This window comes from Scyliorhinus torazame, chromosome 7 (assembly GCF_047496885.1).
Source record: "Scyliorhinus torazame isolate Kashiwa2021f chromosome 7, sScyTor2.1, whole genome shotgun sequence".
Lineage (NCBI taxonomy): Eukaryota > Metazoa > Chordata > Chondrichthyes > Carcharhiniformes > Scyliorhinidae > Scyliorhinus > Scyliorhinus torazame.
The window spans coordinates 164,529,793-164,601,881 of NC_092713.1; the positions used below are offsets into that span (position 1 = coordinate 164,529,793).

The window sequence follows — 72,089 nt, forward strand, 5'->3', positions numbered from 1 at the left end:
CCCCGATTTCGGCGTCAAAGGGATTCTCCGACCAATCGCCAAATGGGATTTTGGCGTCGGTAATTGGAGAATCCCGCCCTTAGTCTAGGGAACGGCGAATCCGGCCACTGAAGTCTCCAGGTTTCAGTCTGCGGGGTTCCAGATGCAGGGGAATTCCCATCGGAAGTTAAACTTCCCGGGGAATTGCCTTGTAGTTAGTGCGAAGGGAGTTCCGAGTGGTCCCACAGAGCATCTTGGCAGGTAGCTAGGGGTATGACCACCCGGAGAGCGGAGGTCAATCACTCAGATAAAACAAAGATCGGACAAAGAGATGGACAATAAGGAGAGTGTGAAAGGAGGAATGTGAGGTAGAGAGATGGAGAGGTTTCGGGAGGGAATTCCAGAGCTTGGGGCCCAGGCAGCTGAAGGCACGGCCACCAATGGGGGAGTGATTATGATCAGGAATGTACAAGAGGCCAGAATTAGAGGAGCGCAGATATCGCGGAGGGTTGTGGGGCTGGAGGAGATTCCAGAGATAGGGAGGGGCGAGGACATGGAGGAATTGGAAAACAAGGATGAGAATTTTCAAATCGAGACATTGCTTGACCAGGAGCCAATGTGGGTGAGTGAGCACAGGGGGTGATAGGGGAACGGTGTGAGTTCAGGCTGGGACAGCAGAGTTTTGGATGAGCTCATGTTTCCGGAGGGTAGGATGTGGGAGAGCAGCCAGGAGTGTATTGGAATAGTCACGTCTAGAGGTAACAGAGACATGATGAGGGTTTCTGCAGCTGATAAGCTGAGAGAAGGAGGTGGATCTCATGGATAAGATGAGCTCAGAGAGGGCATGAGGGGAGATAAGAGAGAAACTAGAGAAAGATGTGAGTTCAGGGCTCAGGCAGGGGGGGAGAATTAGAGGAAGTTTGTCCAGACGGGCTAGTGGAAGGGAGGGATGTGGCAGAGGCAGCTGATTGGATCGTCTCAACCTTAGTGACAAAGACGTCCATGAGCTCCTCCCACTTGTTGTTGGAGGTGAGGGTGGAGGGGACAGGGGAGAGGGGGTTAAGAAGATGGTCTGCAATGGAGAAAAGAAGCCGGGGATTATCTTTACATTGCAGGTTGATCCTGGAATAGTGAGCAGTTTTAGCAGATGGGAGTAGGAGCCGGGAGTGTTTGAAGTGGTCCAGCCGGATCTGGCAGTGGATGGATAAACCAGTTCTCCACCATATCCTTTCAAGTCTGCGTCACTTGGATTAAGTGAGTGGAGATGAGGCCGTAGAGGGGAATGGCCAGGGTGAGAGAGAGGAATGGTTTTATTGGGGACGAGGATATCAAAGGTGGAGGTGAGGGTGAGGTTGAGTAAATCAGTCGTTGCAGAAATGTTGTGGTGATTGGAGGGCCAGAGACAGATAGTTGGGATTTTGAAAGTACCTTTTAAGTGAATTGGGGATTATGTTTTTCCAGGGATGGATACAGAAGGGGGTAGGGTTGGGGTGTGGAAGGGGGATGTGGGTGGGGAGTGATACAAGGAAGTGACCAGTGATGGTCTTATCTGTGATTGAAACTCTGGGAGTACTGAGACCACGTGAGATGGTAAGGTCACGGGGGAGGTGGGGAATATGGGTTGGAGAATTGTGATTGTGATGATTTAATCCCAGCAATTTTCAGTTTCTTTTCTGATTTGAATCTTGTAAACTCAGAGATTCCAGATAAAACTGATCATTTTAAAATGATTGATAAATGTCTTTGAATCCAATCTTCTGCTGATGTGTCATTGATTGACAGGCAAACCAGCCAATCATGACAATCACTTGATGAAATGCAGCCAATCAGCTGATGGGGAGGAGGGACATTTCCAAAGCACACACGAGACACATACTGAATATTCTTAATGTTTATTACCTTTTACAGATTTACATTGTCAGAAAAAAGACTTGAATAAACAGCCCAGCCAGAGGAAGCTGGAGGAATTCACAGGGAGAATGGAGGTTTATTAAAACACTGGTGGAGATTTTCTCAATAACATGAGAATCCTGTCCCTTTAAACAGTGACTAAACCTTAAATTGTAACTGCAGGGTGAGCAGGAAGGAGGTCTGGTTTCCTGGAGCAGAGACTTCAGAGGGTCACATTATTTTTGTAAAGCTGACATCTTCAGCATCTCAGAGAGGTTTTACTTGGCATCACGAGTCTGCACTGCCCCATCAAACATTCCCAGGGCAGGTACAGCACGGGGTTAGATACCGAGTAAAGATCCCTCTACACTGTCCCATCAAACACTCCCAGGATAGGTACAGCACGAGGTTAGATACAGAGTAAAGCTCCTTCTACACTGTCCCAAAAGAATGTCTTCACCCCTGACGCTCAGAAGTGTCACAGACCCAGTCCCGAGAAGGAAGAGAGTTGTAATTCAGTGCTGACAATGACCTTTGCCCTCCCAGCTCACCCCTGTTCTATGTAAAGTTGTGTCTCCTCTGTGGACTGTCTCTAACACTCTACGCACATTCTGACCTCCTGATGCTCTTGCTGAGGGCAGAGGAGAGGCTCACATGGGTGAGGGCACAGGAGAAGCGGGCGTTGGACTCCCAGGCAGAGCCAGAGAGGGTCAGCAGGCTGCTGACGCTGTAGGTGTTGTCCGAAGCTCGCAGGTAGTTGCTGGTCTGAACCCCGTCCGAAATGGCTGCACCGTCCTTCTTCCACTCCACCACCACCTCATCGGGATAGAAGTGATTGGCAAGGCACACCAGGGTGGCAGTGCCCTTGGTCTTGACCTCCTCCAGGGAGGGGGGAAGCAGGGTCAGAGTGGGTTGTGAATTCTCACGGCCTGAAAGAGAAGAGAAGGAATTTTATTCGCTGCCATGATAAAGGATTTCATCTTTCCAAATACGGTAGCACAGTGGATAGCACTGTTGCTTCACAGTGCCAGGTTCTCCGGTTCGATTCCCGGCTTGGGTCACTGTCAGTGCAGCATCTGCACGTTCTCCCCGTGTCTGCGTGGGTTCCTCCAGGCACTCCAGTTTCCTCCCACAAGTTCTGAAAGTCATGCTGTTAGGTGAATTGCACATTCTGAATTCTCCCTCTGTGTACCCGAACAGGTGCTGTAGTGTGGCAACTAGGGGATTTTCACAGTAACTTCATTGCAGTGTTAATGTAAGCCTACTTGTGACACGAAGAAAGATTATTATTATTATTAACAGGGATCAAGTCAGTGTATAGATGATCCGGAATTCAGACATTCCATTTTGGGGAACTTTTCTAACCAGTACAAAACAATACCAAGAAGTGAACGGACAGTTTTGGACAGTTTTGTGGAATGAATCTGGGCAGGTGGGAGGGATATCAGTGGGAGAGTATTTGGATAATAGTGATCATAATTCAGTTAGATTTAGAGTAGTTATGGAAAAGGGTAAAGATAGACCAAGAGTAAACATTTTAAATTGGGGAAAGACCAATTTTACTAAACTGGAATTTGCCAAAATGGACAGGAAACAGCGATTTGATGTAAAACAGTGTCAGAGCAGTGGGAGGATATTCAAGCTGGAGATAGAGAGAGTTCAGAACAAATATGTTCACACAAAGCAATAGTGCGGGACATTGCGAGAGGATAACTAATGAATGAGTGGGACCAATTAGAGAGCAAAATGTAACTTGTGTGTGGAGGTGGAAGACATGGAGATGGTTCTTAATGAATAATTTACATTAGTTTTCACAAATGAGAGGGACAAGCAGACATTGTAGTTCAGGAGGAGGAGAATTGTGAAATATTGGATGTGATAAAGATAGTGAGAGAGGAGATATTAACGTGTTTATCACCTTTGAAAGTGGAGATACCCCCAGGCCCGGGTGAAATGTATCCCAGGCTGCTAAGGGAAGAAATAGCGGAGGCTCTGACCATTATTTTCCAATCCTCTCTGGCTACATGTGTGGTGTTGGAGGACTGGAGGACTGATAATGTTGTACCGTTGTTTAACAAGGGGTGAAGGGAGAGGCTGAGGGAATGATTTACTGGCTGCGCCCTGCTGGAATCGGGATGGGACAGGACATGGCTGGTGGATCCCAGGAGAGGCCCCCTCCAGGATCCTCACTTCACTTTGCTGACACCGGATCGAACTGGCACCCGGCACCTACTGGCCTCGCGAGGGTACCCCAGCCGGGCGTTGTTTAGCACTGCTCCCACAAATGAGGACCAGGCCCAAAGGCACTTGAGGCGGTCGTCAAGGCAATCGGAGGCCTCCGGGTGGTCAGCCTCTGGGCAAGGTGGCATCCTGGTAGTGATGATGTCACCCAGGTACCTTGGCACTGCCAGCTGTCACCCGGGCACTGCAAAGATGCCCAGATGGCAATGCCAGGCTGGCAGGGAAACAGCCAGAATGTCGGATGGCAGCACCATGGTGTCAAGCTGACATTTTCTTGTGCTAGCCTGGGGTTTTCCCTGCCCATATAAGGTGGGGTACGGGGGGCTAAAGGATCCCACAACAGGTGATTTGGGGCATGGGGGGGGGGGGCGTCCGGAGATCGTGTTCGGGGGTCAGGATATCGGGGTGCCAATTTTCTCTTTGTGCTGTGAATCTCCTCAGTGCAGGAAATTCAAAGGCACAAAAAAACAGAGTGCGTTCGATAGGGGGGTTCCCGCCGATACAGGCGCCTGTACAAACCCACTGAGAGCTGACTCTGTTTTTAAAAATTTAATCTGTTGAGGAAGGAACGAGGAGGGATGATGAGGGGAGGGACTTTGATGTTGACAACATGGATTTTCCAAGGATTTTGACAAATTACCAATGACAAGCAGGTGTGAAAATTAAAAGTTGATGGAATCCAAGGGAAGGTGACGAATTAGGCTGGATTCTCCGTGTTCCAGCCGAGCGTTCCTTCATAGCTCACTGTTCACTGGCGCAGGGATTAATTACTCCTGCCCCTTGTCAATGCAATTTCCTATGGACGCCACCCCACGTGGCCATGAATCCCACGGGCAGGGGGTGCACTGCTGTTGATAAAAGTGAATCACAGAGACTGGAGATTTCAAATTGGTTCAGTGTCAGGAGGTAAAGGTTTGATGTTAGACTGGTTCAATCATTTTGGAATGTTGATTAAACATTTGTGAATGGTGGAGCAGGCTCTACCCCTGTTCCTGTGCGGGAACGTCCAGTTCACCACCCTCATGATTCCCGGCCACGTGCCATTCACTGGCGGCAGGATTCTATCTTCCCGCCGATTGTCAATGGGATTTGCCATTGCAACCACCCCACACCGCTGTGAAACCCGCTGGCGGTGATGTGCTGCTGGCGGGAAAATTCAATCGCAAAGATGGGAGAATTCCGCCCCTTATTTCAGCCAAGCTGCTCCAGTTTAGCTACAATCCTGGCATCGACCAGTTACCCAGGTGTGTCCTGTCCACAAAAAGCTGGACAAATCCAATCAGGACAATTACTGTCCATCAATCATCTCTCAATCATCAGCAAAATGATTGGTGTTGTTATCAACAGTGCCAGCAAGTAGCACTGACTCAGCAATAACCGGCTCACTGACGCTCAATTTGGGTTCTGCCAGAGTCACTCAGTTCCTGACCTCATTACAGCCTTGGTTCGAACATGGACAAAAGAGCTCAACTCCAGAGGTGAGGCCAGAGTGACTGCCTTGACATCGAGGCAGCATTTGACCGAGTTTGGCATCAAGGAGACCGAAGAAAACTGGAGTCAGTGGGAATCAGGGGAAAACTCTCCGCTGGTCGGGTCATACCCAGCACAAAGGAAGATGGCTGTTGTTTGGGGTTTCAACTCTACAATCTATGTTATTGAGCTGGATGAAGGGAATGACAGTATTGTAGCTAAATTTGCTGATCATAAAATGATAGGTAGGAAAGCAAGTTGTGAGGAGGATACAGAGTCTAAAAAGGGAAATCTAGAATTAGTGCACACAGTTTAAAAATAAGGGATTTCCATTTAAGGCGGAGATGAGGAGGAATTTCTTCTCTCAGAGGGTCACTAGTTTTTTGGAAATCTCTTTCCCAGAGAGCAGTTCAGGCTGGGGCACTGATTATAGTCAAGGCTGAGTTAGACAGATTTTTGATTGACGAGGGGTCAAGGGTTATGGGGACCGACAGGAAAGGGGAGTTCAGGCCATTTTTAAAAGTTAATTTATGGGATGTGTGGTTCCGAAGTGGGGATCTGTCATCCTGATCTTGTCCGGCCTAGAAGTGACTCCAGATCCGCAGTAATGTGTTGACTCTGAAAATTCCTCTGGAATGGCCAAGCGAGACACTCAGTTCAAGGGCAATTAGGGATGGGCAATAAATGCTGGTCCAGTCAGAGATCACACATCACAACAAACAATAAAATATCTCCAGGGATTTTCAGGAATATTGGATCAGGAATAAATATCGGACTGAACTCGACCCAAAGAGAAAGTAACTGAGAGTCTCCCCAAAAACCTGGAACACTGAAGCCACTGGACTGTGAGCCCTGCTGGACCTGTTTGTCATCAGAACTTTGCTAAGAGATAAGCAGGGAGTGGAGAGAGCAGAGTTAAAGCTGGGGGAAGTGGGACCTCGGTGTCTCACTGTGCTGCTGCTGCTGTGATCAGTTATATCAGAGAGTGTGACAGAGAGCCAGAGCTCACATCAAACTCTGCCCGTGTCTGTCACACGGAGACTGACAGGAGTCTAGTGAGTGATTTCACTCCGTGGTCCAGGAATGTGAACACAGTCTGCAAACGTCCAGATCTCCTCGACACGGTGGGTAAAAGCTGCTTACTTATATCTTGCTGCTTAAAGGGGTGAATGGAACTAAAGAAATACAGCTGGGCACCCTGTTCTACACAGTGTTCTTCAATGAACCGTTTCATTCACTGCAGCTCCCCAATAACAACTTCAACTACTCAGCATTTGTGTTTGAGAAAGTTTCAGTATTGAAAGGGTTAATAACGGAGGATTGGGATTTACTTACTCAGTCTGAGCTTGGTTCCTTTACCGAACGTGAACCACACTGGCAGCTTCCAGTACAGGGGCTGTACAAAAACCTCTGTCTCTGCTTCACTCACTCACTCTCACTCTCTCTCTGTCTCTCACTCACTCACTCTCACCCTCTCTCTGTCTGTCTCTGTCTCTCACTCACTCACTCTCACCCTCTCTCTGTCTCTCACTCACTCACTCACTCTCACTCTCTCTCTGTCTCTCACTCACTCACTCACTCACTCGCACCCTCTCTCTGTCTCTCACTCACTCACTCTCACCCTCTGTCTCTCACTCACTCACTCTCACCCTCTCTCTGTCTGTCTCTGTCTCTCACTCACTCACTCTCACCCCCTCTCTGACTCTCTCTGTCTCTCACTCACTCACTCGCACCCTCTCTCTGTCTCTCTCTGTCTCTCACTCACTCACTCTCACCCTCTCTCTGTCTCTCACTCACTCACTCGCACCCACTCTCTGTCTCTCTCTGTCTCTCACTCACTCACTCTCACCCTCTCTCTGTCTCTGTCTCTCACTCACTCACTCTCACCCTCTCTCTGTCTCTCACTCACTCACTCTCACCCTCTCTGTCTCTCACTCACTCACTCTCACCCTCTCTCTGTCTCTCTCTGTCTCTCGCTCATGTCTTTCTCTCTCACTCTTTCTCTCTCTGTTTCTCTCAATGTCTCTGTGTTTTGTTGGCAGAGTTGAAAATTCTAATTTTGGATGATAAATCTTTGAGCTGCTCTTCATACGTGGACATGGAGAGTCAGATGGAAACTTGAGGCCTTCAGCAAGCGGTGGTCACCACAGGGACTGGAATGTGTAGTGGACAGTGAGAATAATTTGTTCAGTTTCCTATCTTATGTTTATTATATAATATATAAACTGTGGGATATGTCAGTACAGAAAGAAGGTGGTGCTGTGCGTATTGAGGTTTTTGTAAGGCTCTGTATCACTGTGTAGGGGGAGCTGTAACCTTGCTGACAGTAATAATCAGCGACATCCTCATTCTGCACATTGCTGATTGTCAGGGTGTATTGTGTTCCAGATCCACTGCCGGTGAATCGGTTGGATATTCCTGTGAATCGAGTTGTTGCAGCATAGATCAGCAGAGCCGGTTTCTGACCTTCTCGCTGTTGATACCAAGCAACATAACTGCTAACAGATTGACTGGCCGTACAGGTGATGGTTGCGGTCTGGCCCAGGCTCAATGACAACACCGGGGGAGACTGGGTCATGGTGATGTCTCCACTGATACCTGAGGAGTAATAGAGAAACAGAGTGAAGTAAGAACTGTCACAGAAAGAGCCTGTACAATGCGATATTGTTGGAGACACTGACTGTTCCTCTGCTTTCAGCATTTTCCCTTCAATCACAAGTCAGTAGAATTGGATTAAAATGGAGAGCAGGAAAATATTCCAGGTGGAAAGAGAGAGATTTGTACCTGCGATGCAGAATGCCAGAGGCCAGATCAGCTGGATGGCTGAAATCATGGTGTCTGCTCCTGTCCCTGTGCCTGGTTACTGATAAACTCTCCCTTCACTGGGCTCTGCTTTATAAAGCTGCAGCCTGTGAGAGTCTCACTGCCCGTTCCTCAGTATGTAAATGGTATGAGGCAGAGACACCACGTCAGCACCTTCACTTCCTCTTCTCTCTCACTCCACCCCTCCCTCCGTCTCCTTCTCTTCTTCAGTATCTGTCCCTGAGTCTCTGCTCTCTCTCTCTCTCTCTTTCCCCTTCTCTCGCTATCTCTCCCTCTCTCTCTCCCCCTCACTGCCTCTCTCTCTTTCTCCCACTCTCCATCGCTCTGTAATTCTCTATGTCCTGTTGGCCCAGTGTTTAGCACTGCTGCCTCACGGCGCTGAGGAGCCGGGGGTTCGATCCCGGCCCTGGGTCACTGACCATGTGGAGTTTGCACATTCTCCCCGTGTCGGCGTGGGTCTCACACCCACAATCCAAAGATGTGCAGGGTAGGTGGATTGGCCACGCTAAATTGCTCCTTAATTGGAAAAATTTAGAAATAAATAAATGGGAAAAAAATAATGAGACCCAATCTGTACACATTATTCCAGATGTGTTCTCAATAAAACCCTGTACAGCTGCAGTAAAACTTCCCTATTTTTATTTTCCGTTCCTCTTGTAATAAACCCCAACATTCCATTTCCCTTCCTGATCACTTGCTGGACCTGCAGACTAACGTTTTGTGATTCATGTACCAGGACACCCAGATCCCTCTGTAGCAGCCAGTTCCTCAATCTCTCTCCATTTAAATACTTTACTGCTTTTCTATTCTTCCTGCCAAAGTGGACAAGTTCACATTTACCCACGTTATACTCCCTGGGCTGGATTCTCCGATTCTGGCGCCATGTCCCTACGCCGACATGGGAACGGGGGCATTTTACGCCAGGAAAACTGGCGCAAAACGGCCACCGATTCCCCATTTTGCTGGGAGCTAGCAGGAACGCAGTGTAGAGCACTCAGCTCTCGCTGCCGATATGCGCCGGAGAATTGCCGGGTCCATGGCCACGCATGCGCACGGCAGCGAACTGCACTGGCCATGCCGTGCTTCATGGTGGAGGCCACTCGCGGACCCGGCCCGCGGAATAGTCCCCACCTTCGGCCGGCTCATGCGCCGCCGACCACCCCACCACAGTGCCCACAGCCCCGAAGAAAGTCCCCCCAACCCACGGATCGGCCCTCCCCTGTGGCGGCGCTGGACTGAGTCTGCAGCTGCCGTGCCAGGTTCCCGACGGGTGAGAATGAGAGACCCACGCCGTCGCGAACTCGGCCGGCCAGCGTGGAGTATCGGGGGCGGGCCTCAGACAATGGCCTGAGGCTGTGGATACGTGGCGCGGCGTACTCCGAGAGTATGCCACTTTGGAGTGGTTGGAGCATCGCGAAAGCGGTGCCGCCCCCGTTACAGTGGGGAATTTGGATTTTACGGCCTGTCACCAATCGAGATTTTGGCGTCTCCGATCCGAAAATCCAGCCCCAAATGTTTTCCCACTCACTTACATTGGACAAAATTCTCCATTTGGGATACTAAAGGTGGGTGTTTCCGTGGACCGACCCCGAAAACGGGAAAGGCGATTGGGGAGAAAATCGGTCGTGAAGCCAAAATTGTGGTCAGCGCCGGGCGCATGCCAGGTTGCCATCGACAGCGCCTTGACAGTGACCTCAATGCATTCTACTCCTCACGTACAGTAAATGCCATTCGCATATCATTAGCGGGCCCAACCCGTATTCTTCCGGGCCTCCGTGATGCTCCTCCCCTGCCGGGAGGAATTGCCAATGGCGATTTGCACTTGTGATTTCAAAATCGGGAAACAGGTGCCGTGGTCGAAGAGGGAAAGAGAGGAGGTAGGACCTGCAGAGGCGGCTGGCCTGCTACTGGCAGAGCTGGCGGCGGGGGGGGCTGAGAACCAGGGGTCTCTGCCACACCCGGGGGGGCAGTGGAGGTGACTGGGGTTACCAGGGGAAGGGCCCTGGCGTCGGGGTGACCCCCCATGGGACCGGGGTGTCCAGGAAAATATATCATTGCCGTGGCCTGCAAGGCAGCCATCTTGCTGCACACTGTACTGACCACCCACTGTGGCCCCTGGTCATGCAGTGACACCGGCCATATGTCTGCCCCCACCTCACGCTCCTCAACCCCCAGAAATCCCCCCCCAATGGCTCTACCCGCTGGAGGGGCAGCACATTGTCCACCCAAGGGCAATACCCACAGTAGCCTCTGCAGGAGGGCACTGGACGGGGGCTGCGGAGCAAACTGCTGACATGTGTAGTGCCAGCTGGCATTACCCCTGGCAGCAGGGACAGGCACCAGGGCCAAAGGCCTCCATTGTGCAGGGCACAGACGGAGCCAGGGATATGGTGGGCAGAGTGCCAGGGGAATGGCCGGTGGTGTGTGTGGGAATGGGGGAGGAGGGAGAGGGACGTGCAGGGGAAAGGTTGGCAGTGCAGACGGGGCCACCGTGTAGCCCGATCATGGTCGATGACACCTATCTAGAGGCTACAGACCGACGTAGGGACCCGCTACAAGAACGCCTGTGCTGTGACCAGGGGTGTGTCGAGCGGTGCTTTGTCCTCCGGAAGATGCAGTCCCGGTGCCTGGACCACTCTGGAGGGGCCCTCCAGCAATTCTGCTGACGCCCTCAGCCATGACCTGCTGTGACTGGATAGGGCAGCCCTGTCCTGGGCCTCTGCCACTGCCCATACAGAGTGCCCAGGCCTTGGACTGACCCATGGCCGAATTCTTCGCCCCCAAGCCCTCCACCGCGGACGCCACCTGTGCGGTGTTGACCTGGGTGGCACACATGGTCGGCACCACCTCCTGCTCCTGCAGGTGATTGGACTCCTCCACCTGCACCTGTGGGCACTGATGGTTGCTGACACCCCCTCATACATTCCCCGGCTCTGCACCTGCATCTCCACAATCGATGGGACCGCCCTTCCCAGAAGCCTGAAACCCGTCCGGACGGCAGCTAGTCCCTGGGATTGAGCCGCCCTCTGACTGTCCCTCCCCTCAGGTGTTCCTACCTCCACCTGCTGTACCGATGCACGTGTGTGTGGTGCGCACCAGATAGTGTCCCAGGAGCCTTTCCACGACTGAGGTGTGTGTCTCTGGGATGGTGGAGGGCGTTGCAGACAGCTGTGATGGGAGGTCAGTGTCGTCCCGGACTGGTGCTCTGGGGTGTCTCGGGCTGCAGGTCGCGGACTCCCGTCCGTGCCCATGCCTCCTCCTCGCTGCTCTCCTCCTGGGGTTGGGGTTGTTATTGGGGTCGGGGTCGGGGGGCACCGGAAGGGTCCATCGCATCACCAGGTGATCCTGCAAGACACAAGGCAAGGTGCATGATTGGACCGCAGGTTGTGGTGGCGGTGGTGGTGGAGGGGGCCGTGGGGAGGTGTGTGGTGGTGGTGGGTGTGGTGGTGGGTGTGGTGGTGGGTGTGGTGGTGGGTGTGGTGACACACGAGCCATGGAGGACAGCAGCACAGCGGGTTCTCACTTGCTCGCCCGATGCCAAGCTCCACCTCGGCGACTGCCCTCCCTGCGGGCCTGCCGATCAGATCTAGTGCCCGTGGCTCTGCTGCGGTGAGGGGCCACAGGTCCAGAGGTCCTCCTCCGGTTTTCTCCCTATCTTGGTGGGGATGTTGGGGGTGGGGGGCGCGGAGGCGGCGGGGGACAGACAATGCACAGTGTTAGACAGTTGGACGCAAGCAGCACAGGGGGTGGGTACCTGGTGGCCTTAATGGCCCTGGGCAGCTGGCCATGGCAGCCAGTAAGAGTGCCTGCAGGTGGTGCAGGGAGGTTGTTCAGTCGCCCCCTCCCTGGGGGGGGGGGGGGGAAGGACGGGGGTTAGTGCCAGTGGCACAGTGTTGCCTACTGACCCTGGCTGCCCTGAGGGAGGTTGTGCAGTTTCTTGCGGCACTGCTGGCCGGTTGTGGCAGTGTTGCCGACGGTGATCACAATCTCTCCCACCTGCCCCCAGGCCCGGTGCACGGCGGCGGACGGCAACCGCCTTCCCACCCCAGGGTACAGGGTGACCCACCTCTCCTCCACGGCGTCGAGTAGGGTCTCCAGCTCAGAATCCATGAATCGGGGTGCCACTCTCTGTGCTGCCATCTTGTTGGCTGGGATGAGTATGTGTGGCGAGTGGAGTGCTTGTATGCAGCTGCAGCTTGTCAGCCTCTCGAGTGTCAATCCCGGCTCCCACGGATCAGACACCGTTGTTCGTTGGAATCGGTTGCGTTCCACATGGCACCGGTGCTAGCCAATTGACAGTCAATGGCTTGGTCTGGGAATGGTGCCAATTTGATGAGGCGGGACACTATAGTGTACCCTGCCCCCAAACCAAACCACAACCCAACCCTAACCCCAGGAGGAGAGCAGCGAGGGGGAGGAGGACATGGACAGGGACGGGATCACTCAGCCCACAGCCAGGGATACCCCGGAGGGGGAAGGCACTGACTTCCCGTCCCAGCTGTCTCAAACCATCCCAGAGACACTCACCTCGGTTGGGCAATTCCGTGAAGAGGCTCCTGGGACACTATCTGGTGTGGACCATACACGTGCTGCAAGACATCAGGTGGAGGTCGGAACCTTCCAATGGGCAGACAGTCAGAGGGTGGCCTGACCCAGGGACTAGTTGCCATTCAGACGGAGTTTGGGTTCCTGAAAGGGCGGTCCCATCAATAGTGGAGATGCAGACGCAAAGCCGGGAACTGCATGAGGCGGTGTCAGGATCCATCCAGCGCCTACAGGTGTAGGTGGAGGAGTCCAACCGCCTGCAGGGGCAGGAGGTGGTGCCAACCATGCATGTCACCCATGCCAACACCGCAAGGGTGGCGTCCACATTGGAGGCCTTGGGGCAGGATGTCCAAGGCCTGGGGCCTCTGTGCGGGTAGAGGCCGAAGCACAGGACGGGGCTGCCTTCTCACAGGCAGCAATGTACCAGAGTCACCTGGACATTCAGCGGCGCTCCAGAGGTTGGCTCGGTCACAGAGGATCATGGCTGGGAGTGGGGTGGGATTGCCCGGGCACTGGCTGACCTGAGCCAATCACAGAGGGTGGTGGCCCATTCCCAGAAGGTGGTGGCACAGTCACTGGGTGATGTGGCACAGTCCCAGAGGGAGGTGGCACACTCCCTGTGCTCCATGGCGGTGAGGATTGAGACACTGGTTGAGACGACTGCAGGCCTCCAGGACTGGCAGCAGCAGTTGGCGGGAGAGCCACAGGGGTTAGCTCTGCTCACACCCCTGCCCCACGGAGTAGCCCAGGGGCCATCAGGCACCCCAAGGGAGGTGGAGGTGATGGGTCCGTGCCGATGACTCTCGTAAGGGAGGTGCCAGAACACCACAGCGCCCCAGAAACCCCTTCCTGTCCCTGGCACATCTGATCGCCAGCAGGCAGAACAGGGCAGCACCATGCCACCTGGGACAGCTGAGCACCAGCCGGGCCCATCCAGGCCAGGTCCCCCTAGAAGACGGCTGCCAAAGGAGACCCAGGTCACAGGGCGGGAATCACAGTAGGCCACCCCCACTCCTGATGTATCGTCTGGGGATCCACCTCGGCATAGCGTTAGGACCCGTAAGGCCAGAAGGTTAGACACCAGTTAAGTTGGCACAGGAAAGGGCATAGCTTAGTGATAGGGGCTAGGACACTAATCCGTATATATTTGTTCACAATAAATACCTGTTACCACTGTTACAACCTGCCTCGGTGCTCTGTCTGATGGGAGTGAGTGGGGGGCTGGTCTGGGCTTGTCGCGGAGACAGCACTGGGGGTTGTGTGGGGGGGGCGGGGCTCGGGGCAGGCACCCCAGTGCAGCTGCTGCTTACTACCTGATAATCTGCCCCATACCCATCCCTCTCCACCTCAAAATATAAGGAGGCCATTCGGCCCATCGTGTCTGCATTGGAAAGAGCACCCAACTATGCCCACAGCTCCACCCTATAACCCAGTAACACCACCAAGCCTTTTTTGGATACTAAGGGCAATTTAGCATGGCCAATCCACCTAACCCGCACATCTTTGGACTTCTGGGAGGAAACCGGAGCACCCGGAGGAAACCGACACACACAGTGGGAGAACGTGCAGACTCCGCACTGACAGTGACCCAGCGGGGATCGAACCTGGGATCCTAGCGCTGTGAAGCAACTGTGCTAACCTCTGTGCTACCGTGCCGCCCACGGTTCATTGGGACCGTGTGATGGAATGGTCAGCTCGCATGCAGGGATCACCCAGGGAGAAGGTGCTGTCCTGGGCAGGAGTCAAACGTCAAATGATGTGGAGCACCAGGGCTCATTGCAGAGCAGGTTGTCATCATCGAAGGGCAGCACGGTAGTATGGTGGTTAGCACAATTGCTTCACAGCTCCAGGGTCCCAGGTTCGATTCCCAGCTTGGGTCACTGTCTGTGTGGAGTCTGCACGTTCTCCCCGTGTGTGCGTGGGTTTCCTCCGGGGGCTCCGGTTTCCTCCCACAGTCCAAAGATGTGCGGGTTAGGTGGATTGGCCATGATAAATTTCCCTTAGTGTCCAAAATTGCCCTTAGTGTTGGGTGGGGTTACTGGGTTATGGGGATAGGGTGGAGGTGTTGACCTTGGGTAGGGTGCTCTTTCAAAAGAACCGGTGCAGACTCGATGGGCCGAATGGCCTCCTTCTGCACTGTAGATTCTATGATCCTCCATCCCATGGGCCAGACCTGCTGTTACTGCCAACCCAGGACCCACACTCCGTAGCGCTGCAGGTAGGGATCACGGATGGGGTTGCAGTGGGGGGGGGGGGTGAGTAAGACGGTGTGGTTGTGCCGTGATCACGCCCCCTTTGTCGGTGAACCTGCTGGTGATCAGGGCGTCCCATGCGCGTCGACCTGCCTGGATTCCATGTTCTGCCCATTCCTGGCCTTCACCATATCCTCCTTGTTGGACGAGGACTGACGTTCATCTCCTCCTCAAGCACGTCACCCCTCTGCTGCGCAATGTTGTGGAGGACGCAGCAGGCTGCCACGATGTGGGAGACCTTCCTGGCGCTATATCGGAGGTCCCTCCAGGGCAGTCCAGGCACCTGAACCACATCTTCAGGATGCTCACGCACCGCTCGATTACATCTCTAGTCGCTGTCTGGGTGTCATTGTAGCGGGTCAACGCATTGTTCTGTGGCCTCCGGATAGGCTTCATCAACCACGACCGAATCAGATAACCCCTGTGCCCAGGAGCCAACTCCTCAGCAGGGGCTGCACTTCACAGATGTTTGGAACCATGGAGTGTGCCAGGATGAAGGCATCTTGCACACTGCCTGGGTATTGGGCGCAGATGTGTATGATGTGAATCTCATGGTCATACACCATCTGCAGGTGCCTCGTAGGGCGACATGCATCCTGTCGGTTACCCTCTGGACCTGGGGCATCACACCGATGATGGCGAACCCCGCAACCCGGGCATCCTGGTGGGCTTGGTCCACATTAAAATGGATGTATTGAGCCGACTGGGCATATAGGACCTCTGTGACGGCACGGATGCGCCTGGGCACCGAGTTCTGTGAGACTCCCGACAGGTCCCCACTCGGAGCCTGGAAGGACCCTATGGATAAATGTTCACGACGACCGTCACCTTGATGGCCACCAGGAGCAGATGTCCTCCTTCATAGCCCTGCGTTGTCAAGTGCGCCATAATCTGGCAGCTATGCCAGATGGTCCTCTTGCTTAGTCGGAGTCTTCGATGACATGCCCGGTCCAGCAGCTCCTCGAATGACAGGCGCTGCCGGTACACACGAGGTCTCATGTGGCACCTCCTTCCCATCATCTCCACGGCTAATTGGGTGTCCAGCTCACAAAAAAGAGACCCCTGTCAGGAGCCCACAAGAAAATAAACTCCTGTCAGGAACCCCCCTCAGGAAAGAGAAACCTGCGAGGAAGCTCGAGAGCAATCCAGACACAGCCAGTTAAAAGAAAATCACTGTTGGAACACTCAGCTGGGCAATACACCAGCTGGCTCAGACAGTGGAAGCACCACATTGAGTGTTGTTGGAACTTCGCCCATCCAGTGAAGTGGGGAGTATTCCATTACACGCCTGATTTGTGCCTTGAAGATGGCGGACAGGGGTGGGGGGATTCTCAACCTCTGACATGCTCTTGTCGCTACAGTATTTATATGGCTGGTCCAGTTCAGTTCCTTGTCAATGGTAACCCCAGGATGTTGAGAGTGGGGGATTCAGTGATGGTAATGCCACGGAATGTTAACGGGTGATGGTTAGATTCTCACTTGTTGGAGATGGTCATTGCCTGGCACTTGTGTGGCGACAATGTCATTTACCATTTGTCAGCCCAAACTGGATATTGTCCAGGTCTTTCTGCATTTGGACACGGACTGCCTCAGAGTGTGAGGAGTTGCAAATGGTGCTGAACATTGTGTAGTCATCAATGAACAAGACAGAGCTTAGCGATTCCAGGACCAATGGATCAGGCCCAAGCTCTGCAGTCCTGTCATATCCAGTTATGAGTTTTGGTGGACAATTAGAATCATAGAATTTACAGGCCATTCAGCCCATCGAGTCTGCACCGGCCCTCAGAAAGAGCATTTTTGGCTTTTTATCTTTTCTTTTTTGCTCTCTTTTTTTCCCTACCAAAACCCACACCTGCACCCTATCCCCATCACCCCACTTAATCCAACCTTTTTGGACACCAAGGGCAATTTAGCATGGCCAATCCACCTAACCGGCACACCTTTGGACTGTGGGAGGAAACCGGAGCAAACCCACGTACACACGGGGAGAATGTGCAGACTCCGCACAGACATTGACAAATTAAACAACTGAGTGGCCATTTCAGAGTCAACAACATTGCTGAGGGTCTGGAGTCACATGTGGGCCAGACCAGGTAAGGACGGCAGATTTCCTTCCCGAAAGGACATGAGTGAACCAGAAGGGGTTTTACGACAATCGACAATGGTTTCATGGTCATCATTACTGAGACGAGCTTTTAATTCCAGATTTATTCATTGAATTTAAATTCCACCAGCTGCCATGGTGGGATTTGAACCTGTGACCAGAGCGTTAGCCTGGGCCTCTGGATTACTAGGCCAGTGACATTACCACTATCCCACGGCCTCCCCCACATTGTGCTGTGGGGCTCCATGGAACTATATCCCAGCATGAAGTGTCCCTCAGGAGGGGAGAGGGAATGTTCGGAGCCCTGAGCTCCATTTCCCAGCCCAGGCATTTTGTCTTCCAATGAATGAATGAGATGCCAATTTGGAGCCAGGTTAGGGACAGTCTCGTGCGGTGGACCCAGGTCTACAAGAGGCAATTGTAGATATCCCTGAAAAGGAAAGATTTGCTGGGTTATGGGGATAGAGAGGGGGAGTGGGACTAATTGGGTAATTCCCAGCACGATGGGCAGAATGGCCTCCTTCTGTGCTGGAGGATTCGAGGTAGTGGACACGGTTCACAGTTTTCTCCCGTGTCAGTAACAAACATCCAGCTGCTCTGAGCCCTTCTTTCACTTCCTCTGTTGGTTACGTTTCAATCTTCCGATCTGACAGTCTTTGCTGTTATTTTTTACACTGGGGCTTGCTGCTGTGGTCTGAATCTCTAACAATAACTGTCCAATCAGTGACAAGAACAGCAGCTAAGAGCAGTCAGGACTGAGGAGCCAGGCTCACTGGGAAACACATTGGGAAGATCAAAGCCATCGACTCCAGCTCCCGATACAAACTCCAACCCTCTCCCTGAGCAACTGTCTGCTGCCCAACCAGACTCTTTACAACATTGGCCTCATCTTTGACCCCGATCTGAACCCACCCAAATCCTCCACATCACAAAGATCAGCCACTTCCCCCGAGAATTGGAATGTGCTGATTACACAGGAGAGGTTTCACAAACAGGGAGGAGACGAGTGAAAGACTTGGGCAGAGTACAGACAATGAAACTGGCCAATTCTCGAGAACAGAGTTCTTCAAACTTTTTTTCCAGGGACACATTTTCACCAACCATTGTTTATTTAAAATACTGCGTGCAGTTCTGGTCGCCACAGTACCAGAAGGATGTGGATGCTTTAGAGAGGGTGCAGAGGAGGTTCACCAGGATGTTGCCTGGTATGGAGGGTGCTAGCTATGACGAAAGGTTGAGTAGATTAGGATTGTTTTCGTTGGAAAGACGGAGGTTGAGGGGGGACCTGATTGAGGTCTACAAAATTATGAGAGGTATGGACAGGGTGGATAGCAACAAGCTTTTTCCAAGAGTGGGGGTGTCAATTACAAGGGGTCATGATTTCAAGGTGAGAGGGGGAAAATTTAAGGGAGACGTGCGTGGAAAGTTTTTTACGCAGAGGGTGGTGGGTGCCTGGAACGCTTTGCCAGCGGAGGTGGTAGAGGCGGGCACGATAGCATCATTTAAGATGCATCTAGACAGATCTATGAATGGGCGGGGAACAGAGGGAAGTAGATCCTTGGAAAATAGGCGACAGGTTTAGATAAAGGATCTGGATCGGCGCAGGCTGGGAGGGCCGAAGGGCCTGTTCCTGTGCTGTAATTTTCTTTTCTTTGTTCTTAACCGGCCAGCCTTCGTGACCCACCCCGCGCGACCATCGCGACCCACGCCGGCCGACCTCCGCGACCCAACATTTTCTCTTACCTTGTTTGCTGCTGACAAAATTGGAGGAAATGGTTTTGGGTACCTTTGGCCCTCGTACACGCTCCTCTAATGGAACCTGTTGGGTGAAGGTGAAGCCTTCCGGTGTCGGAATGTTTCGAGTCTCCATCTGTCCAAAGTTTTCCATTTTTTTCCTGTAAAATTTTATCAAATAAATCCCCCCGAACTTAATAAAAAAAAACGAATAAAATAAATGAAAAAAATAAAAATTAAATGAATAAATAAAATGAATAAAACCCCCCCACGAACTTGTAAAACAAAAAGCTGCGACCGTTTAAAAAAAAGCAGCCGCACTGCGCATGCTTGCCCGATCATCGGCGCGAATGCGCAGAGTTTTGCGCATGAGCTCCGATGATACGGCACGCGTGTGCAGTGCGGCTGCATTCTTTTTACATGTTCGCGGCCATTTTGAAGGCCGCTTGCAGCCGGCGTTATTGACAACCAGCTGTTGCGCGCACATTTGCGCGATCGGGAGCGCCGCGACGGACGGCTCAGCGACCCTCCCGACACCTGCCCGCGACCCACCCGCGGGTCACGCCCCCGTGTTTGACAATGCCTGGTCTAGAATCTTACACTGCCTGTGTGATTTGGGGGGCATCTCACGGGCAACACGGACATTCCGTTTTGCTGGATTTCTCATTCCAGGGCAGGGTAACAGGAGACGGGAGCATTGGCTGTTTGAATAGTGAGCAGTTTAGGTGAGAGTTTGCTGCTGGATTATTGCTGAGGTTTCTGTTGGACTCTTTGCTTTGGGAGCTTTTTATTGAGGACACTTTTGTTTCATTAACTCTCTGGGAGGATTTCTGATGAGTTCAGCCTTCAGTGCAGGAGACACTGCCGTCTGCATCTCTGCAAATGGGGATTGTATTCTCTGCTGGTGAGACCTCCTCTGAAGAGGGTGAGAGGGGCAGAAGGGAGAGGGGGTCAGGTGTCTACTGGCAGCATCCCAAGGAGCGTCCTGTGGGAGGAGAGGTGCCGTCGCAGGACCAGCAGGGATGGAGGGCTGAAGGGTCTGTGTAGCACCGTCAATATGACGCGAGGCAGGTTGAGGTAATGTCAATTGAAGGCTTTATTAAGTAGAACTTTATCCCCAGCAGCGTGGCTACAGAATGCAACCGCTGAGGGAAATGGAGGGAAAAACTGGGTTCTTATACCGGCATTTCTGGGTGGAGTCCAGTAGGTGGCAGATCCTATCAGGACCTGGCATCCCTCCACCAATAGCCTGTCGACACGTGGTGTACCGTATTACCCCTAATACATACCACCACAGTCTGCAGAAGATGCAACTGTCCTGCTGCCAGAGTCCGCAGGCAGTGATCCAGCTACCTCAACATGTCAGAGGTCCCGAGCTGAAGGAGGCTCCCTCAGCCTCTCCACGGACACTGTGACCACCACAGGCCGGATGATTGGGCAGATTATCTCCAAGTGTCTGGCTGGACAGCCAATGCCATTGGCTCTAATGGGCACAGTCACCCTCAACAATTTAGCCTCCGGATCGGCGCAGGGGTCAGTGGGGGAATCAGTGTTGAGTGCCTCAATCAGCTGTCCACAGTTGTATCAAGCTGGTCACTGACACTCTCTCCAGACGGCTCAGGACATTCAATCATTTCCGGATTATCGCTGAGATGCACACCTCCCTGAGGTCCATCCCTCCCTCTGAGTGTCCGACCTTCCTCGCAGATACACACCTCCCTGAGCTCGATCCCTCCCTCTGAGTGTCCGACCTTCCTCTCAGATACACACCTCCCTGAGCTCCATCCCTCCCTCTGAGTGTCCGACCTTCCTCGCAGATACACACCTCCCTGAGCTCGATCCCTCCCTCTGACTGTCCGACCTTCCTCTCAGATACACACCTCCCTGAGCTCCATCCCTCTCTCTGAGTGTCTGACCTTCCTCTCAGATACACACCTCCCTGAGCTCCATCCCTCCCTCTGAGTGTCCGACCTTCCTCTCATATACACACCTCCCTGAGCTCCATCCCTCCCTCTGAATGTCCAGTCTGTGTACACAGGTACATTACCCTTTATAATCCAGTCCGTGTACACAGGCACATCACACTTCACAATCCTGCCTGTGTACACAGGCACGTCACACTTCACAATCCAGTCTGTGTACACAGGCATATCACACTTCACAATCCAGTCTGTGTCCACAGGTACATCACCCTTCACAATCCAGTCCGTGTACACAGGTACATCACACTTCACAATCCAGTCTTTGTACACAAGTACATCACACTTCACAATCCAGCCTGTGTACACAGGTACATCAGACTCACAATCCAGTCTTTGTACACAAGTACATCACACTTTACAATCCAGTCTGTGTACGCAGGTACATCACACTTCACAATATAATCTGTGCACACAGGTGCATCACACTTCACAATCCAGTTTGTGTACACAGGTACATCACACTTCACAACCCAGTCAGTGTACACAGGTACATCACAATTCATAATCCAGTCCGTGTACACAGGTACATCACACTTCATAATCCAATCTGTGTACACAGGTACATCACACTTCAAAATCCAGTCTGTGTACACAGGTACATCACACTTCACAATCCAGTCTGTGTACACAGGTACAACACACTTCACAATCCAGTCTTTGTACACAAGTACATCACACTTCACAATCCAGTGTATGAACACATGTACATCACACTTCGCAATCCTGTCTGTGCACACAGGTAGATCACACTTCACAATCCAATCTGTGTACACAGGTACACCACACTTAACAATCCAGTGTGTGAACACAGGTACATCACACTTCACAATCCAATCTGTGTACACAGATACATCCCACTTCACAATCTGGTCTGTGTACACAGGTACATCACACTTTACAATCCAGTCTGTGTACACAGGTGCATCACACTTCACAATCCAGTCTGTGTGCACATGTACATCACACTTCACAATCCAGTCTGTGTACACAGGTACATCACACTTCACAATCCAGTCTGTGTACACAGGTACATCAAACTTCACAATCCAGTCTGTGTGCACATGTACATCATATTCCACAATCCAGTCTGTGTACACAGGTACATCACACTTCACAATCCAGTGTGTGTACACAGGTACATCACACTTCGCAATCCAGTCTATGTACACGGGTACATCACACTTCACAATCCAGTCTGTGTACGCAGGTACATCACACTTCACAATCCAGTCTGTGTACGCAGGTACATCACACTTCACAATCCAGTCTGTGTACACGGGTACATCACAGTTCACAATCCAGTCTATGTACACAGGTACATCACACTTCACAATGCAGCCTGTGTACGCAGGTACATCACACTTCACAATCCAGTCTGTGTACACGGGTACATCACACTTCACAATCCAGTCAATGTACACAGGTACATCACACTTCACAATCCAGTCTGTGTCCACAAGTACATCATACTCCACAATCCAGTCTGTGTACACAGGTACATCACACTTCACAATCCAGTCTGTGTGCTCAGGTGCATCACACTTCACAATCCAGTCTGTGTACACAGGTACATCACACTTCACAATCCAGTCTTTGTACACAAGTACATCACACTTTACAATCCAGTCTGTGTACGCAGGTACATCACACTTCACAATATAATCTGTGCACACAGGTGCATCACACTTCACAATCCAGTTTGTGTACACAGGTACATCACACTTCACAACCCAGTCAGTGTACACAGGTACATCACAATTCATAATCCAGCCTGTGTGTACAGGTACATCACACTTCACAATCCAGTCTTTGTACACAAGTACATCACACTTCACAATCCAGTCTGTGTACACAGGTACATCACACTTCACAACCCAGTCAGTGTACACAGGTACATCACACTTCACAATCCAGTCTGTGTACACAGGTACATCACACTTCACAATCCAGTCTGTGTACACAGGTACATCACACTTCACAATCCAGTCTTTGTACACAAGTACATCACACTTCACAATCCAGTCTTTGTACAGAAGTACATCACACTTCACAATCCAGTCTGTGTACACAGGTACATCACACTCCACAATCCAATCTTTGTACACAAGTACATCACACTTCACAATCCAGTCTGTGTACACGGGTACATCACACTTCACAATCCAGTCAATGTACACAGGTACATCACACTTCACAATCCAGTCTGTGTACACAAGTACATCACACTTCACAATCCAGCCTGTGTACACAAGTACATCATACTCCACAATCCAGTCTGTGTACACAGGTACATCACACTTCACAATCCAGTCTGTGTGCTCAGGTGCATCAAACTTCACAATCCAGTCTGTGTACACAGGTACATCACACTTCACAATCCAGTCTTTGTACACAAGTACATCACACTTTACAATCCAGTCTGTGTACGCAGGTACATCACACTTCACAATATAATCTGTGCACACAGGTGCATCACACTTCACAATCCAGTTTGTGTACACAGGTACATCACACTTCACAACCCAGTCAGTGTACACAGGTACATCACAATTCATAATCCAGTCTGTGTGTACAGGTACATCACACTTCACAATCCAGTCTTTGTACACAAGTACATCACACTTCACAATCCAGTCTGTGTACACAGGTACATCACACTTCACAACCCAGTCAGTGTACACAGGTACATCACACTTCACAATCCAGTCTTTGTACACAAGTACATCACACTTCACAATCCAGTCTTTGTACAGAAGTACATCACACTTCACAATCCAGTCTGTGTACACAGGTACATCACACTCCACAATCCAATCTTTGTACACAAGTACATCACACTTCACAATCCAGTCTGTGTACACAGGTACATCATACTTCACAATCCAGTCTGTATACACAGGTACATCGCACTTCACAATCCAGTCTGTGTGCACAGGTACATCACACTTCACAATCCAGTCTGTGTACACAGGTACATCACACTTCACAATCCAGTCTGTGTACACAGGTACAACACACTTCACAATCCAGTCTTTGTACACAAGGACATCACACTTCACAATCCAGTGTATGAACACATGTACATCACACTTCGCAATCCTGTCTGTGCACACAGGTAGATCGCACTTCACAATTCAATCTGTGTACACAGGTACACCACACTTAACAATCCAGTGTGTGAACATAGGTACATCACACTTCACAATCCAATCTGTGTACACAGATACATCCCACTTCACAATCTGGTCTGTGTACACAGGTACATCACACTTTACAATCCAGTCTGTGTACACAGGTGCATCACACTTCACAATCCAGTCTGTGTGCACATGTACATCACACTTCACAATCCAGTCTGTGTACACGGGTACATCACACTTCACAATCCAGTCTATGTACACAGGTACATCACACTTCACAATGCAGTCTGTGTACGCAGGTACATCACACTTCACAATCCAGTCTGTGTACACGGGTACATCACACTTCACAATCCAGTCAATGTACACAGGTACATCACACTTCACAATCCAGTCTGTGTACACGGGTACATCACTCTTCACTATCCAGTCTGTGTACACAGGTACATCACATTTCACAATCCTGCCTGTGTACACAGGTACATTACACTTCATAATTCAGTCTGTATACACAGGTACATCACACTTCACAATCCAGTCTTTGTACACAAGTACATCACACTTCACAATCCAGTGTCTGTACGCAGGTACATCACACTTCACAATCCAGTCTGTGTACACTGGTACAATACGCTTCACAATCAAGTCTGTGTACACAGGTACATCACACTTCACAATCCAGTGTGTGTACGCAGGTACATCGCACTTCACAATCCAGTCTGTGTACACAGGTACATCACACTTCACAATCCAGTCTTTGTACACAAGTACATCACACTTCACAATCCAGTGTGTGTACGCAGGTACATCACACTTCACAATCCAGTCTGTGTACACAGGTACTCCACACTTCACAATCCATTGTGTGTACACAGGTACATCACACTTCACAATCCAGTCTGTGTACACTGGTACATCACGCTTCACAATCCAGTCTGTGTACACAGGTACATCACACTTCACAATCCAGTCTGTGTACACAGGTACATCACACTTCACAATCCAGTCTGTGTACACAGGTACATCACACTTCACAATCCAGTCTGTGTACACAGGTACATCACACTTCACAATCCAGTCTTTGTACACAAGTACATCACACTTCACAATCCAGTCTGTGTACGCAGGTACATCACACTTCACAATATAATCTGTGCACACAGGTGCATCACACTTCACAATCCAGTTTGTGTACACAGGTACATCACACTTCACAACCCAGTCAGTGTACACAGGTACATCACAATTCATAATCCAGTCCGTGTACACAGGTACATCACACTTCATAATCCAATCTGTGTACACAGGTACATCACACTTCAAAATCCAGTCTGTGTACACAGGTACATCACACTTCACAATCCAGTCTGTGTACACAGGTACAACACACTTCACAATCCAGTCTTTGTACACAAGTACATCACACTTCACAATCCAGTGTATGAACACATGTACATCACACTTCGCAATCCTGTCTGTGCACACAGGTAGATCACACTTCACAATCCAATCTGTGTACACAGGTACACCACACTTAACAATCCAGTGTGTGAACACAGGTACATCACACTTCACAATCCAATCTGTGTACACAGATACATCCCACTTCACAATCTGGTCTGTGTACACAGGTACATCACACTTTACAATCCAGTCTGTGTACACAGGTGCATCACACTTCACAATCCAGTCTGTGTGCACATGTACATCACACTTCACAATCCAGTCTGTGTACACAGGTACATCACACTTCACAATCCAGTCTGTGTACACAGGTACATCAAACTTCACAATCCAGTCTGTGTGCACATGTACATCATATTCCACAATCCAGTCTGTGTACACAGGTACATCACACTTCACAATCCAGTGTGTGTACACAGGTACATCACACTTCGCAATCCAGTCTATGTACACGGGTACATCACACTTCACAATCCAGTCTGTGTACGCAGGTACATCACACTTCACAATCCAGTCTGTGTACGCAGGTACATCACACTTCACAATCCAGTCTGTGTACACGGGTACATCACAGTTCACAATCCAGTCTATGTACACAGGTACATCACACTTCACAATGCAGCCTGTGTACGCAGGTACATCACACTTCACAATCCAGTCTGTGTACACGGGTACATCACACTTCACAATCCAGTCAATGTACACAGGTACATCACACTTCACAATCCAGTCTGTGTCCACAAGTACATCATACTCCACAATCCAGTCTGTGTACACAGGTACATCACACTTCACAATCCAGTCTGTGTGCTCAGGTGCATCACACTTCACAATCCAGTCTGTGTACACAGGTACATCACACTTCACAATCCAGTCTTTGTACACAAGTACATCACACTTTACAATCCAGTCTGTGTACGCAGGTACATCACACTTCACAATATAATCTGTGCACACAGGTGCATCACACTTCACAATCCAGTTTGTGTACACAGGTACATCACACTTCACAACCCAGTCAGTGTACACAGGTACATCACAATTCATAATCCAGCCTGTGTGTACAGGTACATCACACTTCACAATCCAGTCTTTGTACACAAGTACATCACACTTCACAATCCAGTCTGTGTACACAGGTACATCACACTTCACAACCCAGTCAGTGTACACAGGTACATCACACTTCACAATCCAGTCTGTGTACACAGGTACATCACACTTCACAATCCAGTCTGTGTACACAGGTACATCACACTTCACAATCCAGTCTTTGTACACAAGTACATCACACTTCACAATCCAGTCTTTGTACAGAAGTACATCACACTTCACAATCCAGTCTGTGTACACAGGTACATCACACTCCACAATCCAATCTTTGTACACAAGTACATCACACTTCACAATCCAGTCTGTGTACACGGGTACATCACACTTCACAATCCAGTCAATGTACACAGGTACATCACACTTCACAATCCAGTCTGTGTACACAAGTACATCACACTTCACAATCCAGCCTGTGCACACAAGTACATCATACTCCACAGTCCAGTCTGTGTACACAGGTACATCACACTTCACAATCCAGTCTGTGTGCTCAGGTGCATCAAACTTCACAATCCAGTCTGTGTACACAGGTACATCACACTTCACAATCCAGTCTTTGTACACAAGTACATCACACTTTACAATCCAGTCTGTGTACGCAGGTACATCACACTTCACAATATAATCTGTGCACACAGGTGCATCACACTTCACAATCCAGTTTGTGTACACAGGTACATCACACTTCACAACCCAGTCAGTGTACACAGGTACATCACAATTCATAATCCAGTCTGTGTGTACAGGTACATCACACTTCACAATCCAGTCTTTGTACACAAGTACATCACACTTCACAATCCAGTCTGTGTACACAGGTACATCACACTTCACAACCCAGTCAGTGTACACAGGTACATCACACTTCACAATCCAGTCTTTGTACACAAGTACATCACACTTCACAATCCAGTCTTTGTACAGAAGTACATCACACTTCACAATCCAGTCTGTGTACACAGGTACATCACACTCCACAATCCAATCTTTGTACACAAGTACATCACACTTCACAATCCAGTCTGTGTACACAGGTACATCACACTTCACAATCCAGTCTGTATACACAGGTACATCGCACTTCACAATCCAGTCTGTGTGCACAGGTACATCACACTTCACAATCCAGTCTGTGTACACAGGTACATCACACTTCACAATCCAGTCTGTGTACACAGGTACAACACACTTCACAATCCAGTCTTTGTACACAAGGACATCACACTTCACAATCCAGTGTATGAACACATGTACATCACACTTCGCAATCCTGTCTGTGCACACAGGTAGATCGCACTTCACAATTCAATCTGTGTACACAGGTACACCACACTTAACAATCCAGTGTGTGAACATAGGTACATCACACTTCACAATCCAATCTGTGTACACAGATACATCCCACTTCACAATCTGGTCTGTGTACACAGGTACATCACACTTTACAATCCAGTCTGTGTACACAGGTGCATCACACTTCACAATCCAGTCTGTGTGCACATGTACATCACACTTCACAATCCAGTCTGTGTACACGGGTACATCACACTTCACAATCCAGTCTATGTACACAGGTACATCACACTTCACAATGCAGTCTGTGTACGCAGGTACATCACACTTCACAATCCAGTCTGTGTACACGGGTACATCACACTTCACAATCCAGTCAATGTACACAGGTACATCACACTTCACAATCCAGTCTGTGTACACGGGTACATCACTCTTCACTATCCAGTCTGTGTACACAGGTACATCACATTTCACAATCCTGCCTGTGTACACAGGTACATTACACTTCATAATTCAGTCTGTATACACAGGTACATCACACTTCACAATCCAGTCTTTGTACACAAGTACATCACACTTCACAATCCAGTGTCTGTACGCAGGTACATCACACTTCACAATCCAGTCTGTGTACACTGGTACAATACGCTTCACAATCAAGTCTGTGTACACAGGTACATCACACTTCACAATCCAGTGTGTGTACGCAGGTACATCGCACTTCACAATCCAGTCTGTGTACACAGGTACATCACACTTCACAATCCAGTCTTTGTACACAAGTACATCACACTTCACAATCCAGTGTGTGTACGCAGGTACATCACACTTCACAATCCAGTCTGTGTACACAGGTACTCCACACTTCACAATCCATTGTGTGTACACAGGTACATCACACTTCACAATCCAGTCTGTGTACACTGGTACATCACGCTTCACAATCCAGTCTGTGTACACAGGTACATCACACTTCACAATCCAGTCTGTGTACACAGGTACATCACACTTCACAATCCAGTCTGTGTACACAGGTACATCACACTTCACAATCCAGTCTGTGTACACAGGTACATCACACTTCACAATCCAGTCTTTGTACACAAGTACATCACACTTCACAATCCAGTGTGTGTACGCAGGTACATCACACTTCACAATCCAATCTGTGTACACAGGTACACCACACTTCACAATCCATTGTGTGTACACAGGTACATCACACTTCACAATCCAGTCTGTGTACACTGGTACATCACGCTTCACAATCCAGTCTGTGTACACAGGTACATCACACTTCACAATCCAGACTGTGTACACAGGTACATCACACTTCACAATCCTGTCTGTGTACACTGGTACATCACGCTTCACAATCCAGTCTGTGTACACAGGTGCATCACACTTCACAATCCAGTGTGTGTACACAGGTGCATCAAACTCACAATCCAGTCTGTGTACACAGGTACATCACACTTCACAATCCAGTGTGTGTACGCAGGTACATCACATTTCACAATCCAGTCTGTGTACGCAGGTACATCACACATCACAATCCAGTGTGTGTACACAGGTACATCACACTTCACAATCCAGTGTGTGTACGCAGGTACATCACACTTCACAATCCAGTGTGTGTACACAGGTACACCATACTTCACATTGAACTTTGTGTTTACAATTCACAATCCAGTAACTCCAGGAGAATTCAAGTGTCAGTTACTGTTTGTATTATTGTTCGTCAGTTATTGTTCCATATGTTGATCTTGTTAATAAATTGCCTTATTCGTCAAAAAAACAAAATGTATTGTATGAATCTGTACTATGGCCAGAACAGAGAACATTACAAGCCCCACCATCCAGTTTGTGTAGAGGTACATCACATTGTTTATACAGGAACATCTCACATCACAGATCAATCAGTGTACACAGGGTCATCACACTTCACATTCCAATCTATGTACACAGGCACATCACACAACACAAGTCTGTCTGTGTACACAGGTACATCAGAATTCACAACCCAGATTGTGTACACAGGCACATCACACCTCACCACCCGACTGTTTAACCAGGGTCATCACACTTCAGAATAGCATCTGTGTACTCAGTTCCATCACACTTCACAATGTAATCAGTGTACACAGGTCCATCACTCTTCACAATCCAGTCTGTGCACACAGGTACATCACACTTCACAATCCAGTCTGTGTACACAGGTACATCACACTTCACAATATAATCAGTGTACACCGATACATCACACTTCACAATCCAGTCTGTGTACACAGGTACATCACACTTCACAATCCAGTCTGTGTACACAGGTACATCACAATTCACAATCCAGTCTGTGTACACGGGTACATCACACTTCACAATCCAGTCTGTATACACAGGTGCATCAGACTCACAATCCAGTCTGTGCACACAGGTACATCAGACTCACAATCCAGTCTGTACACACAGGTACATCACACTTCACAATATAATCAGTGTACACCGGTACATCACACTTCACAATCCAGTCTGTGTACACAGGTACATCACACTTCACAATCCAGTCTGTGTACGCAGGTACATCACAATTCACAATCCAGTCTGTGTACACGGGTACATCACACTTCACAATCCAGTCTGTACACACAGGTACATCACACTTCACAATATAATCAGTGTACACAGGTACATCACACTTCACAATCCAGTCTGTGTACACAGGTACATCACAATTCACAATCCAGTCTGTGTACACGGGTACATCACACTTCACAATCCAGTCTGCTGGCAGCGCCAGATGTCAGGGGCGTGTCGGATGGCCAGTCCGTTCGCATCCCCCACCCATGTAGAGGCCTGGGGGCCATCGGGCACCCCGAGGGAGGAGGAGGTGGTGTGGTCCGTCCCGGCTCCCTCTGTAGGGGAGGTCCCGGTACACCGCGACACCTCGGACTCCCCATCCCCTTCCGTCCCAGGTGCATCGGGTGGGCAACGGGCAGGACAGGCTGGCAGCTCGCCATCCCAGTCGCCCGGGCCGCAGCCTGGCCCATCTAGGCCAGGACGCCCCAGGAAACGGCCGCCAAAGGGATCCAGTGTCAGAGGGCAGGAATCACAGGAGTCCACCTCCAGTTCTGCTGTACCGTCTGGGGAACCACGTAGACGTAGTCAAAGGGCCCGTAAGGCCAAACAATTAGACACTGAGTAAGTTGGCACGGGTGCAGGGCACAGATGAGTTTTAGGGGCTAGGGCACGTGCATGAACTCCTTTGGTTATTAAAGTCAATGTTACACCTCCCGAAGCTGCCTTCGTGCTCTGTCCAAAGTGTGCGGGGGTGTCATGTACGTTGAGCGCAAGTGTGTGTGTGAGGGGTGGTCTTACCTCAGCCACAGGTGAGTCTGCCCCCTTCCCCCTGGGCCGCCATCAACATCCCCCGGGCAGAGGACGGGACCGTGTGCTGCAGTGTCACAGCCGCATGCAGGGATGGTCCGGGTGGATGGTGGTACTGTGGCCATGGGTCAGACATAGTCCAACGATGTAGAGCCAGGAGCTCATCGGAGGCGGGTTGTCATCATTCTCCATGGCCTGCGATAGACACGCGTCCACCCGCAACTGGGTGAGCCCGGCCCGTTGTGCCGCCGGTGGATCGGCAATTGGGGGTGGGGGGGTGGTGTGCATGCGGGTGGGGTGTGTGGGGTTGGGGAGGGGGGTGAGGGTGCTGGGTGGGTGGGGGGTGTGGGTGGTCAGCTGTTGTCATGGTGTGCGGTCTGTGGCCATACTACCCGATTCCCACGCCCATCTAGTCAGTGAAGCGGGCGTCTATCAGTCTGTCCCGTGCCCGCTGGGCCAGCCGGTAACGGTGGACAGCCACCCGCCTGTGTCTACCCCGTCTGCCCTGACCATTGCCCCCATCCCCCTCATCTGGGGAGGACTGGGCCTCTTCCTGCTGCTCCTCCACTCCGCCCTCCTCTGCCTGCGGCACATCGCCCCTCTGCTGGGCTATGTTGTGCAGGACGCAGCACACCACAATGATGCGGCCGACCCTATCTGACCGATACTGGAGGGCGCCCCCAGAGAGGTCCAGGCACCTGAAACGCATCTTCAGCACGCCAAAGCACCTCTCGATCACTCCCCTTGTCGCTACATGGGCATCATTGTAGCGGTTCTCCGCCTCATTGCGTGGCCTCCGTATAGGCGTCATCAGCCACGATCGCAATGGGTAGCCCCTGTCGCCCAGCAACCAGCCCCTCAGCCGGGGATGGCGTCCCTCGTACATGCCGGGGATGGATGACCGCGACAGCACGAATGAGTCGTGTACACTGCCTGGGTGATGGGCGCAGACGTGCAGGATCATCATGCGGTGGTCGCAGACCACCTGTACGTTCATTGAATAGGTCCCCTTCCTATTAGTGAACACGGCCCTGTTCTCTGCAGGTGGCCGCACGGCGACGTGCATCCCATTGATCGCGCCCTGGACCATGGGGAACCCGGCAACGGCAGAGAAGCCCATGGCCCGGGCATCTTGGCTGGCCCGGTCCACGGGGAAGCGGATGTAGCGGTGCGCCATGGCATAAAGGGCATCTGTCACTGCCCGGATGCACCGATGTCTGCGATATGCCGGACAGGTCCCCACTCGGTGCCTGGAATGACCCCGTTGCATAAAAGTTCAGGGCCACCGTAACCTTGACGGACACGGGGAGAGGGTGTCCCCCGCCAGTGCCACGCGGTGACAGGTGTGCCAGCAGGTGGCAGATGTGTGCCACGGTTTCCCGGCTCATCCGGAGTCTCCTCCTGCATTCCCGGTCCGTGAGGTCCTGGTATGACTCCCGGGGCCGGTACACACGGGGCGCCCTCGGGTGCCTCCGTTGCCGTGGGGCCGCGACGTCCTCCTCCCCCTCCTCGTCCTGTCGGTCAGGTGTCCCTCCAGCCTGGGCGGCTGCCGCCTGCCCCTCTGCGGCAGCCTGCGCCACCTCTCTGGCACGCTACTCCTCCTCATCCAGGGCAACATAGACATGAGCGGCTGCCACCACGGCGGCCAACATCGCTGGATGGTCTGAAAACATGACGGCCTGGTGGGGGGGAGGGGAACGACGACATGTCATCATTGCCAATATCCCCTCCTCCCCCCAGCCAGGTGGCATGGACCGCATGGGTCCAACTGTTGGAGGCTGGCGCCTGGCCAGGTGGACCAACTCATTTGCCCTCCCATCACCCACCCCGGCACGGACCCCCTCCCCAACCTCCACCCCGGCACGGACCCCCCCCCCCCCCCCCCCCAACCTCCACCCTGGCACGGACCCCCTCCCCAACCTCCACCCCGGCACGGACCCCCCCCCCCCCCCCAACCTTCACCCCAGCACGGACCCCCTCCCCAACCTCCACCCCGGCACGGACCCCCTCCCCAACCTCCACCCCGGCACGGACCCCCTCCACCCCGGCACGGACCCCCCCCCCCAACCTCCACCCCGGCACGGACCCCCCCCCAGCCCCCAACCTCCACCCCGGCACGGACCCCCCCCCCCCCCCAACCTCCACCCCGGCACGGACCCCCTCCCCAACCTCCACCCCGGCACGGACCCCCCCCCCCCAACCTCCACCCCGGCACGGATCCCAACCCCCAACCTCCACCCCGGCACGGACCCCCCCCCCCCCAACCTCCACCCCGGCACGGACCCCCCCCCAACCTCCACCCCGGCACGGACCCCCCCCCCAACCTCCACCCCGGCACGGACCCCCCCCCCCCAACCTCCACCCCGGCACGGACCCCCTCACCAACCTCCACCCCGGCACGGACCCAACCTCCACCCCGGCACGGACCCCCTCCCGGCACTTCCCCGGAGCCCAGCCTACTCTAACCACCACCCCCCCGCCGCACACACACACACACAAGCCGAGACACACCTCTCCTCAGGCAATCAGTCTGCGGCCACGCCATTTCCTGCCCAGAGCCAACCCCCCAGGCCGTCACTCACCTCCTCGCTGGTCGGCGTGAGCCTGGAGCACCGGGTCACGCCGATGAAAAGGAGGTTTGATTGACGTCGACGTGAACGGTCATCACGTCGACGGGACTTCGGCCCATCCGGAAGGGAGAATGTCGGCAGGCCGAAAATCGGCTGCCTTGCGCAGACCCGTGACATTCTCCGCGGCAGCGGCGCCATTAACGCCCTGCCGACTTTTCTCCCTTCGGAGACTTCGGCGGGGGCGGGATTCACGGCGGCCAACGGCCATTCTCCGACCCGGCGGGGGGTCGGAGAATGACGCCCCTGAAGTACAAAGGCGGTTAAATATTTATTTGCGCCTTTTTACGGAGCTGTTCGCTGTAAAGTTGCAGCCCGCTGTACATTTATTTTTCAAAATGTGTGGTTGGTTTATTCATTACAAAAATGCAGCAAGTCCGCGATGTGGAGCTGCCCGAGTTACCCAGAGACTCGAAAGACAAGGGGTAACATCAAAAAGGAAATTGGGAAAGCAGGGCTAAAAAGGATCATGAAATATCTTTGGTTAAGGAAAATCCCAAAGCCTTTTATTCGTATATAAGGAGCAAGAGAGTAACTAGAGAAAGGATTGGCCCACTCAAAGACAAAAGAGGGAATTTATGCGTGGAGTCAGAGGAAATGGGTGAGATTCTTAATGAGTACTTTGCATCAGTATTCACCAAGGAGAGGGACATGACGGATGTTGAGGCTCGTGATGGATATTTAAATACTCTAGGTCAAGTCGGCATAAGGAAGGGGGACGTTTTGGGTATTCTAAAAGGCATTCAGGTGGACAGGTCCCCAGGTCCGGATGGGATCTATCCCAGGTTACTGAGGGAAGCGAGGGACGAAATAGCTGGGGCCTTAACAGATACCTTTGCAGCATCCTTGAGCACGGGTGAGGTCCTGGAGGACTGGAGAATTGCTAATGTTGTCCCTTTGTTTAAGAAGAATAGCAGGGATAATCCAGGGAATTATAGACCTGTGAGCTTGACGTCAGTGGTAGGCAAACTATTGGAGAAGATACTGAGGGATAGGATCTATTCACATTTGGAAGAAAATAGACTTATCAGTGATAGGCAGCATGGTTTTGTGCAGGGAAGGTCATGTCTTACAAACCTAATAGAATTCTTTTGAGGAAGTGACAAAGTTAATTGATGAGGGAAGGGCTGTGGATGTCATATACATGGACTTCAGTAAGGTGTTTGATAAAGTTTCCCATGGCAGGTTGATGGAAAAAGTGAAGTCGTATGGGGTTCAGGGTGTACTAGCTAGATGGATAAAGAACTGGCTGGGCAACAGGAGACCGAGAGTAGTGGTGGAAGGGAGTGTCTCAAAATGGAGAAAGTTGACTAGTGGTGTTTCACAGAGATCTGTGCTCAGACCACTGTTGTTTGTGATATACATAAATGATCTGGACGAAGGTATAGGTGGTCTGATTAGCAAGTTTGCAGATGATACTAAGATTGGTGGAGTTGCAGATAGCGAGGAGGACTGTCAGAATACAGCAAAATATAGATAGATTGGAGAGTTGGGCAGAGAAATGGCAGATGGAGTTCAATCCAGGCAAATGTGAGGTGATGCATTTTGGAAGATCTAATTCAAGAGCGGACTATACGGTCAATGGAAGAGACCTGTGGAAAATTGATGTACAGAGAGATCTGGGAGTTCAGGTCCATTGTACCCTGAAGGTGGCAACGCAGGTCGATAGAGTGGTCAAGAAGGCACACAGCATGCTTGCCTTCATCGGACGGGGTATTGAGTACAAGAGTCGGCAGGTCATGTTACAGTTGTATAGGACTTTGGTTAAGCCACATTTGGAATACTGCGTGCAGTTCTGGTCCCCACATTACCAGAAGGATGTGGATGCTTTAGAGAGGGTGCTGAGGAGGTTCACCAGGATGTTGCCTGGTATGGAGTGTGCTAGCTATGAAGAAAGGTTGAGTAGATTAGGATTGTTTTCGTTGGAAAGACAGAGGTTGAGGGGGGACCTGATTGAGGTCTACAAAATTATGAGAGGTATGGACAGGGTGGATAGCAACAAGCTTTTTCCAAGAGTGGGGATGTCAATTACAAGGGGTCACGATTTTAAGGTAAGAGGGGGAAAGTTTAAGGGAGATGTGCGTGGAAAGTTTTTTGCGCAGAGTGTGGTGGGTGCCTGGAACGCTTTGCCAGCACAGGTGGTAGAGGCGGGCATGATAGCATCATTTTAAGATGCATCTAGACAGATGTATGAACTGGCGGGGAACAGAGGGAAGTAGATCCTAGGAAAATAGAAGACAGGTTTAGATAAAGGATCTGGATCGGCGCAGGCTGGGAGGGCCGAAGGGCCTGTTCCTGTGCTGTAATTTTCTTTGTTCTTTGTTCTTTGTATACACAGGTGCATCAGACTCACAATCCAGTCTGTGCACACAGGTACATCACACTTCACAATCCAGTCTGTACACACAGGTACATCACACTTCACAATATAATCAGTGTACACCGGTACATCACACTTCACAATCCAGTCTGTGTACACAGGTACATCACACTTCACAATCCAGTCTGTGAACATAGGTACATCACAATTCACAATCTAGTCTGTGTACACAGGTACATCACACTTCACAATCCAGTCTGTATACACAGGTACATCACACTTCACAATCCAGTCTGTATACACAGGTGCATCAGACTCACAATCCAGTCTGTGCACACAGGTACATCACACTTCACAATCCAGTCTGTATACACAGGTACATCACACTTCACAATATAATCAGTATGCACAGGTAAATTACACTTCACAATCCAGTCTGTGTACGCAGGTACATCACACTTCACAATCCAGTCTGTGTACGCAGGTACATCACACTTCACAATCCAGTCTGTGTGCGCAGGTACATCACACTTCACAATCCAGTCTGTGTACACGGGTACATCACACTTCACAATCCAGTCTGTATGCACAGGTGCATCAGACTCACAATCCAGTCTGTGCACACAGGTACATCACACTTCACAATCCAGTCTGTGTACACTGGTACATCACACTTCACAATCCAGTCTGTATACACAGGTACATCACACTTCACAATCCAGTCTGTGTACACATGTACATCACACTTCACAATCCAGTCTGTGTACACGGGTACATCACACTTCACAATCCAGTCAGTGTACACAGGTACATCACACTTCATAATTCCAGTCTGTGTACACAGGCACATCACACTTCACAATATAATCAGTGTACACAGGTACATCACACTTCACAATCCAGTCTGTGTACACAGGTACATCACACTTCACAATCCAGTCTGTGTACACATGTACATCACACTTCACAATCCAGTCTGTGTACACGGGTACATCACACTTCACAATCCAGTCAGTGTACACAGGTACATCACACTTCATAATTCCAGTCTGTGTACACAGGTCCATGACACTTTACATACTTTGGTTCTGTCTTCACAAAAGAGGAGACAAATTAGACACCGGAAATGTTGGAGAATGAAAGATTTAGTGAGAGAGAAGAACTGGGGGAGATCAACATTAGTAGAGAAATGGTGCTGGGAAAATTGATGGGATTTAAAGCGGATAAATCCCCAGGGCCTGAGAATCTGCATCCCAGAGCTCTGGAAATAGTGGATGCATTGGTGGTCATCTTCCGGGATTCTATAGACTCTGGAACTGTCCCTGCAGATTGGAGGGTAGCTAATGTCACTCCAATATTCAAAAAGGGAGGTAGAAAGAAAACAGGGAATTATAGACCAGTAAGCCTAACATCGGAAATGGGGAAAATGCTTGAATTCATTATCAAGGACTTTATAGCGGAACATTTAGAAAGCAGTGGCAGGGTCAGTCAGAGTCAGCATGGATTTATGAAGGGGAAATCATTCTTGACAAATCTGTTGGAATTCTTTGAAGATGTAACCAGTACAGTTGACAAGGGGGAGTCAGTCGATGTGGTATATTTGGACTTTCAGAAGGTGTTTGACAAAGTCCCGCATAAGAGATTATTGTGCAAAATTAAAGTGCATGGAATTGGGGGAAGTGTATTGAGGTGGATAGAAAACTGGTTGGCAGAGAGAAAACAAAGAGTAAGTATTAACGGGTCCTTTTCAAATTGGCAGGCAGTAACTAGTGGGGTGCCACAGGGATCGGTGCTGGGACACCAGCTATTCACAATATATATTAATGATTTGGATGAGGGAACAAAATGTTACATCTCAGAGTTTGCAGATGGTACCAAGTTGGGTGAGAGGGTGAACTGTGATGAGGATGCAGATATCTTACAGAATAATCTGGACAGGTTGGGCGAATGGCCAAATCAACGGCAGATGCAGTATAATGTGGATAAGTGTGAGGTGATTCACTTGAGAAACAAAAAAGGAAGGCAAATTACTACTTGAACGGTTGTAAATTGGACCTGAGTGACCTTGTGCACCATTCGCTGAAGGTAAGCATGCAGGTGCAGCAGGCGGTAAAGATGTTGGCCTTTATTGCGCGAGGTTTTGAGTATAGAAGAAGGGATGAGTTGCTGCAATTGTACAGGGCCTTGGTGAGGCCACACCTGGAGTGTTGTGTGCAGTTGTGGTCTCCTTCTCTGCGGGAGGATGTTCTTGCTCTCGAGGGAGTGCAGCGAAGGTTTACCAGACTGATTCCAGGGATGGCGGGACTGTCATATGAGGAGAGATTGACTAGGTTGGGATTGTTCTCGCTGGAGTTCAGAAGAATGAGGGGGATTCTCATCGAGACTTACTAAATTTTAACAGGACATGACAGGGAAGATGCAGGGAAGATGTTACCAATGGTGGGTGTGTCCAGAACCAGGGGTCACAGCCTGAGGATTCCGGGTAAACCATTTCAGACAGAGATGAGGAGACATTTCTTCACACAAAGAGTGGTGAGCCTGTGGAATTCATTACCACAGGAAGTAGTTGATACTAAAACATTGAATATATTCAAGATGCGGCTGGATATAGCACTTGGGGCGAATGGAATCAAAGACTATGGGGAAAAAGCAGGATTAGGCTATCGAGTTGGATGATCAGACATGATCGTGATAAATGGTGGAGCAGGATCGAGGGCCAAAAGACCTCCTCCTGCTCCTATCTTCTATGTACCTATGTATCCCTCCACAGCCCCTACAGTGGATCTGTATCAGTGAGAAGTCGCTTGGTAAGCCAACTACCGGAAAGTTTCACCGACCTGGAGCATGGCGGAGGAGGGCGCGAGAGAGAAAATCACCTCCCCCTCTCCAGCACTGGCAGCATCCTCCAGCGACTCCCAGGCCACAGATGCAGGAGGGACTGCAACTGGCAAAAAGATAAATATGGGTACATGGTATCCATCATCCAAATTAGGGGCAGCACGGTAGCACAAGTGGATAGCACTGTGGCTTCACAGCGCCAAGGTCCTAAGTTAGATTCCCCGCTGGGTCACTGTCTGTGCGGAGTCTGCACGTTCTCCCCGTGTCTGCGTGGGTTTCCTCCAGGTGCTCCGGTTTCCTCCCACAGTCCAAAGACGTGCAGGTTAGATGGATTGGCCATGACAAATTCCCCTTAGTGACCAAAAAAGATTAGGAGGGGTTATTGGGTTACAGGGATAGGTTGGAAGTGAGGGCTTAAGTGTGTCGGTGCAGACTCGATGGGCCGAATGGCCTCCTTCTGCACTGTATGTTCTATGTTCTAACCCTCCTCTGCCCCAAAACAAAAATACACCAAACACAGTGCAAATGGAAAACAAGGAACACCAGCGACCTGCACGGCTCCCATAAAGGGAACAGCAGATGGCTACTGAACATAAAAAAATCCCCGGTCATCCATGAAAGTGTCCCAGCGCAATCTGAGGTCTGCGCAGTCGAGCCGTCCCTCCTCTCCTGCAGTGTCGCCATCTGATCTTCCATCACCACCCTGTCTGTGGACCAGGCCTCACAAAGAGGGGCATTAACAGGTGGTCCACAGGTCCAGAACAGAATACAAAGTCAACTCACAAAACAGGCCTTTAAAAAACATCCACAGATTGCTCAAGCAAATCCCCCTGCATCCTGAACCCGGTAGTAGGACCAACAAAATCCTCCCCTTGCTGCACTCCAGGTAATAAAGATCGAAAGGCAGCAAACTTCTTTCTTCCTTCCCTCATCCAGAAAGCAGCAAGTAAGCCCAAGGGGAAGAGGCAGCAGGCAAGCAGAAAAGGCAGCAGTAAGCAGCAAACAAACTCTCAGTTACAGCTGCCTCCAGGCATCTATATGTCACGAGCAGGAGCAAGCAACAAACACAACCTGCATCTGGGACCAATCCTTTATTAACAATAGCCTTCAGCTGTGCAGCCAGAGGCTGCTCACAACCAAAGGCAGTTAAAGTGTCCTTCAGCATCTAACCAAGAACGGGGCTCTGTCCTGGAGTGTTTAGGACAAACCGGCAGAAGCTGTAGTTGCCCCTGTTAGGGGTATACACAATTTGGGGGATGGCCTTTAGGAACCATGGGTGCTGAGCCCCTCAGCCACCCAATCCAAGGTCGACCCACCACCGATGGCTCCCAGCTCCCGACCAGGACCATCACCCCCGTGAGCACCCCCACCCCCGAGCACTGGGGCCGCTGGACTGCATGCCAATTAAAATGGCCACTCACCTCCTCCGATCCTTTCAGCGGTCATTGCACTAGGATCCCATTTTTAAATAGGAGTGCTAAACGGTACCAGCTTGAGCGCTTGCTGGGGAGCTGGTTAGTTCCTGGGAGGCCGTTAGATTGGGCTTCCATCTCATTAATAAGATGGAGATTGCCCTTAATAGGTCTCAACTGGTGTCTTGCCACGTCGAGGCGGGATCTGGAACCCGCCAATAGGAGCGAGCCGGTTAGACGTGGATCCCGCTTTCGGCCTCTCCCGTGATTTAACCGGTATGTACGGATTTGTACCGGCCGCATTGTGGCTGTTAAATTGCAGCCTTTGTTTTCTCTAAGTATTGACTGCACAGTTGTTGTTTAGACGAATCATTTGTTTTTCCACTTTCTCAAACTAGAATATTAAAATAAGTTGTTTTTTGTTGATTAGAATTCCTGTCCTCTGGCATTCTGTGACCTTGGACTACAGAGCAAGTCGCTGAGTAATCTTATCTGCCGTGGTCACCTGAAGCATCAGAAGATGAAGTTTCATTGATGGACATAACACCTGATTGATGACAGATGGGAAAACACCATCAAGAGCTGCGTAAACAAGCTGAACATTACAAAGTCTGCTTCACCTTGAGGTCCCTGTGAGAGGAACTGAGAAGAGCTGAGATTTGTTTGGGGAAAGATTGTGTGGCAGGCTTCACGAGACTGGAATGGAGCCAGAAATCCAGTTTGAAGAGACATTGCTTCAGAGACTCAGTGCTGCAGCCGGGTGGAATAGTCATCCACGGACAACAGGAGGAAGGGTCAGAAACGGAGTGACTGACCAGAGTGCCCACCCATTGGGGTGACTCAGTGACTTGGTGATGTGTGTACCGAGGGGACAGTAACGTGGGCACCAATTTCCTCAGATATATACAAATTGCTTCTCCTTTCAATAAATAAAGTTCTTTTCATACACATGGGACTGGATTCTCCGCTGTCAGGATTCCCCATTGCGCCGGCAGCGCACCCACACGAGAGATTTCCCGACGGCGTGGGGCTGCCCACAATGGGACCACATTGACCGGCGAGCGTAACGGAGAATCCTGCCCATTATCTTTCTTTTATATCATTTTAGATATATTATCAGTGATAATTGTCATATTACTATCCTTATTCAATAAAATTGTTACTTTCACACAACACTTCTCAGAGTTGCTCATTCCTGTCACATCCAGAGTGCGGCTTCGAACCTCAGTGAGACTCTGAAAGGGATTCTCACCTCTCCTCACGGAAACACTTTATTGTACGGTGAGTCCCTCCAGACAAACTGAACGAGATAAGCTGGTAACTATTCCCGGTGTAAAAGGGTCTGAGGAAATCATAGAATTTCATCGACTCATAGGATCGCTACAGTGCAGAAGGAGGCCGTTCAGCCCATCGAGTCTGCACCTATTCTTCAGGAGGCAGTGGCGCAGTGTGTTGTCAATCAACGAGTAATCCAGAAACTGAGGGTAATGCCCTGAGGATGTGGGTTCAAATACTGTCAGGGCAGAAGGTGGAATTTAAATTGAATTAAAGAAATCTGGAATTTGAAGTCTAATGACGATCATGAAACCATTCTCGATTGTCGTAAAAACCCACAAATGTCCTTTAGGGGAGGAAATCTGTTATCCTTATCTGGTCTGGCCTACATGTGACTCCAGAGCCACAGCAATGTGTTTGTCCATGAAATGCCCTCAGGGCTGGGATTTGAATGCCCTCAGGATGGAAAATAAATGTTGACACAGCCAGCACGCCCACATCCCATGAACAAATGTTTTAAAAGAGCACCCGACACAGGTACACTACCCCAGCCACTCCGTCCTAACCCCGTAATCGAACCTGCATATCCCTGGACACAAAATGACAATTTAGCAGAGCCAACCCACCGAACCTGCACATTCCTGGACACAAAAGAATAATTTAGCATGGCCAATCCACCTAACCTGCACATCTTTGGACATCAAGGAATAATTTAGCATGGCCAAACCACCTAACCGGCATATCCCTGGACACAAAAAGACAATTAAGCATGGCCAATCCACCAAGCCTGCATTTCCCTGGACACAAAATGACAATTTAGCATGGCCAAACCACCTAACCGGCATATCCCTGGACACAAAATGACAATTAAGCACGGCCAATCCACCGAACCTGCATTTCCCTGGACACAAAATGACAATTTAGCACGGCCAATCCACCTCACCTGCACATCCCTGGACACAAAAGAATAATTTAGCATAGCCAACCCACCTAACCTGCGCATCCCTGGACACAAAAAGAGTAATTTAGCATGGCTAATCTACCTAACTTGCATATCGCTGGACAAAAAATGACAATTTAGCAGAGCCAATCCACCTACCCTGCACATCTTTGGACACGAAGGGACAATTTAGCATGGCCAATCCACCTAACTTGCACATCTTTGGACATTAAGGGTCAATTTAGCATGGCCAATCCACCTCACCTGCATATCCCTGGACACAAAAGAATAATTTAGCATAGCCAATCCACCAAACCTGCACATCTTTGGATACGAAGGGGCAATTTAGCATGACGAATCCAACTAATCTGCACATCTTTGGAAACTATGGGACAATTTAGCATGGCCAATCCACCTAATCTGCACATCTTTGTACACTAACGGACAATTTAGCATGGCAAATCCACGTAACATGCACATCCCCGGACACAAAAGAATAATGTAGCATGGCCAATCCACCTAACATGCACATCCCTGGACATAAAAGAATAATTTAGCAGAGCAAATCAACTTAACCTGCACATCTTTGGACATTAAGGGACACTTTAGCATGGCAAATCCACCTGACCTGCATATCCCTGGACCCAAAAGAATGATTTAGCAATAGCCAACCCACCTTACCTGCACATCTTTGGACGCAAAAGAATAATTTAGCATGGCCAATCCACCTAACCTGCACATCTTTGGACATGAAGGGGCAATTTAGCATGGCCAATCCACCTAACCTGCACATCTTTGGCACTAACGGACAATTTAGCATGGCAAATCCACCTAACCTGCACATCTTTGGCACTAACGGACAATTTAGCATGGCAAATCCACCTAACATGCACATCCCCGGACACAAAAGAATAATTTAGCGTGGCCAATCCACCTAACATGCACATTCCTGGACACAAACGAATAATTTAGGAAAGCCAACCCACCAAACCTGCACATCTTTGGACACGAAGGGGCAATTTAGCATGGCCAATCCACCTAACCTGCACATCTTTGGACACAAAGGGGCAATTTAGCATGGCCATTCCACCTAACCTGCACATCTTTGGACACAAAGGGGAAACTTAGCATTGCCAATCCACCTAACCTGCACATGGTTGGACACTAACGGACAATTTCGCATGGCAAATCCACCTAACATGCACATCCCCGGACACAAAAGAATAATTTAGCATAGCCAATCTACCTAACCTGCACATCTATGGACATTAAGGGACAATTTAGCATGGCAAATCCACCTAACCTGCATATCCCTGGACACAAACAAATAATTTAGCATAGCCAACCCACCTAACCTGCACATCTTTGGACGCAAAAGAATAATTTAGCATGGCCAATCCACCTAACCTGCACATCTTTGGACATGAGGGGCAATTTAGCATGGCCAATCCACCTAACCTGCACATCTTTGGCACTAACGGACAATTTAGCATGGCAAATCCACCTAACCTGCACATCTTTGGCACTAACGGACAATTTAGCATGGCAAATCCACCTAACATGCACATCCCCGGACACAAAAGAATAATTTAGCGTGGCCAATCCACCTAACATGCACATTCCTGGACACAAACGAATAATTTAGGATAGCCAACCCACCAAACCTGCACATCTTTGGACACGAAGGGGCAATTTAGCATGGCCAATCCACCTAACCTGCACATCTTTGGACACAAAGGGGCAATTTAGCATGGCCATTCCACCTAACCTGCACATCTTTGGACACAAAGGGGAAACTTAGCATTGCCAATCCACCTAACCTGCACATGGTTGGACACTAACGGACAATTTCGCATGGCAAATCCACCTAACATGCACATCCCCGGACACAAAAGAATAATTTAGCATAGCCAATCTACCTAACCTGCACATCTATGGACATTAAGGGACAATTTAGCATGGCAAATCCACCTAACCTGCATATCCCTGGACACAAACAAATAATTTAGCATAGCCAACCCACCTAACCTGCACATCTTTGGACGCAAAAGAATTTAGCACGGCCAATCCACCTAACCTGCATATCCATGGACGCGAAGGTACAATTTAGCATGGCCGATCCACCTAACCTGCAGATCACTGGACACGAAGGGACAATTTAGCACTGCCAATCCACATAACCTGCATTTCCCTCGACACAAAATGACTATTTAGCATTGCCAATCCACCTAACCTGCATATCCCTGGACACGAAGGGACAATTTTGCATGGCCAATCCACCTAACCTGCATATCCCTGGACACGAAGGGACAATTTAGCATGGCTAATCCACCTCACCTGCATGTCCCTGGACACGAAGGGACAATTTAGCATGGCCAATCCACCTCACCTGCATATCCCTGGACACGAAGGGACAATTTAGCATGGCCAATCCACCTAACCTGCCTATTCCTGGACACGAAGGGGCAATTTAGCATGGCCAATCCACCTCATCTGCACATCCCTGGACACAAAAGAATAATTTAGCATAGCCAACCCACGTAACCTGCACATCCCTGGACACTAAATGAATAATTTAGCATGGCCAATCCACCTAGCCTGCACATCCCTGGACACAAAATGACAATTTAGCATGGCCAATCCACCTAACCTGCACATTCCTGGACACAAAATGACAATTTAGCATGGCCAATCCACCTAGCCTGAATATCCCTGGACACAAAATGACAATTTAGCATGGCCAATCCACCTAACATGCATATCCCTGGACACAAAAGAATAATTTAGCATTGCCAGTCCACCTAACCTGCATTTCCCAGGACACGAAGGGACAATTTAGCATGGCCAATCCATCTAACATGCATATCCCTGAACACAAAGTGACAATTTAGCATGGTCAATCCACCTAACCTGCACATCTTTGGACACAAAGGGACAATTTAGCAGAGCCAATCCTCCTAATCTGCACATCTTTGGACACAAAGGGGCAATTTAGCATGACCAATCCACCTAATCTGCACATCTTTGGACGCAAAAGAATAATTTAGCATGGCCAATCCACCTAACCTGCATATCCCTGGGCACGACGGGACAATTTAGCATAGCCAATCCACCTAACCTGCACATCTTTGGACATTAAGGGACAATTTAGCATGGCCAATTCACCTCACCTGCATATCCATGGACACAAAAGAATAATTCAGCCAAGAGAATCCACCTTACCTGCACATCTTTGGACACAAAGGGGCAATTTAGCATAGCCAATCCACCTAACCTGCACATCTTTGGACACAAAGGGGCAACTTAGCATGACCAATCCTCCTAAGCTGCACATCTTTGGACACAAAGGGGCAATTTAGCATGACCAATCCACCTAATCTGCACATCTTTGGACACAAACTGTCAATTTAGCATAGCCAATCTACCTGACCTGCACATCTTTGGACACGAAGGGACAATTTAGCATGGCCAATCCACCTAATGTGCACATCTTTGGACACTAACGGACAATTTAGCATGGCAAATCCACATAACATGCACATCCCCGGACACACAAGAATAATTTAGCATGGCCAATCCACCTAACATGCACATCCCTGGACACAAAAGAATAATTTAGCATAGACAATCCACCTAACCTGCACATCCTGGGACACGAAGGGGCAATTTAGCATGACCAATCCACCTATTCTGCACATCTATGGAAACTAACGGACAATTTAGCATTGCCAATCCACCTCACCTGCATTTCCCTGAACACAAAATGACAATTTAGCATAGCCAATCCACCTAATATGCACATCCCTGGACACAAAAGAATAATTTAGCAGAGCCAATCCACTTAACCTGCACATGTTTGGACACTAACGGACAATTTCGCATGGCAAATCCACCTAACATGCACATCCCCGGACACAAAAGTATAATTTAGCATGGCCATTCCACCTAACATGCACATCCCTGGACACAAAAGAATAATTTAGCATAGCCAATCTACCTAACCTGCACATCTATGGACATTAAGGGACAATTTAGCATGGCCAATCCTCCTCACCTGCACATCCCTGGACACAAAAGATTAATTCAGCATAGCCAACCCACCTAACCTGCACATCCCTGGACACAATAAAAATAATTTAGCATGGCCAATCCACCTAACCTGCATATCCCTGGACACAAAATGACAAATTAGCATGGCCTATCCACCTAACCTGCACATCTTTGGACACTAAGGGGCAATTTAGCATGGCCAATCCACCTCACCTGCACATCCCTGGACACAAAAGAATAATTTAGCCAAGCCAATCCAACTAACCTCCATATCCCTGGACACAAAATGACAATTTAGCATGGCTAATCCACCTAAGCTGCACATCTTTGGACACTAAGGGGCAATTTAGCATGGCCAATCCACTTAATCTGCACCTCTTTGGACACTAAGGGGCAATTTAGCATCGCCAATCTACCTAACCTGCACATCTTTAGACACAAAGGGACAATTTAGCATGGCCAATCGACCTAACCTGCACATCTTTGGACACTAAGAGACAATTTAGCATGGCCAATCTACCTATCCTGCACATCTTTGGACACAAAGGGACAATTGTGCATGGCCAATCCACCTAACCTGCTCATCTTTGGACACAAAGGGACAATTTAGCATGGCCAATCCACCTCACCTGCGCATCTTTAGACACTAAAGGACAATTTAGCATGGCCAATCCACTTAACCTGCACATCGCTGGACACAAAAGAATAATTTAGCATGGCCAATCCACCTAACCTGCACATCTTTGGACACGAAGGCGCAATTTAGTATTACCAATCCACCTAACCTGCACATCTTTGAACACAAAGGGACAATTAGGCATTGGCCAATCCACCTAACCTGCACATCTTTGGACACAAAGGGACAATTTAGCATGGCCAATCCACCTAACCTGCACATCTTTGAACACAAAGGGACAATTTAGCATTGGCCAATCCACTTAACCTGCACCTAGCTGGACACAAAAGAATAATTTAGCATGGCCAATCCACCTAACCTGCACATCTTTGGACATTAAGGGACAATTTAGCATGGCCAATTCACCTCACCTGCATATCCATGGACACAAAAGAATAATTCAGCCTAGAGAATCCACCTAACCTGCACATCTTTGGACACAAAGGGGCAATTTAGCATAGCCAATCCACCTAACCTGCACATCTTTGGGCCGGAAGGGGAAATTTAGCATGGCCAATCCGCCTAACCTGCACATGTTTGGACACAAAGGCACAATTTAGCATAGCCAAACCAAGTAACCTGCACATCTTTGGACACGAAGGGGCAATTTAGCATTGCCAATCCACCTAATCTGCACATCTTTGGACACTAACGGACAACTTAGCATGGCAAATCCACCTAACATGCACACCCCCGGACACAAAAGAATAATTTAGCTTGACCAATCCACCTAACATGCACATCCCTGGACACAAAAGAATAGCATAGACAATCCACCTAACCTGCACATCTTTGGACATTAAGGGACAATTTAGCATGGCAAATCCACCTAACCTGCATATCCCTGGACACAAACGAATAATTTAGCATAGCCAACCCACCAAACCTGCACATCTTTGGACACGAAGGGGCAATTTAGCATGGCCAATCCACCTAACCTGCACATCTTTGGACACAAAAGGGCAATTTAGCATGACCAATCCACCTAACCTGCACATCTTTGGACACGAAGGCGCAATTTAGTATTACCAATCCACCTAACCTGCACATCTTTGAACACAAAGGGACAATTAGGCATTGGCCAATCCACCTAACCTGCACATCTTTGGACACAAAGGGACAATTTAGCATGGCCAATCCACCTAACCTGCACATCTTTGAACACAAAGGGACAATTTAGCATTGGCCAATCCACCTAACCAGCACATCTTTGGACACTAAGGGACAATTTAGCATGGCCAATCTACCTAACCTGCACATCGCTGGACACAAAAGAATAATTTAGCATGGCCAATCTACCTAACATGCACATCTTTGGACATGAGGGGGCAATTTAGCATGGCCAATCCACCTAACCTGCATTTCCCTGGACACAAAATAATAATTTAGTCTGGCCAATCCACCTCACCTGCACATCCCTGGACACAAAAGAATAATTGAGCCTGGCCAATCCACCTCACCTGCACATCTTTGGACACTAAGGTCCAATTTAGCATGATCAATCCACTTCCCGTACCAGCGTCCCCAAACAGGCGCCGGAATGTGGCGACTGGGGGCTTTACTTGTGACAATAAACGATTTTCATTTCATTTCATTTTTCACTTAACCTGCACATCGCTGGATACAAAAGAATAATTTAGCATGTCCAATCCACCTAACCTGAACATCTTTGGACATGAGGGGGCAATTTAGCATTGCCAATCCACCTAACCTGCATTTCCCAGGACACAAAATGACAATTTAGCATGGCCAATCCACATTACATGCACATCCCTGGACACAAAAGAATAATTTAGCATAGCCAATCCACCTAACCTGCACATCCCTGGACACAAAATAATAATTTAGCATGGCCAATCCACCTAACCTGCACATCCCTGGACACTAAAGAATAATTTAGCATAGCCAACCCATCCAACCTGCACATCCCTGGACACAAAATAATAATTTAGCATGGCCAATCCACCTAACCTCACATCCCTGGACACTATAGAATAATTTAGCATAGCCAACCCACCTAACCTGCAAATCCCTGGACTCAAAAGAATAATTTAGCATAGCCAATCCACCTCACCTGCACATCCCTGGACACAAAAGAATAATTTAGCATGGCCAATCCACGGAACCTGCACATCTTTGGACACTAAGGGGCAATTTAGCATGACCAATCTACCTAACCTGCGCACCTTTTGACACAAAGGGACAATTTAGCATTGGCCAATCCACCTCACCTGCACATCCCTGGACACAAAAGAATAATTTAGCCAAGCGAATCCACCTAACCTCCATATCCCTGGACACAAAATGACAATTTAGCATGGCTAATCCACCTAAGCTGCACATCTTTGGACACTAAGGGGCAATTTAGCATGGCCATTCCACTTAACCTGCACCTCTTTGGACACTAAGGGGCAATTTAGCATAGCCAATCTACCTAACCTGCACATCTTTGGACACAAAGGGACAATTTAGCATGGCCAATCGACCTAACCTGCACATCTTTGGACACTAAGAGACAATTTAGCATGGCCAATCTACCTATCCTGCACATCTTTGGACACAAAGGGACAATTGTGCATGGCCAATCCACCTCACCTGCGCATCTTTAGACACTAAAGGACAATTTAGCATGGCCAATCCACTTAACCTGCACCTAGCTGGACACAAAAGAATAATTTAGCATGGCCAATCCACCTAACCTGCACATCTTTGGACATTAAGGGACAATTTAGCATGGCCAATTCACCTCACCTGCATATCCATGGACACAAAAGAATAATTCAGCCTAGAGAATCCACCTAACCTGTACATCTTTGAACACAAAGGGGCAATTTAGCATAGCCAATCCACCTAACCTGCACATCTTTGGGCCCGAAGGGGAAATTTAGCATGGCCAATCCACCTAACCTGCACATGTATGGACACAAAGGCACAATTTAGCATAGCTAAACCAAGTAACCTGCACATCTTTGGACACGAAGGGGCAATTTAGCATTGCCAACCCACCAAACCTGCACATCTTTGGACACGAAGGGGCAATTTAGCATGGCCAATCCACCTAACCTGCACATCCCTGGACACTAAAGAATAATTTAGCATAGCCAACCCATCCAACCTGCACATCCCTGGACACAAAATAATAATTTAGCATGGCCAATCCACCTAACCTGCACATCCCTGGACACTATAGAATAATTTAGCATAGCCAACCCACCTAACCTGCAAATCCCTGGACTCAAAAGAATAATTTAGCATAGCCAATCCACCTCACCTGCACATCCCTGGACACAAAAGAATAATTTAGCATGGCCAATCCACGGAACCTGCACACCTTTGGACACTAAGGGGCAAGTTAGCATGGCCAATCCATCTAACCTGCACATCTTTGGAAACTAAGGGGCAATTTAGCATGACCAATCTACCTAACCTGCACATCTTTGGACACAAAGGGACAATTTAGCATTGGCCAATCCACCTAACCAGCACATCTTTGGACACTAAGGGACAATTTAGCATGGCCAATCTACCTAACCTGCACATCTTTGGACACAAAGGGACAATTTAGCATGGCCAATCCACCTAACCTGAACATCTTTGGACATGAGGGGGCAATTTAGCATGGCCAATCCACCTAACCTGCATTTCCCTGGACACAAAATGACAATTTAGCATGGCCAATCCATCTAACCTGCACATGCCTGGACACAAAAGAATAATTTAGCACAGCTAAACCCACCTAACCTGCACATTCCTGGACACAAAAGAATAATTTAGCATGGCTAATCTCCCTAACATGCACATCTTTGGACACTAAGGGACAATTTAGCATGGCCAATCCACCTAACCTGCACATCCCTGGACACAAAAGAATTATTTAGAATAGCCAATCCACCTCACCTGCACATCCCTGGACACAAAAGAATAATTTAGCAGAGCCAACCCACGTAACCTGCACATTCCTGAACACAAAAGAATAATTTAGCATGGCTAATCTACCTAACCTGCACATCTTTGGACACTAAGGGACAATTTAGCATGGCCAATCCACCTAACCTGCACATCCCTGGACACAAAAGAATAATTTTGCATAGCCAATCCACTTAACCTGCACATCCCAGTACACAAAATAATAATTTTGCATGGCCAATCCACAGAACCTGCACATCTTTGGACACTAAGTGGCAAGTTAGCATGGCCAATCCATCTAGCCTGCACATCTTTGGACACTAAGGGGCAATTTAGCATGACCAATCTACCTAACCTGCGCACCTTTTGACACAAAGGGACAATTTAGCATTGGCCAATCCACCTAACCTGCACATCTTTGGACACAAAGGGGCAATTTAGCATGACCAATCCACCTAACCTGCACATCTTTGGACACAAAGGGACAATTTAGCATAGCCAATCCACCTAACCTGCACATCTTTGGACACAAAGGGGAAATTTAGCATTGCCAATCCACCTAACATGCACATGGTTGGACACTAACGGACAATTTCGCATGGCAAATCCACCTAACATGCACATCCCCGGACACAAAAGAATAATTTAGCATAGACAATCCACCTAACCTGCACATCCTTGGACACGAAGGGGCAATTTAGCATGACCAATCCACCTAATCTGCACATCTATGGACACTAACGGAAAATTTAGCATTGCCAATCCACCTCACCTGCATTTCCCTGAACACAAAATGACAATTTAGCATAGCCAATCCACCTAAAATGCACATCCCTGGACACAAAAGAATAATTTAGCAGAGCCAATCCACTTAACCTGCACATCTTTGGACATTAAGGGACACTTTAGCACGGCCAATCCACCTAACCTGCACATCTTTGGACACAAAGGGGAAATTTAGCATGGCCAATCCACCTCACCTGCACATCCCTGGACACAAAAGAATAATTTAGCCAAGCCAATCCACCTAACCTCCATATCCCTGGACACAAAATGACAATTTAGCATGGCTAATCCACCTAAGCTGCACATCTTTGGACACTAAGGGGCAATTTAGCATGGCCAATCCACTTAACCTGCACCTCTTTGGACACTAAGGGGCAATTTAGCATAGCCAATCTACCTAACCTGCACATCTTTGGACACAAAGGGACAATTTAGCATGGCCAATCTACCTATCCTGCACTACTTTGGACACAAAGGGACAATTGTGCATGGCCAAACCATCTAACCTGCACATCTTTGGACACAAAGGGACAATTTAGCATGGCCAATCCACCTCACCTGCACATCTTTGGACACTAAGGGACAATTTAGCATGGCCAATCCACTTAACCTGCACATCGCTGGACACAAAAGAATAATTTAGCATGGCCAATCCACCTCAGCTGCACATCTTTGGACACTAAAGGACAATTTAGCATGGCCAATCTACCTAACCTGAACATCTTTGGATTGTGGGTGGAAACCAAAGGAACTCGACGAAACCCACGGTGACAGTGGGAGAATGGGCAAACTCCACACAGACACCCATGGCCCAACTCGAGCCAGGGTTTCTGGTGCTGTGAAGCAGCATTGCTAAGGACTGTGCTCCTCTGATTGATTAAGGATCACAGGTGGAGTTTGGGAAAAAGGACACAAAGTACAAACTTTTTAAAGAAAACTGAATTTGATAATCTGACCCTCAGCTGTAACATTGGAACTGGACAGGGGGAGATAAAGCAAAGATCCGGAGATAGATACCCCTCCCCCTTAGACATGAAATGGTTAATGTGGTCACCAGAGTAAGAAAACATTTTTTTTAATGATCGAGGTAATAGGGAAACTGTCATTCAGGTTAAATTATCAAAAGGGAACAATGTGACTCAGGTAACATTGTCCCAACCTTTACACTAATGACCCAGCTGGAAATGTGGACGCAAAGGGATTGCCCAACACCAGCTCAGGTGTGGGGACAATTCTGTTATCTGTGTCCAACACAGGAATGGACATTATGGTGGGATGGACTAATGTGCCCCCCTTCTTTGGGTGGCAGGATTTGAGGGACAGTATTGCCAGAGCAATGTACAAATGTTGTTAATCGGCTTGGCTGTAGACATTCGAGAGGTTTTAATTTGTCAACCTGTGGCTATCAGAAATACACTAAGTGCCCAGCCTCCATGTCACTGCCCCAGGATGGGATAATTAGAAGTGGAGAAAGCCAAAGTGTCATTATGGGATGTTACACCTGGAGGTGACCGACTATTTGACCAACCTCATCCTGCTCTTATTGGCTGTTTGGCCAATAGAAAAGCTACAACAGCTGTGTCTCCTGGGTAACAAAAGTGACGGCAGGAGGATTGTGATTCACAGCGCAGGAAATTACAGCGATACAACTCCAGGGGGAAAGTATACCAGAGGGGTTAAAACTCATTAATATGACTAACCCACAGTCGAAGGGGAGGGCATGGCACATGTTGGATCTGGAGCTGATAGAGAAAGTTCAGTCAGATATTGAAGATTTAAGATTTGGCGTAGTGTTTCAACACACTTATCAGACTGTGGAGAAATTAAACATTATCAATGTACAGGAAAACTGACAGGAATTAGTACTTACACAGCCCCTGGCAGGAGGCACGGGAGACACAATAACATTTCTGATGAGTTTACCACAGGAAGATCATAACGGAACATGTCGGGATGGGGAGGCGGGGATATAAATTTAAATTCCTGGGAGTGGGATTGAGTGGGTGGGTGAACCAGGTCGGACCCCGGAGATATCTGGTTCTGAGCTCGAATAGTCCCCTTCTAATGACAACATGAGAATGTTAAGGGCGGCATGGTAGCACAGTGGTTAGTACTGTTTCTTCACAGTGCCAGGGACCTGGGTTCGATTCATGGCTTGTGTCACTGTCTGTGTGGAGTCTGCACGTTCTCCCTGTGACTGCGTGGGTTTCCTCCAGGTGCTCTGGTTTCCTCCCACAAGTTCTGAAAGACATGCTGTTAGGTGAATTGGACTTTCTGAATTCTCCCTGTGACTCGAACAGGTGCCGGAGTGTGGTGGCTCAGAGATTTTCACAGTAACTTCATTGCGGTGTTCATGTAAGCCTACTTGTGACAATAATAAATATTATATTATGTATGTTGTGATGAATCTCAGCATCACATCATCTGCCCCTGTAATACCCTGAACACATCAGTACTGATTCTGCCACTGTGCTGTCAGTTAAACCTCTTGAAGGGGCTTACAAGACAGTCCAAACCTGCCCTACACAGGGCAGCTTTCTGATGGACTTATTCACTGATTTTATTGACCTTTATTTCGTCAGGTGGGTCAATTGGGAACCAATTCGCATTTACAACAACAATCAGGACAAGAGGCTATTGTCACAGCAACAGAAATTACAAAATACAATTCATTGAAACAGGAAAAACAATCGAATACAAATGAACAGTGTAAGAGGATTGACAGTTTATCCAGTACAAGTATCAGTTCACAGAACTTTAACCCTTCAGTGAAAGGCATCCATGGACAGGATGAGATTCCGATACAGAGGATTCGAGAGTGAGAATGACCACACTGTGGCGCACAAAGACTCCGTGAGACAGCTAGAGTGAAGTCGATGAGGCTTTATTAAGCGTGTCTGTTCCCCAGCAGCCCAATAGTAAACTGGCATGCGGGGGAAGGCACCGGCTTCTTATACTTCGCCTTCAGGGCGGAGTATGAGGTCAACGGCCAACCAGGACCCGGGATCTGTCAGCCAATGACATTAGGGCTTCCAGTCCCACATGACCCCCAATACATACTACCACATTCACCCCTTGTCAAAAATGAACCCAGCGGGGTGATGCTTCGTATGGTGGTAAGGGTTTACAGTACTGGTCCTGGGAGGAGAGAACAGTTACATGGTAGTGCCGTATTGGACAGTATCGTCCTGGTACAACTATTTACAGAGGATATAGGAAAAACAAAATGTTCATTGGACAGTCCATCTTTGTTTTACATCGACGCCACGAGTCGGTCGGGCGGTCTGGTCGTCCGTGTCGATCGCCTCGGCCCCGGCGGCGGTGGTAGTGCTTGTACCAGCGTTGTCGCCTCCGGGAGCCGCACGGTTTCAGCTGTCGGTGCAAAGGGGAGGGGGACTGATCCTCCTGGGAAGGGGGCGGTCGCGGGGTGCGGCGGTGGCAGGAAGGGGGGCGGTTGGGTTGATGGTGCCGGGGGGGTGGGCGTGGTGCCGGCGGGCGCCAGATCCCGCAGGGAGACCGTGTCCTGTCGGCCGTCGGGGTACTCCACGTAGGCGTACTGGGGGTTTGCGTGGAGGAGGTGAACCCTTTCGACCAACGGGTCCGCCTTATGTGCCCGCACGTGCTTTCGGAGCAGGATGGGTCCTGGGGCCGCCAGCCAGGTCGGCAGCGACGTTCCAGAGGACCTCCTAGGGAAGACAAGGAGACGCTCATGAGGCGTTTGATTAGTGCTCGTACATAATAACGACCGGATGGAATGGAGAGCGTCCGGGAGGACCTCCTGCCACCGTGAAACTGGGAGATCCCTGGACCGTGGGGCCAGTAGGACGGCCTTCCAGACCGTACCATTCTCCCTTTCTACTTGCCCGTTCCCCCGGGGGTTGTAGCTGGTCGTCCTGCTTGAAGCTATACCCTTGCTGAGCAGGAACTGGCGCAGCTCGTCACTCATGAAAGAGGACCCCCTGTCGCTGTGGACGTATGCGGGGTAACCGAACAGTGTGAATATGCTGTTCAGGGCTTTAATGACTGTGGCCGCGGTCATGTCGGAGCAGGGAATGGCAAAAGGGAAGCGGGAGTATTCGTCCACTACATTAAGGAAATACGCGTTGCGGTCGGTGGAGGGGAGGGGCCCTTTGAAATCGAGACTGAGGCGTTCAAAGGGACGGGAAGCCTTAATCAGGTGCGCTCCATCTGGCCTGAAAAAATGCGGTTTGCATTCTGCGCAGATGTGGCAGTCTCTTGTGACTGTACGGACCTCCTCTAAGTGTATGGGAGATTGCGGGACTTGATGAAGTGGTAAAACCGAGTGACCCCCGGGTGGCAGAGGTCCTCGTGGAGGGCTTGGAGGCGGTCAATTTGTGCGTTGGCACATGTCCCGCGGGATAGGGCATCAGACGGCTCGTTCAGCTTTCCGGGCCGGTACAAGATCTCATAGTTGAAGGTGGAGAGTTCGATCCTCCACCGCAAGATCTTGTCGTTCTTGATCTTGCCCCGCTGTGCATTATCGAACATGAAGGCTACCGACCGTTGGTCAGTGAGGAGAGTGAATCTCCTGCCGGCCAGGTAATGCCTCCAATGTCGCACAGCTTCCACTATGGCTTGGGCTTCCTTTTCCACTGAAGAGTGGCGGATTTCTGAGGCGTGGAGGGTTCGGGAGAAGAAGGCCACGGGTCTGCCCGCTTGGTTAAGGGTAGCCGCGAGAGCTACGTCAGAGGCGTCGCTCTCGACCTGGAAGGGGAGGGACTCGTCGATGGCGCACATCGTGGCCTTTGCGATGTCCGCTTTGATGCGGCTGAAAGCCTAGCAAGCCTCTGTCGACAGCGGGAAAGTCGTGGTCTGTATTAGGGGGCGGGCCTTGTCTGCGTACTGGGGGACCCACTGGGCGTAGTATGAAAAGAACCCCAGGCAGCGTTTCAGGGCTTTTGGGCAGTGCGGGAGGGGAAATTCCATGAGTGCGCGCATACGTTCGGGGTCGGGGCCTATTATCCCATTGCGCACTATGTAGCCCAGAATGGCTAGCCGATCGGTGCTAAAAACGCACTTGTCCTCGTTGTACGTGAGGTTCAAGGCTTTGGCAGTCTGGAGGAATTTTTGGAGGTTGGCGTCGTGGTCCTGCTGATCGTGGCCGCAGATGGTTACATTGTCGAGGTACGGGAACGTGGCCCGTAACCCATGTTGATCAACCATTCGGTCCATTTCCCGTTGGAAGACCGAGACGCCGTTTGTGACGCCAAAAGGGACCCTTAGGAAGTGGTATAATCGCCCGTCTGCCTCGAAGGCTGTGTACTTGCGGTCACTTGGGCGGATGGGGAGCTGATGGTAGGCGGACTTGAGGTCCACGGTGGAGAAGACTTTATACTGGGCAATCCGATTGACCATGTCGGATATGCGGGGGAGAGGGTACGCGTCTAGTTGTGTGTACCTGTTGATGGTCTGGCTATAGTCAATGACCATCCTTTGTTTCTCCCCTGTCTTCACTACTACCACCTGCGCTCTCCAGGGACTATTGCTGGCCTGGATTATGCCCTCCTTTAGTAGCCGCTGGACTTCGGAGCGAATGAAGGTCCGGTCCTGGGCGCTGTACCGTCTGCTCCTAGTGGCGACGGGTTTGCAATCCGGGGTGAGGTTCGCAAACAAGGACGGGGGTTGCACCTTGAGGGTGGCGAGGCCGCAGATAGTGAGTGGGGGTATGGGGCCGCCGAATTTAAACGTAAGGCTCTGTAGGTTACATTGAAAATCTAAGCCCAGCAAGGTGGGGGCACAGAGTTGGGGAAGGACGTTAAGTTTGTAGTTTTTGAATTCCCTCCCCTGTACCGTTAGGGTAACTATGCAGAATCCCTGGATCTGTACGGAGTGGGATCCTGCAGCTAGGCAAATCTTTTGTGCGCTGGGGTAGGTAGTTAAGGAACAGCGTCTTACCGTGTCGGGATGTATAAAACTTTCCGTGCTCCCGGAGTCGACTAGGCATGGCGGCTCGTGGCCGTTAATTAGGACCGTTGTCGTCGTCGTCTGGAGAGTCCGGGGCCGAGCCTGATCGAGTGTAACCGAAGCGAGCCGTGGTTGTAGTAGTGGGGTGAGGTCCGTTGTTGCCGTCCAAGGTGGCGTCGGGGATGGACAAAATGGCCACCCCCATACCTCGCCCGTAGCTGAGGGGTCACAAGATGGTGTCGGGGGTGGACAAAATGGCCGCCCCCATGCGTCGTACAGGTCGGGGGCGGTCCAAGATGGCGGGGCCCCTCCTCCCCTCGTGGTGGTCGGGACCCAAAATGGCGGCGTCTGCGGGTCGCACATTGAGTGCTGGGGGGTCTGGGAGGCGCTAGGACCGCGCGGAGTTCCTGCATTGCGAGCGCCCGGGCCGCGGGCGCTAGGACCGCGCGGAGTTCCTTGGCTGCGAGCGCCAGGGCCGCGGGCGCTAGGACCGCGCGGAGCTCCCTCGCTGGGGACCGCGGTGTTCGGGGCCAAGGCCGGCGGGTCAGTACTGCGAGCGCTGGGACCGTGAGGAGGTCCCTCGCCGGGGACGGAGATCGGGGTCCAGGTAAGCTGTATTGCCGGCGGGTCAGGCGCGGGGCGCGGGACGGGGGTGAGGGCCCAGGTCGGCGGCGCTGGCGGGTCAGGAGTGGGGCGCGGGACGGGGGCGAGGGCCCAGGTTGGCGGCTCCGGCGGGTCAGGCGTGGGGCGCGGGACGGGGGCGAGGGCCCAGGGCGGCGGGTCAGGCGTGGGGCGCGGGACGGGGGCGAGGGCCCAGGTCGGCGGGTCAGGCGTGGGGCGCGGGACGGGGACGAGGGCACAGGTCGGCGGCGCTGGCGGGTCAGGCGTGGGGCGCGGGACGGGGGTGAGGGCCCAGGTCGGCGGCTCCAGCGGGTCAGTCGTGGGGCCGCGAGCGCTGGCACCGCGCGCAGCTCCCTCGCCGGGGACAGCGGTGGTCGGGGTCAAGGTAGGTGGCGCCGGCGGGTCAGGCGTGGGGCGCGGGACGGGGGTGAGGGTGGCGTTCGGGATGCGAAAAACCCCTTCCTCTCCGTGGAGAGTGTTGGCTGGCACCCAAATCGGGAGCGCCGGCGGCGGGTCGTACATGGGCTGCGGGGAGGGGGGTTGGGGAGCGTAGGCGGCGTGCAGGGCTCCCAGTTCTCCCGGGGCCGCGGTGGTCGGGACCCAAAATGGCGGCGCCTGGGGGTCGCACATGGCGTGCTGGGGGGGTTGGGAGGCATAGACTGCCTGTAGGGCTCCCTGTTCTCCCGGGACGGCGGCGACCACGCGGGACCGGCACACCACCGCATAGTGGCCCTTTTTCCCGCAGCTTTTGCAGATGGCTGCGCGGGCCGGACAGCGTTGTCGGGGGTGCTTCGCCTGGCCGCAGAAATAACAGCGGGCGCCCCCGGTGCGACTCGGCGTTTGGACTGCGCAAGCCTGTGGGGTGTCCGGGGGGGGGGGGGGTAGGGGGTTTGCCGCGGCGGGTATGTACGGGGCCCAATGGCCTGCTGCGCGGTCGGGGCCGTAGGCGCGGGTATTACGCGCGGCTACGTCCAGCGAGGCTGCCAGGGCCCGTGCCTCTGAGAGTCCTAGTGACTCTTTTTCTAGAAGTCTTTGGCGGATTTGGGAGGATTGTATACCTGCAACAAAAGCGACGCGCATTAACATGTCCGTGTGTTCGTTTGCATTCACCGACGGGCAGCTGCAGGCTCGTCCCAAAATCAGCAGCGCGGCGTAGAACTCGTCCATCGATTCTCCGGGAGCTTGCCGTCTCGTCGGGAGCTGGTAGCGAGCATAGATTTGGTTAACTGGGCGAACGTAGAGACTTCTCAGTGCTGTGAAGGCCGTCTGGAAATCGCGGGTGTCTTCAATGAGGGTGAAAATCTCCGTGCTCACCCTCGAGTGCAGGACCTGCAGTTTTTGTTCATCTGAGACTCGGCCTGTGGTCGATGTGATGTAGGCCTCAAAGCAAGTCTGCCAGTGTTTGAAGGCTGCTGCCGCATTCACTGCGTGGGGGCTGATCCTCCGGCATTCTGGAATGATCCTGAGCTCCATAGTCCTTTTTAGGCACGCTTAATAAATTGTGGCGCACAAAGACGCCGTGAGACAAATAGAGTGAAGTCGATGAGGCTTTATTAAGCGTGTCTGTTCCCCAGCAGCCCGATAGTAAACTGGCATGCGGGGGAAGGCACCGGCTTCTTATACTTCGCCTTCAGGGCGGAGTATGAGGTCAACGGCCAACCAGGACCCGGGATCTGTCAGCCAATGACATTAGGGCTTCCAGTCCCACATGACCCCCAATACATACTACCACACACACCTTCTGCTTACAGATCACTGTCTCTTTTACGATGGAGAACTTTCATCGTGTGGGGTGGGCTCTCACTGGTTCTGTATTCAGTCCATGCAGGTGTGTTAAATATCGACGACACCCCAGGCCGAATGGTTTGGGTAGCGGTGGAGAGGAGCCTGACCACAACCAGGAGGTTTATGGAACAAAGCTGTGGAATATTCCCAAGGGGAAGGGTTCAGGTGACCCTCACCACAGGGAAGGCTGGGGAACGGGAGGATTCAGCTGGAAATGGAGTCAGGATCGGGAGAATGCCGTATAAATGGTGGGAAGGAGGGAGCGTGGCAGCAACTGGTGCATCTGTTACAGTCCTTTTTTAAATATTTTTCTTCAAGACATATTCAAATGATTTACAGACCACAGAATACAAATAACCATCCTCCACAAACCGTGGTCCTAATACAAAATCCCTCCAAGTTCCAACCCAATCCACTTTCCAATTATAATCATCGCAAAGAAAATCCCAAAGTAACACACAACACAGTAAAACCCCACCCCCCCACCCCGCTGACATTTCCCACTCCTTAAAGAAGCTGATGAACCACCTCCACCTGGAAATGAATCCCTCCTCTGACCCCCTAATGGCAAATTCTATCTTTTCCGGATGTAGGAATTCCACCAAGTCACTCAGCCAATCCTCCACCTCAGTCAGCTTCAGATCCCACCACCCTAACAAGATCCACCTCCGGGTTATCAGGGAGGCAAAGGTCAACACGTCAGCCTCTGTCCTCCACCTGCACTCCCGGATCCTCCGGCTCCCCAAATATCACCACCACGGGCTCAGAGCCACCCTCACCCCCAGAATCCTCGGCATAGTCCCTGCAAAGGACTCCCAGAGCTCCTCCAACTCCGGGCAGGCCCAGAACATATGAGTCTGATTAGCCGGTCCCCTTGAGCACCGCCTGCCCTCTTGGGAAAACCGACTCATTCGCGACACTGTCATGTGTTCTCTGTGCACCACTTTAGACTGAATGGGACACAGTCTCTCAAACGGGGAGGTCGAATTTACCCTTCACAGGGCCTCACTCAATAATCCCACCTCAAATGCCGCCCCCCAGCTCCTCCTCCCACTTCGCTTTATACCCTCCACCGAGGACCTCTCCATTCCTCTCAATTCCCCGTATATGTCCGAGATCCTACCCTCCCCTATCTGGTCCTCAGACAGAATGTTTTCATGCTGCGACAGAGTTGGCAACCTCGGAAACGTGGCCAACTCCTTCCTCACAAAATCCCTGGCTTGCAGGTACCGAACCCCATTACCTCTCAGCAACTGTAACTCCTCCTCCAACTCCCCCAACTCCGCAACCCCCCCCCGAGAAAAGGTCCCGAAATCATTCTATCCCCACCGGCTCCCACACCCTGAATATAGAATCTAACCCTGCCCGTTTCAATCTATGATTGCCACAGATCGGCGCCTACAATGACGCACCCTCCATCTTAAAATGTTGCCGGCACTGATTCCACACTCTGGGCGATGAAACCACCACCGGGCTCGTGGAGTACCTCACCGGCAAGAACGGAAGAGGTGCCGGTAACAGTGCACTCAAGCTCACGTGGCCTCCTCTACCTGCCCCCACACCGACCACTCCCCCACAGCCCACTTCCTGACCTTTTCAACAATTGCCACCCAGTAATAATTCAGCAAGCTCGGCAGTGCCAACCTCCCTCTCTGCCTGCACCTCGCCAAAAACACCCTCCTAATCCAGGGTACCTTACCCGACCAAATAAACTCCTGAATCATCCTATTCATTATTCCAAAGAAAGGCATTTACACAAAATCGGGAATTCTGGAAAATAAACAAAACGTTTGGCAAAATCGTCATCTTTGCTGTCTGGGCCCTCCCTCCCAGCCAGCGTAAGAACATCCCACCTCTTAAAAACCTCCTTCGCCCCCTCCACCAAGTTCGCCAAATTCAATTTATGCAATTGCGCCCAACTATGCCCAACTCATACACCCAAATATCGAAATGTCGACGTGACCCGCCGAAACGTCAACCTCTCCAGGCCCCTCCCCTGCATCCGAGCATTGACCGGGAACACCTCGCTCTTTCCGAAATTGAGCTTGTACCCTGAATATGACCCAAACTCCGCCAGCATCGCCATAATCTTATCAATAAGAACATAAGAACATAAGAACTAGGAACAGGAGTAGGCCATCTGGCCCTTTGAGCCTGCTCCGCCATTTAATGAGATCCTGGCTGATCTTTGTGGACTCAGCTCCACTCTCCGGCCCGTACACCATATCCCCGAATCCCTTTATTCTTTAGAAAGGTATCTATCTTTTTCTTAAAAACGTTTAAAGAAGGAGCCTCAACTGCTTCACTGGGCAAGGAATTCCAGAGATTCACAACCCTTTGGGTGAAGAAGTTCCTCCTACACTCCGTCCTAAATCTACCTCCCCTTATTTTGAGGCAATGCCCCCTAGTTCTGCTTTCCCCGACCAGTGGAAACAACCTGCCTGCATCTATCCTATCTATTCCCTTCATAATTTTATATGTCTCAATAAGATCCCCCCGCATCCTTCTAAACTCCAATGAGTACAGTCCCAGTCTACTCAACCTCTTGTCATAATCTAACCCCCTCAACTCTGGGATCAACCTAGTGAATCTCCTCTGCACCCCCTCCAGTGCCAATATGTCCTTTCTCAGGTAAGGAGACCAAAACTGAACACAATACTCCAGATGCGGCCTCACCAACACCTTATACAATTGCAGCATAACCTCCCTAGTCTTGAACTCCATCCCTCTAGCAATGAAAGACAAAACTCGATTAGCCTTCTTAATCACCTGTTGCACCTGCGCACCAACTTTTTGTGACTCGTGCACCAGCACACCCAGGTCCCTCTGCACAGCAGCATGTTTTAACATCTTACCGTTTAAATAATAATCCATTCTGCTGTTATTCCTCCCAAAATGGATAGCCTCACACTTGGCAACATTGAATTCCATCTGCCAGACCCTAGCCCATTCACCTAAGCTATCCAAATCCTTCTGCAGACTTCCGGTATCCTCTGCCCTTTTTGCTTTACCACTCATCTTAGTGTCGTCTGCAAAATTTGACACATTGCACTTGGTCCCCAACTCCAAATCGTCTATGTAAATTGTGAACAACTGCGGGCCCAACACTGATCCTTGAGGGACCCCACTAGTTACAGGTTGCCAACCAGAGAAACACCCATTTATCCCCACTCTCTGCTTTCTGTTAGTTAACCAATCCTCTACCCATGCTACCACTTTACCCTCAATGCCATGCATCTTTAGTTTATGCAGCAACCTTTTGTGTGGCACCTTGTCAAAAGCTTTCTGGAAATCCAGATATACCACATCCATTGGCTCCCCATTATTAAAGGGCAGCACGGTAGCATTGTGGATAGCACAATTGCTTCACAGCTCCAGGGTCCCAGGTTCGATTCCGGCTTGAGTCACTGTCTGTGCGGAGTCTGCACATCCTCCCCATGTGTGCGTGGGTTTCCTCCGGGTGCTCCGGTTTCCTCCCACAGTCCAAAGATGTGCGGGTTAGGTGGATTGGTCATGATAAATTGCCCTTAGTGTCCAAAATTGCCCTTAGTGTTGGGTGGGGTTACTGGGTTATGGGAATAGGGTGGAGGTGCTGAACTTGGGTAGGGTGCTCTTTCCAAGAGACGGTGCAGACTCGATGGGCCGAATGGCCTCCTTCGGCACTGTAAATTCTATGATATCTATGATAATCTACTGCACTGGTAACATCCTCAAAAAATTCTACCAAATTAGTCAGACACGACCTACCCTTTGTGAACCCATGCTGCGTCTGCCCAATGGGACAATTTCCCTCCAGGTGCCCCGCTATTTCCTCCTTAATGATAGATTCCAGCATTTTCCCTACAACCGAAGTTAAGCTTACCGGCCTATAATTACCCGCTTTCTGCCGACCTCCTTTTTTAAACAGTGGTGTCACGTTTGCTACTTTCCAATCCTCTGGGACCACCAAAGAATCTAATGAATTTTGATAAATTATCACTAGTGCGTTTACAATTTCCCTAGCCATCTCTTTTAACATTCTGGGGTGCATCCCATCATGGCCAGGAGACTTGTCTACCTTTAGCCCCATTAGCTTGCCCAATACTGCCTCCTTAGTGATTACAATCATCTCAAGGTCCTCACCTATCATATCTTTATTTCCATCAGTCACTGGCATGTTATCTGTGTCCTCCACTGTGAAGACTGACCCAAAAAACCTGTTCAGCTCCTCAGCCATTTCCCCGTCTCCTATTATTAAATCTCCCTTCTCATCTTCCAAAGGACCAATATTTACCTTAGCCACTCTTTTGTGTCTTATATATTTGTAGAAGCTTTTACTATCTGCTTTTCTGTTCTGAGCCAGTTTACTTTCATAGTCTACCTTACTCTTCTTTATGGCTTTTTTAGTAGCTTTCTGTTGTCCCCTAAAGACGTCCCAGTCCTCTAGCCTCCCACTAATTTTTGCCACTTTGTATGTTTTTTCCTTCAATTTGATACTCTCCCTCACCTCCTTAGATATCCACGGTCGATTTTTCCCCTTTCTTTTTTGTCGGTATGAACCTTTTCTGAACACTGTGAAAGATCGCTTGGAAGGTTCTCCACTGTTCCTCAACTGCTTCACCATGAAGTCTTTGCTCCCAGTCTACCTTAGCTACTTCTTCTCTCATCCCATTGTAATCGCCTTTGATTAAGCACAAAACACTAGTGTTTGATTTTACCTTTTCATCCTCCAACTGTATTTTAAATTCCACCATATTGTGGTCACTCCTTCCAAGAGGATCCCGAACTATGAGATCATTAATCAATCCTGCCTCATTACACAGGACCAGATCTAGGACCGCTTGTTCCCTTGTAGGTTCCATTACATACTGTTCCAGGAAATTATCCCGGGCACATTCTATAAACCCCTCCTCAAGGCTGCCTTTGCCAACCTGGTTAAACCAATCGATATGCAGATTAAAATCTCCCATGATAACCGCTGTACCATTTCTACATGCATCCGTTATTTCTTTGCTTATTGCCTGCCCTACCATCCTGTTACTATTTGGTGGCCTATAGACTACTCCTATCAGTGACCTTTTCGCCTTACTATTCCTGATTTCCACCCAAATTGATTCAACCTTGTCCTCCATAGCACCAATATCATCCCTTACTATTGCCCGGATGCCATCCTTAAACAACAAAGCTACACCACCACCCTTAACGTCCAATCTATCCTTTCGTATAGTCTGATACCCTTGGATATTTAACTCCCAGTCGTGACCATCTTTTAACCATGTTTCAGTAATGGCCACTAAATCACAGTCATTCACGATGATTTGCGCCAAGAAACCATTTACCTTATTTCGTATACTACGAGCATTCAGGTAAAGTACATTTATGCTGTTTTTTATGTCTTTGTTATGAATCCTAACACCTTGATCAGTAACTTTTCGCAATTTATTTTTCCTCTTACCCTTTCTCCTAATTTTCCTTGTCTTTGAACCCATATCTCTACATAATAGCCTGTCACGTAACCTGCTGCCTTGATCTCCATTAACCATTATACTGTCCATAGCTTTACGCTTCCCTTCCCCCCCAACTTGCTAGTTTAAAGTCCTTGTGACTTTTCCGTGACATACAACAACAGGTCGTCCACATACAGGGAGAGCCGGTGCTCCACACACACCCCCCCGCCCCCCCTCAATACCCCTCCACCCCGTGTCTCTTGATACTATCACCTCCGTTTCCTGACCTCTCGGGGCATCATAATCGCATTTAACACCCTCCTAATGCTAGCCGACAACTGTCGTCCCTTCACGAATCCCGTTTGGTCCTCATCTATCACCCCCCGTACACTCCACCTTGCACGTCACCAGCAACTTAACCAAACGTCCAACACATGTGCAGGTTAGGTGGATTGGCCTTGCTAAAATTTTCCCTTAGTGACCAAAGATGTACAGGTTAGGTGGGGTTATGGGGATAGGACAGGAGAGTGGGCCTGGGTAATGTGCTCTTTCACAGGGTGGGTACAGACTCGATGGGCTGAATGGTCTCCTTCTGCCCTGAAGGGATTCTATGTTCTATGTTCTAACAGCATTGCATCCACATTCAGCAATGATATCGGATGATATGATCCATACTCCTCTGCGTCCTTATCCTTCTCCAAATTTAGTGAAATTGATGCCTGTGTCAATGTGGGCAGAAGCTCCACATTGCCAACAAACTCGTTAAACATCTCCACTAAAAGGGGCCCCAATTCTGGAACAAATCTTTTATAGAGTTTCACTGGGAACGTGTCTGAACCCCGGGCCTTCTCAGACTGCATCAAACACATAGAATAGAACAGAAAATGGATACCATGGAAACTTAGCAACATCTTACAATCCATAGAATCACAACAGTGCAGAACGAAGCCATTCGACCCATCGGGTCTGCACCGACCTTATGGAAGAGCACCGTACTGAAACCCACTCCCATGCACCTAAACTGCACGTTTGGAAGGAAGCCGGAGTACCCGGAGGAAACCCACGGCGACACGAGGAGAAAGTGCAAACTTCACAAAGACAGGCACCCAAGGTTGGAATTGAACCCGGGTCCCTGGCACTGTGAGGCAGCAGTGCTAACCACTGTGCTACCGTGCCACCCGGAAATCTTAACCACAGAAAATATAGCCAATTGGATGTAATTACAAAAAAGAAAACTCCCCTTTCTTTCCCTGTCCAAAAGACACAAAGAGGTCCAAGCTCTTTTGGCACAAAATTGCGAACATTGTACATTCACAAAATGGGGGAAACATTTATGAGTAAATGATTGATGATTGTGTTGGTTGACATCAATCAATGCAATGGGACTGATTGTCACATTATACAATCACTGTGTCCAGCTCCTTTGCACCCTGTAAGATATAAACATCTGCTGCACATGTGCTCAATTCAAACAAATTATGTTTTTCAGCAAAAAATACGATTATTGCCATTCTAGAAATATCTAGAAATAAAATATAGAGATAGAGAACCTACTGGAGTGGTGCAGTGACAACAATCTATCCCTCAATGCCAGCAAAACTAAAGAGCTGGTCATTGTCTTCAGGAAGCAAAGTACTGTACACACCCCTGTCAGCATCAACGGGGCCGAGGTGGAGATGGTTAGCAGTTTCAAATTCCTAGGGGTACACATCTCCAAAAATCTATCCTGGTCCACCCACGTCGACACTACCACCAAGAAAGCACAACTGCGCCTATACTTCCTCAGGAAACTAAGGAAATTCGGCATGTCCACATTAACCCTTACCAACTTTTACAGATGCACCATAAAAAGCATCCTATCTCTCTGCATCACAGCCTGTTACCAGATTCCTAAACGACCCTCTTATGGACTGACCTCATTAACACTAATCTGGAACCTTCGCTAGCACCCTCTTCATAAAATCTACATCACCCCAGTTGTGGGCACAAATGTTCACCAACACCACGGCGCACCCTCCAGCCTCCCACTCACCAGCACATATCAACGCCTGGATCACTCACTATGCTACAAGCTAAAAAAGACACCCTTTTACTAATCAGTGTCGCAAGCCCCCTTACCTTCATATCTAACCCAGAATAAAACACCTGCACCACCCAACCTTTCCTCAATATCGTCTGATCCGCAGATCCCTCAGATGAGTCTCTTGCATAAACACCACATCTGCCTTCAGACTCTTTAAATGGGTGAAAACCCGGGACCTCTTGATCGGCCCATTCCGTTCCCTCACATTCCAAGAGGCCAGTCTGGTCGAAGGGCCCCAAGGGCACCCATCTCCCCCACCTGGAACCACCACCACCGTGTTGTCTCTCTTCTGCGAGGCACTTTGAGGATGACACCAGGTATAATGGGCCATCCCTTCAGCGGGTACCTTATGTCACCCAGTAACCATTCCTGGAAGTGCCAGGGCCTTTCGAACATCTGTGAGACCTCGGATTGAGTAAGGAGTTGTGGGAACTCCCAGGGGTCCTGGCACAAACGTGTATGATGTGCTTCTGATGATCACACACCAGCTGAATGGTGATAGAGTGGAACCCTTTTCTGTTAATGAAGACCAGTGGATGATTGGATGTCTTGTGCCCTGTGACCCGTTATGTGTTATGTGGACAATCGATTGCACTGTGCCCATTGGGAAAGCCGGAGATTGCTGCAAATCCCCAAAATCTCGCAGTCTGGTTCTTATCATCCAATGTGAACTTTATATAATGATGAGGCTCACTGTAAAGGATATCTGTCACCTCCTGAATTAATATGTTGAGGAACGAGAGATGCTGCATAGGGTCCCCGTGGATCCCTGGAACCAGCCTCTGGCAGGTACACTCAGTGCAACAGTGACCTTCAGGGGCACTGACAGAGAATGGTTACTAGTAAATGCACCATCACATCCTCCCACAGAATGTGGCAGCTACGGACCAGCGCAACAATTGACAAATTAGACATGCCCATCAGTGTCTCTCGCACATTTCCAAATAGGAGAGGCCTCTTTGCTGTGGACTTGGTCATGCCATTCACCTCCATGGATTAGGCCTGACCTCCTCAGTCTCTGGGTCTTCCTGGGACTCCCCTGGACCATGAGCTCAGGCCAGGGCTCCTCTCTAAGCTGTGCTAGATGGCACCGGGCCCTTATTCACCTCCTCAGTCTGAGCAGTGACACCAAGAAGGCAGCATTGGGCACAGCCTCCATTCTGTAATCCTTCCCCTTCCTGTGGACAGATAGATCCAAGAGACAAATGTATATCAGCCAACAATGACTGACCTTCCACCCCCAGCCAGAAAACCACTGCCATGCCCTTGACCTGTGCTTGTGTTATCTGCCTTTCCCTGTTCACCCCTATAGCTGAGACACTCCGTCATTGATTATAGGTTGTCTAAGAATCCAGCCCAACAACTTGACATCTGAATCCCATATTGGATGGAGGGGTGCTGATCACAGCCATGTCACTTTGAACCTCTCTCATACGCTGCCTATTTTGGATTTGGGATGATGCCTGCCTTGTAACTTTGGGATGATTATGACCCGTGTCAAATGGACAATTCAGTTTACAGTATTTAATGGAGGTTCTTGTTGATATTCCAGCCGATGTCACTGCAGCAACTCACCAAGCCTCCTTTAACATCACCTTCCAAACCTATTACCTGTCTCATCACTGGGTCAAATTCCTGGAACACCCTCCCTGACAGCACTGAGGGTGTACCTACACCACATGGAGTGCAGGGGTTCAGAAGGCAGCTCAGCACCACCTCCACAAGGGCAATTAAGGATGGGCAATAAATACTGGTCTAGCCAGCAATGCCCACATCACATGACCAAATGAACAAAAATATTTCTCGTTATTTGAAAGAGGTGGGTGAGGAGATATCAGACCCATGGGATTTCATCATCCAGAATTCCCTAGATTCTAGAACATTCCCTGTGAATTGGAAGGTAGTAAATATAACCCCTCTCCTCCAGAAACGAGTGAGAGAGAAAACAGGGAATTCTAGACCAGTTAGTCTGACATCAGGAACAGGTAAAATGCTGGAATCTATTATTCAGGATGTGGTACAGGAAGCTTGGAAAATCCCAATGTGATGAGACACGGTCAGCATGGATTTATGAAAGGGGAATTCATGTTTGACAAAACCATGATGGATTTTTCAGTGTGTAACTGGCAGGGTCGATAGGAAGGAAACATAGATTCAGTATATTTGGCTTTTTCAGAAAACATTTGGTCAGGTGACACAGGAGAGACTGTGACACAAGATTAAGGCTTGTGGGATTGGGGGAAATTTATTAATTTGGATTCAAGACAAGCTAATAGACAGAAGGCAGTGGGAATAATCAAATCATTATCAAGATGGGGAGCTGTAACTCACGGGGGACAGGATACATAGATACATAGAAGCAGGAGGAGGCCTTTTGGCCCTTTGAGCCATCCCGCCATTTATTACGATCATGGCTGATCATCCAACTCAACAGTCTAATCCTGCTTTCTCCCCATAGCCTTTGACCCCTTTCGCCCAAGTGCTATATCTAGCCGCCTCTTGAATATATTCAATGTTTTAGCACCAACTACGGCAGCACGGCAGCACAGTGGTTAGCACAGTTGCTTCACAGCTCCAGGGTCCCAGGTTCTATTCCCCGCTGGGTCATTGTCTGTGCGGAGTCTGCACATTCTCCCCGTGTCTGCGTGGGTTTCCTCCGGGTGCTCAGGTTTCCTCCCACAGTCCAAAGACGTGCAGGTTAGGTGGGTTGGCTCTGATAAATTGCCCCGAGAATCCAAAAGATTTGGTGGTGTTACTGGGTTACGGGGATAGGTTAGGAGTATGGGCTTAAACGGGGTGCTCTTTCCAAGGGCCGGTGCAGACTCAATGGGACGAATGGTCTCCTTCTGCACTGTAAATTCTATGATTCCTGTGGTAATGAATTCCACAGGCTCACCACTCTGTGTGTGAAGAAATGTCTCCTCATTTCTGTCCGAAATGGTTTACCCTGAATCCTCAGCTTGTGACCCATGGTTCTGGACACACCCACCATTGGGAACATTTCCCTGCATCTACCCTGTCTAGTCCCGTTAGAATTTTATAAGTCTCGATGAGATCCCCCCTCATTCTTCTGAACACCAGCGAGAACAATCCCAACCTAGTCAATCTTTCTTCATATGACAGTCCCGCCGTCCCTGGAATCAGTCTGGTATACCTTCGCTGCACTCCCTCGAGAGCAAGAACATCCTTCCCCAGAAAAGGAGACCAAACTGCACACAATATTCTAGGTATGGCCTCACCAAGGCCCTGTACAATTGCAGCAACTCATCCCTGCTTCTGTACTCGAAACCTCGCGCAATAAAGACCAACATCTTTACCGCCTGCTGCACCTGCATGCTTACCTTCAGCGAATGGTGCACAAGGTCACTCAGGTCCCGCTGCACACTCCCCTCTCCCAATTTACAACCGTTCAAGTAATAATTTGCCTTCCTTTTTTGTTTCTCAAGTGAGTAACCTCACACTTATCCACATTGTACTGCATCTGCCATTGGTTTGCCCACTCGCCCAACCTGTCTAGATCTTGCTGTAGGATCCCTACATCCTCGTCACAGTTCACTCTCCCTCCTAACGTGGTATCATCTGCAAACTTTGAGATGTTACATTTTGTTCCCTCATCCAAATAATTCATGTAAATTGTGAATAGCTGGGGTCCCAGCATCGATCCCTGTGGCACCCCACTAGTTACTGCCTGCCAATTTGAAAAGGACTCATTAATCCCGACTCTTTGTTTCCTCTCTGCCAACCAGTTTTCTATCCACCTCAATACACTTCCCCCAATTCCATGCGCTTTAATCTTGCACAATAATCTCTTATGCGGGACTTTGTCAAACGCCTTTTGAAAGTCCAAATATGCCACATTGACTGGCTCCCCCTTGTCGACTGTACTGGTTACATCTTCAAAGAATTCCAACAGATTTGTCAAGCATGGTTTTCCCTTCATAAATCCATGCTGACTCTGACTGACCCTGCCACTGCTTTCTAAATGTTCTGCTATAAAGTCCT

At 49.9% G+C, this 72,089-nt stretch overlaps 1 long non-coding RNA gene and 1 gene segment (V, D, J or C); one reads left to right on the plus strand and one right to left on the minus strand.

Moving 5' to 3' along the window:
* Positions 1–1,855: 1,855 nt before the first annotated feature.
* Positions 1,856–8,487, minus strand: LOC140426669 (Ig kappa chain V region Mem5-like). The segment is given in 4 exon segments: positions 1,856–2,798; positions 6,916–6,948; positions 7,882–8,178; positions 8,365–8,487. Coding segments are annotated over 4 exon segments (708 nt in total).
* Positions 6,414–41,787, plus strand: LOC140426671 (uncharacterized). Its single transcript, XR_011948259.1, has 2 exons — positions 6,414–6,704; positions 41,045–41,787. It is a non-coding gene; the product is annotated as an uncharacterized lncRNA (long non-coding RNA).
* Positions 41,788–72,089: the final 30,302 nt, after the last annotated feature.